Genomic DNA, 62,287 nt, shown 5'->3' on the forward strand with positions numbered 1-62,287 from the left:
ATTTTTACAGCAATTATAGCCAAATTTTCTGGTAGTGTTTTTCATATTTCTCAATGCTACCGAACAAAAGAATCAATGTTTTAAATTATTTTTCACTATAATTTTATTATCTACTATCATTTCTCACCAATTTCATTTTCTGTATTAAATGTAGGCATAGATTTTGTAGTTTGTGGCATAGATGACCAAAAATCACATGGCTTCCCACATGTATATTATTATTATTATTATTATTATTATTAATGGTCTAACAACTAATTATTCCTTTCCCTAACCAACTTAACTACACTCTCATCCACTACTTGATCCTTAGTTGTTTATTTTATTTTTATTTTAAACTTTATTTTGAATAGTCATTTAGAAATGATAATTTTTTAAAAAGTAAATAACATATTTGTATCTTAAAGTGAGAAAATTATATAATACAAAAATTGAAATTACGATTTTTATTTTTATTTTTTCCTTCATCAACCTACTATATAAATATAAACATAATTATAATTAATTATCAATATCACAATTATCATCATTAAAATGAAACACAAAAATAAATAAATAAACATAGGGTGATAGTGCATGCATCATAATAAAACATCATTATCAATACTTTATGTATGTTCATTAGTCATTTCAATCATTGTGTATTTGTTTGGATATCCATTAATTTATTTTATTTTATTTTATTTTTTAATTTTGGATATATAACCTATAAATTATTTTTATAAAAAAAATAAAATCATGAACATATATTGTATATAGTACTCCTTCCGTTCTAAACACCGTGCAACATTTGTGTTTGGCACGGGAATTTAGGTGAGGAGTATTAAGTAAGGTAATTTGAGATAATTTGAATATTAAGTGATGTGATTGGAGAGAGAAATGATTATTTGTTTTTTTTATTTGAGTGACGTGATGGTGATGGGATAAAGTGAATTGTATATTAATATATGTATAAAAATATTATTAGTTATTTCTAAATTTGGAAATATTGCAGTGAGTTTGGGACAAATAAAAAAGGAAATGTTGCAGGGTGTTTGGGACGGAGGGAGAGAGTATATAAGAATCTTTAAATTGTAATTAAATCACACAAAAATATATTGAGAAATTTTCAGTTTGTTTACTTGGGATTCAATTTTAGGTCTGAGATTAAATGTAATATTTTGTAAAAATAAAATAAAATAATATTTTTATAAGAAATCATCATGGCATAAGCACGAGATGATTTTGAGAATTTAAACAAACACACATAATTCTTATATAATAAATTAATAAATATTTTATTTTAATTATAGTTAAGAATAAATTTGTATACAAAAACTATTTTACTCATATGATGTATAAAATTATTGTAAACATACTAATATAAATAAATATAAATGTAAGATATTTGTAATATACGATAAAACCTATAGTTATTTTAAAAAAATAAATATTTTTTGTTCAGACAGCTAAAAAATAAAAAATTGTTACTTATCAAGTTACAAACAGAAATAAAAAATATTTAAATAATAATAATGGAAGTAATATATTTATTTTGTCGAAAATTCCAACATTGGTTTGGTCGTTAATGTCGTAATTTTGTCGATGAATATTATCTATATGGTCACAGATTGAGAGATGTGACTATACATTCTATTTAATTATTTATATTTATATTTAATTATTTAGGGTGAGTTTATTTTATATTTTAATATTTTTTAAAATAAAATATAAAACATTGTATAAAAAATATAAAAATAAAAAATATATCTAATATGTTAATTTTTCTTTTTAAAAAAAAATATGTTAAAAATCTTTTACTAAAAAAACAAAACCTTATATTTGTGGGGATACATAATAATAATAATAATAATAATAATACTCTCTCCGTTCCACATACTATATTCATGTTGTCGTTTTTGTCGTCCCACATGTCAATTATTTTCCTTTTTTGGAAAATAAATGATTACACACTTTAATTTTATTTTAAATTTTTTAATTTAATTTTTTTAATTTTAATTAAAATTAATTAGTTATCTTAATCTTAATTTATAATTATTTATATTATCGAATAATTATTTTCACTAATATATTTTTAATTATCTACCAATTACATCCCTCGTAAAATACAGTGTCTACAGTGTAACAGACAAAGTATGCGGGACGGAGGGAGTAATAGTTTGGCATGTGACCAATCGCCATCAGTTTATGATGACAGAGGGCCCCACCAACGAAAAGGGAGTTCTACTTCATCCATTTATTTTTTTATATTAATATGAATATTTCTGATTAGACATTTTTATAGCATAAATGCTAAAAGTTTTTATATTATTTATTAATAATAATTTTATAAAAATATATTATATTAAATAAATATTTTTTTTTATAAATATTACTCCCTCCGTCCCACATATCGTGTCTGCTATACTGTAGATACGGTATTTTAAGAGGAATGTAATTAGTAGATATTTAAGAATGTATTAATGAAAATAATTATTCGATAATATAAATAATTATAAATTACGATTAAGATAACTAATTAGTTTAATTAAAAATTTTAAAAAAATTAAAAAGTTTAAAATGAGATTAAAGTGTGTAATCATTTTTAAAAAAAAAGGAAAGTGAAATGGTATGTAGGACGGATGGAGTATATTAAATATTTGTATTTTTTATTATTAAAAAAAAATTAAATTTTTTAAAATTTCAAAACTCCCAAAACATTAAACAAAATTTGACAGATGAAATATCAAATAGAGGTGGCAAGTCTAAACCGGTTCAATTTTTTCGTGGCAAGTTGGGCCGGTCTATTTCAAATTTGTGTTGGATAGGCCTTGTCTAGTTTTAGATCGGGCTTGACAACCTTAGCCTGATCTCGTGAGTCTAATTTTTTTAAAAAATAATTTTATACCGTAGGTGTTTGGGAAACAACTTTTGAATAATTTTTAGCTTATTGAACAGTTTTTAACTATTTGACCAGTTAAGAAACTAATTTAGGTGTTTGGTAAATTAGCTTTTTGAAAGAGTTTTTGGACCCAAAAAACTAATTTCTGAAAAGCTCATCTACCGAACGCTTTGAAAGAACTTTTTCGTTTTAATTTTAGTTATTCCTTATTTACCTTTAAAACTTAATTATTTATTTTATATATATAAATATATTTTTATAGCAGTATTTATTAATTATTTTTAATATATTTAATTTATTAAATTATATTTTTATTTTTGTAAATTTAAAATAATTACTACTATTAATTATTACATATAAAATTATTTTATTTGTAAAATATATAAATTTTTAAAACTAAATCAAATAAAAAATAACAAATGTTATTAATTTATTTATATATACTAAAACAATAATTAACATAATAAAAATATATATACGAAAGATTTATTATTGTATATTTTATATAATTTTAATAAAAATATTATTTTTTAGTAAAAATAATTTTTTCATATCTAAATAATAAAAATAAAAATAAATATTTTATAATATTTTTATAATTTTCAATAATTAATAATAAAAATTATCATAAATTTCAAACCATAATGAATAAAATTAAATCTTTTAAAAAATAACATATCAATGTCGTTAATAGTCATTTTATGTATTAACATCTAATGTCAAACAGTTGTTTTACCAAACACTTTAATACAAACCGCTAATTGTATCAGCTAGTTAAACCAGCTAATTAAATCAGCTAACAGCTAACAACTAATTGAATCAGCTATCAGCTGAATGCCAAACGCACTCGAATATATTTTAAAATTGTTAAATTTTATTAAAAATCATAAATATTTAATAATGTAAATTGTAGTTTGAAATTTTTTAAAAAAAATTCAATTGTTTTGATCAATCGGATCGGGCTAGATATAGCCTGATTTGCACGGGTCCTAGGTCTGATTTTCAACTGTATTGGATTGGTCCAATTAAAAAATCTTTTTTATTTAAATTTTAAGAATCCATCAAAATAGGAGATGAGAGATTCTTTTCTATACAAAATTTTCACAGAATCGAGAACTTTCAAATATATGGATTGTTGAATATCTCGAGATTTTAAAAAATTTTAAAAAATTTATATTGAATACCTCAGGATTTTAAAAGTCTTGATTGAATTAACTCAAATTTTGAAAGTCCTACCAAATTTATATCGAATACACCCCCCAAGTTATGCTTATTCTATTTATTTAGTACTACAAACTATACTTATTTTGTAAGTTACTCTTAACAAATAAATTTTATATAAATCATACACTAATACCAAAATACCTTTAATTTTTATTTTTAATTACAAACATATCATTACACATACAATTACTTTATACATAAAGTATAAAGTCAAAAGGACAAACATATAAAAAACTTTTTACATACTTCAACTAACCAATAAAATACTAAGTATTATTTTTTAATCTACTACAAAACCTCAAAACCCTTTCAAAACAGAGGAGTATATTATTTTATATTAGTAAAATAATTCAAAATTTTCCGAACCTATCAAATAATAAAAAATATTGAGACAATTATAAAAAGTCATTCACACGCGTGTAGATACTTCTTCTTTGGATTGGATCTCAGAAATTTCGAGGCTATTTCCAAAACCACTAAAATGACCAACAAATTTTTCTCTTAGGGTATGATTTCGAAAAAAAAAAAAAATTGAACCCAAAATTAATTTGCCTTAGAACCCTTTAAATCCCGAAAAATATTTTTCTGAAACTTTTCAAATAAATTTTGATAGTTACATTAAACACAATATATTATTTATATATTACTAATATAATTTCTCATGCTTGATATAAAAAATTACATTTACTCAAAAAATACGAAGTGAATAATTGTAGTATATGCTTTGATAATTTTTAAGTTAAAATTTATTTAAAATAAAGTATTTCGTATTAAGAATTTTAATATTAAAACATGTTTGTTCACATTGTATTTCTCAATTGAACAATTTTTCATAATATTGTTAAAAAAATACAAATATACAAACACAATAATATAATATATATTATCTATTAACAAAAATCAATTATTCAATACAAAATATTATTTTTTATATTATCATCACAGTTTTCTATATCATACACTAAAAAACAATTCAACTAAAATTATGAGTGAACCAATTGATTTACACTATGAATACTCAAATTAATATCAATATATTAGTGTTTTTTCGAGCTTTTACTTTATAATTTGTTTCTTTGTTTTTTTTTTTTTTTTTTTTTTTCTATAATGTGAAAATTTGTAGCCGATACTCGAATGAACGATAAATCTTCGATCGAACCTAATAACCTGCAGACTAGATCCGACAAATCAAGTCATACTAAGTGAACCATATAAATAAGATTTAGATACGTCGGGGTTTGCTTGTTTCTTCTATATAGCGATGCTTGAACAAGTTTCGAATTGAAAATGAATTCCTTTACAATTATCGAAAAATAGATTTATTTATTTTCTATATAAATTTTAATATGAAGTGTATTTTTATTGTTTAATAATAAAGAAATACTTACATTTTGCTAAAATAAATAATACTCCCTCCATCAAATTTCTATTGTCTTAAAGTATATTTGCACAGTTTTTTAGGTGATTGTTATCAATCCACAAATGTGCTCTTAATTGTATAGTATAAATTAAAAGTAATAAATAAATGAAGGGTAAAAATATAAATTTTATATTAAAAAAAATATGACAATAATTGTTGGACATAGAAAGATAGAACATTAATTTGTGGATAGAGAGAGTATATTTTTTTTTTTATGAAATCCGAGATTTTTAAATTTTATAACATTGTTTATGGCTAATTAAAATTTATAAAACTATACATGAAAATTATAAAATTATATAAATGAAATGATGTTTATCATTTTTTTAGATATATTGTTGAAAAATATTTTATATATGTTTTTAAATATAAATTATTATTAAGAATATATAGAATATAAAAGCACAAACTCCTTTATTATGCAAATTTTATTGTTTAAATAAAATTACATAAATTCCTCCGTCGTTACATATTCCAAATCAAAATCAGCCTTCGGCGGCCTCGCGTGCTTCGGCGGCGGCGCGTGGTGGTGAGACTTCGGCGGCATCGCGTGCTTCGGCGGCGGCGCGTGGTGGTGAGACTTCGGCGGCATCGCGTGCTTCGGAGGCGGCGCGGGGTGGTGAGACTTCGGCGGCTTCGCATGCTTCGGCGGTGGCGCGTGGTGGTGAGACTTCGGTGCTTTGGCAGATTTGGGAGGGTGAGCGCGACGGCGGCGGCAGTTCCGGCGAACGAGCTCCTCGTACGAATCGAGAGCTCCGTCGTCGAGATCCGCCGGAGGCGGCGGAGCACGGTGGCAGAGCTTCTTCCTCAGCTCGTGAAATCCTTCATCGTCTTCAACGGTGACAAGGACAGTATCATCGTCATCGGAATCACCAACTTCATCGACGGCGAAATCATCGGAGGAAGAAACAGTTAGGACAGAAACTGCGAAGAGGAGAAATACACAGAACAACAGACTAGACATTTTCATTACATCCGCCATTGTTGACGAAGAAGGAGCACCTGCAGCGTCCAATTTATAGGACGAATTAAGGCTGCTCGGAAGCTTTTTAATTGCTTATTATTAGGGTTACTATATCCCTCTCAAAAAAAAAAAAATAATAATAATAATAAATGAAATTGAATGTTCTATTAAAAAAAATATATAAAAAGTAAAATAATACTCCTCTATCTCACATACTATGTCCACTGTTGTAGTTTCTGTCTTATACACTCTAATCTCATTTTAAACTTTTTAATTTTTTTAAAATATTTTTTAAATTAAACTAATTAGTTATCTTAATCTTAATTTATAATTATTTATATGATAAGATAATTATTTTCACTAATACATTCTAAATTATTTACTAATTACACATTTCCTAAAACACCGTGTCTACAGTGTAGCTATATGGGACGGAGGGAGTATTATTCTTGAAAATTTATTTAATAATTAAAAAGAATGAATAGAAAAAATATAATAAAAAATAGTGGTATTTATTGTAAATGAAATGCAATAATTAAATATTAATTTTTTAACATTTTTATATATAATACTCCATCCTCTTATATCTATATATTTATTCGTTTACTTTTTACACATGATTTTAGAAATATTAGTATTATATTAAGATACAGTAAAAATAAAAATAAAAAAACTAAATTAACCTTGTTAGTATTATATGATATAAAGTTAATGATATTTGTGTAATATATTATAAATTAAAATAATATTTATAATGTTATGTAAATAATATAATTACTAAAAAAAAATCAACAAAAAAAAATCAAAATAAATTTGACTGATAGAGAAAAATAGTTGATATACTAATAATGTTGTTACTATACAAATTTATAATATCTATCTGATGTCTTATTTTAAAGATCCTGTAATAATTTCAGTTACTGTATTTCATTTTGGGATAAAATTGTAAATGAATCATTCAAAATAAAAGAATGTATTTATATGAGTGGAGGGAATATTTGAATTTGTGAAATAGAAAAACAATAAAATTTCTCATTTTTCATTTTTAAATTTTGTAGTAAAAATTACTCTTTCCGTCCTAATTATTTTGTCCCATTTAGACTAAGCTCAAAATTTTAAATATTATGTAATTAGTAAATAATTAAAAAATATATTATTCAAAATAATTGTTATTTAATAAAAATCTTATAAATTAAGATTAAAATGACTAAATAATTTAATTAAAATAAAAAATTTATAAAATATATATTTTAAAATGTCATTAAAATTTATAATTATATATTTTTTTTAAAAAAAATTAAATGGTAATAATATAAATATATAGAGAGAACAAATTAAGTAGCACAAATGAAATATTATTTTTATTATTTTTCTCTCAAATCTTCTGTATTTTTCTTCTTTTTTATATTACTAATATGATTTTTTATTTATAAAAAATAAATAAAGTGAACACACTATATATTTAATGTGTTATATACACTACAAAAAAAAAAATTATTTTTATAACAAAACTTTTTTGTCTTTAAATTTACTTTTTCCGTTACTAATGAGATTAGAGACGGAATTAGGAATAAAATTACGTTAGCTACGTGAACTTTAGGGATGAAATTTTATTACAAATATATTATTTTATTTGTAGTGATAAATATACTTACCATGCTTAAATTAATAATACAGCGTGCTAAACTAAATTATATTATTATATATTGTATTATAATGCGCTCATATCAAGAGGGAATATATATTATTCACTCCATTCATTTAATTTGTCTATTTTTTCTATTTCACATAATATACCTAAGTGATTTTGTTTTTGTTTTTGTTTTTTTAAAAAATAAAAAATAAAAAACTCTCATATATTTATTTGTTTATTGTGCTAATTTTACAAACAATATATTTAATAATTATATTTATTTAAAAATAATACACCAAAACTACATGAAAACCCACTCCATGATTTTTATAAATGTGGAAAATATTTTTAAAATATAAAATCCAAATAAAGACCAACCAGATTTTTTTCCAAAAATGAAATAGAAAGTGAAATTATTACAATATCCCTAAATTAGGGCATCAAATAATATTATAGTAACAACATTATTAGTATACCAAATACTGTAGTAAGAAACTCCATTAACGACCAATTCAAAAGCTTCAGAGCAGCCTTAATTCGCCCTATAAATTGAGGCTGCAATAGTTTCTTCTTCACTGCAATTCAACAATGGCGGATGTAATAAAAATGTCTCGCCTGTTGTTTTGTGTATTTCTCCTTTTTGCAGTTTCTGCCCTAACTGTCTCTTCCTCCGACGATTTCGCCGTCGACGAATTTGGGGATTCCGATGACGACGATACTGTCCTTCCCACCATTGAAGACGATGAAGAATTTCACGAGCTGAGGAAGAAGCTCTGCCGCCGTGCGCCGCCGCCGCCGGCGGATCTCGACGACGGAGTTCTTGATTCGTACAAGGAGCTCGTTCGCCGGCACTGCCGCCGCCGCCGCGCTCACCCTCCCAAATCTGCCAAACCGCCGAAGTCTCACCACCACGCGCCACCGCCGAAGCACGCGAAGCCGCCGAAGTCTCACCACCACGCGCCTCCGCCGAAGCACGCGATGCCGCCGAAGCAGCACCACCACGCGCCGCCGCCGAAGCACGCGAAGCCGCCGAAGGCTGATTTTGATTTGGAAGATGAAACGGTGGAGGAATTTGTATAATTTTATTAATTATTATGTGGTTGCAGATTTAATACATATTTTAAAATAAGTACTCTCTGTAATCTGTATCCTACAAATTTACAATATTTTACATTTAAATTAGTATGAAAAACTTTTATATATATATATATATATAAACTATTTACACTGAAAATTAAATTGAGATTATGAAAATTGGGACGAAATTTTTAGAGAAAAAATGCATGATGGGAATGCACAATAAATTATTATTATTATTATTATTATTATTATTATTATTATTATTATTATTTATCTCTTTATTTTTAATTTTTTGTTGAATATCAATATATTAGTGGCAAAAAAAGATTAGTAAATTAATTCAATGGTATTGATGCTCATGGGTTTAGTTTAAACAGGTTTTTGGAATTTTGAAAAATAAAAAATTAATATCTGCTATGATATTTTGTGATAAAAAATGTATATTTGATATGATATTTTTTAAAAAATAAATAGTAACAAATGAGTGAAATAAGTAAAGTAAACAAAGACTATTTTTCAAAGATGATAACAATAATGATGATTATTTGAAAATATATTAATTCAGCTTTAATTATTCTAAGGAAAGACAAATGATAAAATATTTTTTTATTTGAGTTTAACGAATAATACTATAAGAAAAAATCATTTTTGTAACAAAATTCTTTTGTCTTTAAATTTACTTTTTTCGTTACTAATGACATTAGAGACGAAATTATGAATGGAATTACGTTAGCTACGTGAACTTTAGGGACGGAGTTTCGTTACAAATATATTATCTTTTTGTAGCGTAATTTGAATACAATGGAATATTAAAATTTAGAGAGCCTCAGTTGTTGATGGCGCCAATCATTTGGATATATTACAATGGCTACCGTTGATCAAGATTGTCTGCAAAAGACATCACCTATTTGGAACCTAATAGATAAATATAATGAAAGGAAACGCGGTTAGGTTAAAATCGGAACCGAAACAATGCTAAATTGTCAAACAATCGACATACAAACCTATCATCTTCACCATCGGATAATGCCCCGAGCTTTGCAATAGCATCGACAAGACCTTGTTCTTGGTCCTATTTTAAAATCAATCAATTTATTCGAACAAGTTCATAGACAAGATCGATCGAACGTTAGAACAACGATATTTTTCTAACCTTGAGTACTCTTTGCACCTTCTCGATTTCCAAAGAGTCGGGATGGTTGGCGCCAAAGACTGTTTCGACCTACCAAAGTTACAAAGTGAATTCATCGTAATTATAGAAAATATCTAACCTTAGTAGCTCCAAATATTACCTCCTTAATTAGGACATTTGTGTCGAGCAGTCGAATTTCGTCGTGATTCTCGCGATCCTTCTTGGATCGACTTTTCTTCGCACCCCAACCTTTTACGCCTCCTTGAGGATTACCCCAGCGAAATGGACCGTAGCTCTGTCATGGTATCGAACATTTCAGATTATGTTTCAATTATCACAAATTGATAAATATTCAGTTAAAAAACACATCATTGAAAAGAAGCACATATGAATATAAAATAAGTCGCTAAATCACCAAAAGCGAAACATACCTTTTCAGCATTATAATCCATTATCATCCCTTCGTTAAATTTATCATTTCCGGGCAACCTAGTACTGATTTTCCTTCCAACTAATGGATCAATGTTTTTAACATCTTCTATTACAAGACCACCCGATGTTCCATTTCCCAATCGACCTTTCCCACGCCGTGTTCTTGAAGATGACCCTTCAATTTTTTGTTTTTTTCGCGAAGCTGTAATAGAAATACCAAATCCACGCCCCGTTGATTGTCGCCACTCCCTAATAGAATCGACAAATTAGTTAATAAGACTAATTAAAAAAAAAAAAACACAACTTTATTACATTGCAAAACAGGGTAATAAATTCGTCGATCTTTTTACAAACTATAAACAATAAACAACCTTATTCTTCGGATTGTTACGTCTTCATTAACCTTTTTGCAAAGCTCCCTGTGATCCTCATTCGATAGTCTCAACTCTTTCCTCATATCGGTAATAAAACCCGACTTCTCCTAAAGAAACATTATTTCATTACCATTTAATCAATTCGATCCAACAAAATGTAGTATTAGACGTTTGAATAAAATTGTACCGAAGTTATAGAATCAGCTTGAGCTTTAAATGCTCGTAGAGTCGAATAATACGCTTCCTTTTCAAACTGACGAATTTTAGCTTCCATTTTAGGATTTTCATACATCATGGGATAAGACATCGACGCCGAGGCTGCAGCAGTCCTTTTGTTGCCGGAAACGGTGTCTTTTCTTGACATTCGATTTTGAGTTGGGCGAACAAAATCGTCGTAATCAGTTCCTTCTACAACAAGATAACAAAAGAATAATATATAAATGTTTAGTTTAGCCTTAATTATTTTGATATGTCTAATTAAATTCGTATTATTGTACACGAAGTTTTCACTACAAGAAATTATCAATTTTGCAACGAAGTTTTTTCGTTACTAAATTCATTTTTTCCGTTACTAATGATATTAGAGACGGAATTAGAGATGGAATTACGTTAGCTACGTGAACTTTAGTAACGAAATTCCGTTACAAATATACTATTTTCTTGTAGTGAATTTGTTCGAATAATCTCATCGATTCGGAATATACGATGTTGTAAAATAAAAATCCAAAGCAATTACTCACCACTGCTTTCGTAGGAGTTGTAACCCATTTTTAGCTTAGCTTTCGCAACCATAATAATCAAATTTGACTTTAATTCTGAACGATCAGGAAATTGAAGTAGCTGTTGGAAAATATAAAAATTTAAAATTAAAATATAATGTGATATTTTGTGAGATAAAAAAATATATTTCGTTCGTTCATCACCAATCTACCTATTTTGCCATTTTAGTCCGTCCATCACAAAAGTATGTATTTGCTTCTATTTTTAGTAAATGTATTTCCACTCAAATATAAAAATATCCCAAACTCTTTGTAAAATAATACTCCCTCCGTCCCATAACAAAGTATCCATTTTTTCATTTTAGCCCATCTCATAATAAAGTATCTATTTCCTTTTCTAGTAACTGTACTATTTACTTAACATTACAAATACCCTTACAACTTACAATATATTACACAAATGTCATTACTTTATATCACACATACTAATAAGATTATTTTAGTTATTTCTACTTTATTCCTACTATATCCAAATATAATACTAATATTTCTAAAACTACGTGTAAAAAACAAATAGATACTTACTTTTGGGACGGAAGAAGTATTATACAAATGACATCAAATAACATAAATATTAAGGGTATAATAGTCTTTATACATGTCTATTATAATACTAAAATCATGTAAGAGATGACATGATGGTGTGAGGAGTGAACTTGTAACCGTAAGGTCATAGTAGATTAGTAGTAGTTGCAGATTCCTATGTTATAAAAAAATATACTCCCTCCGTCCATCATCTATTTATCCGTTTACTTTTTGCACGTAGATTTTAGTATATTAGTATTATATTGATATGTGGTACAATTGATATACATAAATACTATTATACCCCTTAATATTTATGGTATTAAGTTGTGTTATTTGATGGCATTTGTGTAATATTATATCAAGGGTGGGGATAAATGGATACATTTGATGGCATTTACTAAAAAAAAAATAGATACATTTGCGATGAACAAACTAAAAAACAAAATGAATAAATTAACAGTGAACCGAGGAAGTATATATTTCACGGTAATATTTTATCGAATTCATACCGTAGCTATGTAGAAGCCCCAAATACTTCAATTCTGTCAACTTGTCGAGTTATTACCCGATTGAAATTTTCCAGGCCGTATCGAAATAGTTTATTGAAAAATCTTGATTGAAAATAATTAAATAAAGATGGATTTGAAATTGGAAAAGAAAGTTTGAAGTGAGTTAAGAGTGTATTTCTTTCTGTTATGATGATTGAAAAATTTTAGTCGCACAGAGAGTTTAAATAATACTCTCCACTTGATTTGACCGACGCGGGAGTTAAAAATATGTATCTAATTAAGATTTGGTTGGATTTTCAATAATTTGTTGATTTATATATATATATCAAATCAAAAAAAAAAATTTTATTATTATATTAAAAATTAATTTTTATATCATATCATGTAATTATTTAAATTTAAAAATTTTATTATTAAATCCAAACACAAAATAAAAACTTCCAAACAAGCATTTATTAATTGAAATTGATTTAATACACAAATTCCTCGACCGTTTCATATTCCAAATCAAAATCAGCCTTCGGTGGTTTCGCGTGCTTCGGCGGCGGCGCGTGGTGGTGAGACTTCGGCGGCATCGCGTGTTTCGGCGGCGGCGCGTGGTGGTGAGACTTCGGCGGCATCGAGTGTTTCGGCGGCGGCGCGTGGTGGTGAGACTTCGGTGGTTTGGCAGATTTGGGAGAGTGAGCGCGACGGCGGCGGCAGTGGCGGCGAACGAGCTCCTCGTACGAATCGATAGCTCCGTCGTCGAGTTCCGCCGGCGGCGGCGGCGCGCGGTGGCAGAGCTTCTTCCTCAGCTCGTGAAATCCTTCATCGTCTTCAACGGTGACAAGGACAGAATCATCGTCGTCGGAATCTCCAAATTCGTCGACGGCGAAATCATCGGAGGAAGAGACAGTTAGGACAGAAACTGCAAAAAGGAGAAATACACAAAACAACAGGCGAGACATTTTCATTACATCCGCCATTGTTGAATTGCAGTGAAGAAGAAAGTGCAGCCTCAATTTATAGGGCGAATATAATTAAGGCTGGTCTGAAGCTGTTAATTAATTGGCCATTATTAGAGTTACTTACTTACTACTAACCATGTATTTAATTTGATATGCTAATTATATTATTTTCATTCCCTAATTTAAAAACGGTTATGATTATTTTTTGGTAATAAGAATATTTTGGTCGTAATAATTAATGCCATTCATATTATATATATATTTGCAATAAAAATAAATTCTGAATATGTTTCTATATACTCCATCCGTCCCATATAATTTGTCTCTATTTTCTATTTTTGTCCGTCCCACATAACTTATCTTTTCTATTTTTGAAAATATAATTATGCACTTTAATCATATTCTAAATTTTAAATTTTATGATTTTTTTAATTTTAATTAAACTATTTACTTATTTTAATCTTAATCTATAATTATTTTTACTAATACACTTATTAATTATTTACTAATTACATTTTACCTAAATTTTCGTGTCTACAGTAATACACCCATACTACATGGGACGGAGGGAGTATATGTATATATATATTAAATACTCCCTCCATACCGTAAAAATGATACTCCCTCCATTCCCAATACAATAGTCTTGTTTACCCTCTTTTTTGTCTCGAAACAATAGTCTTATTTTCATAAATAACTATATCACCATAAAATTACCCTTACTTTTTCATTTTTATTACACAATTGCCACTATTTTTTATACTAATACACTCAGAAGGGCAAAAAGATCTTTTATCCATATTTTTTTATCAACTACCAATATAATATCAATATTTCTTAAATCTCGTGCTCAATCTAATTAAGACTATAGTTCTGGGACGGAGGGAGTACCATTTTACATTTTTGTCGGTCCCAAAAACAATAATAAAATTTTCTTATTTAGTAATTGTACTACATACCTAACATAATTAATACCCTTACCACTTCTAATATATTACATAAATGTCATTACTTTTACATCACACAATCTAATGGGGGCATTTTTGTCTTTTACAACACTTCTAATATAATACTAATATTCAAAAATCTACGTACAAAAAATAAATATTAGTCTTTTTTCGAGACGGAGGTAGTATAATTTTTAAATAAAAAATAATAGTTATGTTCACTCCACATTTTTAGATGAATTGATTTTAAGCCTGCCGTAAAGATAATTGTGTCAAAAATATAAAATATATTTTCTTCCTCCCAACTAATTTGTCTACCTTAGTAGGGGTATGGAATTTTTAGATATTGTATAATTAGTAAGTAATTAAGAAATATATTAGTAAAAATAATTATGATTTAGTAAAAATAATTATAGATTAAGACGATTAAATAATTTAATTAAAATATAAATTATAAATTATGAATTTTAAAATATGATTAGAGTGCATAATTAGATTTTTTTTTTTAAAAAAAAGTGATAAATTATATGAGACAAACGGAAATAAAAAGACAATTAGGTGAGACGGAGAGAGTAAGATTTAAAGATAAATATTTGACTAATAAGTGCTTGAATTTGTTTTTGAATTTTATAAAAAAATATTTTGTATTATTTATTATTTATTTTTGAAAAAATTACAATTGAAAATTAGTGTCTAAAAGAGAGTGAACATATTTATAAAATATAAAAAAATAAAGTATATATAATTGTTCTATTTTTTAGAATTTTATTTGATTTCAATTTTTTACTATGCAATCATCTTATGTTTGTTCTGATTTTTTTTTCAGTCTTTTTTATAATTTTAAACTTCATAACTTTTTTCAATATATTTTACAATACTATATTCAAATCACTATGTAAACCAAAATTTTAAATTAAAATAATAAAAAAATAACCAACAAAAACACACATCGCAACTTTTGTCTTTTAAACTTTAGTTATTCTATCTTACTCTCTCCATCTCATGTATTATGGGCTGTTACTGTAGATACGAGAATTTAGATAAAGTGTAATTAGTAAATAATTAAAAAATTGATTAGTAAAAATAATTATCGTATAATAAAAATAATTGTGGATTAAGATTAAGATAACTAAATAGTTTAATTAAGATTAAAAAATTATAAAATTTAAAATTTAAAATGAAATTAAAGTGTATAATTATATTTCCATGACGGACGAAAATAGAAAATAGAGACAAATTATGTGGGACGGAGGGAGTATAAAACATAATGTCCAAATTACTATTAAAAAAATTAACTAAAACACATAATGTAATTCCTTATAAAGATACAATATTTCATCTTGCAAACCATTATTTAGACAAATAATCAGAGCTAAAACCCAAAAAATGAAATATAAAAATCATATTTAATATTCTTTCCGCCACTGATAAAGTCTCTATATTACCGTAAATATGAAAATGTAGAAAGATTATAATTAATAAATAATTAAAAAATATATTTTATAAAAATAGTTATGGTATAATATAAATAATTATAAATTAAGATTAATATAATTTTATAATTATTTTTTAAAAAAAACAAATAATATAGAACATATTTAAATGAAAATATTGAACACTTTACTTGGACGGAGAAAATATATAAATTAAAATTTAAATACATAAATAAATAAATATCTCATCTATCCCACCTATTTGGATGTGGGCCTGATTGTTGGTGAATGTGTATATTATGTATATATTGGCCCAAAATAATAATTATGTCAAATAAAACTTCAATAAGCACACACAAACTATTAGGGAGCATAATAAACAAATATTGGTGTTAAAAATATTTAATTAGCTACAATATTTTTAACTACGAAATATTTCTGTAGTTAAAAAGCTCTACTTAACAACAAAATTAAAAATAAATTATGTACTACAAAATTATTTTCGTCGCTAAATTTTTTTTTTGCTAGAAAATTATATTTTTATAGCAAAAATATTTTAGTTGCAATATTATTTTTCATGGATAAAATCATTTGGCTAAAAAAATCAAACATATTTTGTTGCTAAAACTCTTGTATGAATTTTAATTTCACAGCAAAGAACTTTAGCTGCAAAATCATTTTTTTTTTGTAGCTATATCTCTTTTTTTAACTTTCGTTGGAAAAAATCTTATTTTTTATTACGAAAGTCATATTTGTCGTCAAAGACCTTTACTAAATTCATCAATATTTGTCGTTGACGTTCTCATCTCTGGTCGTCTTCTTCTTCAAGTAACTACCATAGCCTCCATCTTTATCTCTAAGCCACGGCTGAAGTAATCAACATATCAAAAGTAGTCTCGTAAGGGATGACCTGGTGGTGTAGGGGTTAGACTTGTGACCGTGAGGTGATGGGTTCAAACTCCCGACGCCTCAAGTCACCAACCACGTATGGTTCGCCTAGTGTGACTTTCCCGTCAGGTTTGGTTTGCAGGGTATTAGGTTCGGCCGGAGGTTTACCCAATGTGCATTTTCGAATAGCAACTGCGGGTTTTCGATAAAAAAAAAAAAGTCACTATGCGGGTGTGTTTACACTATATATAACATTGTGTCTATTATAAATAAATTAAAAATAATAATAAAAAATTAATATCTTACAAACTCATGGAGGTCACATTTATTTATTAATGTTACGTTATCTATGTTAAAAATTATTAGATGTTAATGTGATCTATGTGAAATGTCTTCTATACTCTTCTCACTAAATAATTTTCGTGTCGGTTGCTTTTAAAAAGTTAAAAAATAATAATGTGGTATTGTAAAATTGTTCAAGGGTATATTAGAGAAGTTATGAAATAATTCAAGATAAGTACATTTATTCTATTTATCATATTAAATAGGAAAAATTATAAATTTTGCTTTCTATATAGTGTAAATTACCTTTTTTAGACATTATTTAGGGAAAAGAACAATTTAGTATGAAAAGTTTTTTTCCCTCTATTTCTTTTGCTTATTAATTTTTTTTTTTTTATCCATTATTTATGTTTATCTTCCTTTTTCTTCTTACAAATATTCTAAATTTTGAATTGTCATATAAAAATACACAGTATGTTCATTCAGTATTTTTTTTGACAAATTAATTATTTTTATATATAACATGAGAAATTGTACTGAGAGTATAAAAAATAATATTTTTTAAAAATTATTAATTTTTTATAGATGGATAATAATAATAATAATAATAATAATAATAATAATAATAATAATAATAATAATAATAATGTATGTGTATATTTATATTTTTTTCTATATTTAAAATTTTATTAGTATAATCTCCAAACCACACGACAAGTAAAAATCACACAAATTCCTCGACCGTTTCATATTCAAAATCAAAATCAGCCTTCGGTGGTTTCCCGTACTTCGGCGGCGGCGCGTGGTGAGACTTCGGTGGCTTAGCACGCTTCGGCGGCGGCGCGTGGTGGTGAGACTTCGGTGGCTTCGCACGCTTCGGCGACGGAGCGCGGCGGTGAGGAGGACGGCGGCGGCGGCGGCAGTGGCGGCGAACGAGCTCCTCGTACGAATCGAGAGCTCCGTCGTCGATATCCGCCGGCGGCGGCGGCGCACGGCGGCAGAGCTTCTTCCTCAGCTCGTGAAATCCGCCGGCGTCTTCAACGGTGACAAGGACAGTATCATCGTCGTCGGAATCCCCAAATTCGTCGACGGCGAAATCGTCGGAGGAAGAGACAGTTAGGGCAGAAACTGCAAATAAGAGAAATACACAAAACAACAGACGAGACATTTTTATTACATCCGCCATTGTTGACGAAGAAGAAGAAACTGCAGCGTCGATTTATAGGAGAAGATGGTCTGAAGCTTTTAATTGGCCATTAATGGAGTTGCTGTAAATTTTGATTTGCTAATAATGAAAATAGTGCGTATAATATCTGATGCCCTAATTTGAAGATATTTTAATAATTTAATTTACTATATATATATATATATATATATTTTATGTTGGAATGGAATCTCGTGTTTATTAGCCATATCTATTTTGGGTACGCTTGAAAATTTGGATTTTTAATTAAGATTTGAATAGTAAAAATATTGAATTTGAACACTGGTACGATGGGATATAAACAGAAGTTGATGTGATATTTTGAATATAAAATTAATTTTTAGTATAATATAAAAAAATAAAAAATATGTATTTAATTTGATATATTTTTGAAAAAAAAAAATAATGAATTTAAAATTCAATTCCCCGAACAATCAGGGAAATTAGTGTTTATATACTTATCCATTTTATTTTTTTAGGTCGTTGGCCTCATCCAATGTATGCATTTCTTTCCCTTTTTTATTTTTTATTATAAATACATAAAATATAATTTTAATTTTTCTTTTTTTAAAAATCATTTGTTATATTAAAGTAAGGACGGACACCATTTCTATTTATAAGCTGACAGTTATTTGTAAATACACTTTTAATTATACAGATGTGAAATAAATTAGTAAAATATCTTAAATATTAATTTTAAAAAAATAAAATATATATAATTCATCGATCATTTGTTTCATAATTTATAAAAGTTTAAGTTAACGGTGGTCGTCATTTTACAAATTGTGAAAATGAAGGATTTATCATTTTTATAAAATAAATAATGTTTAAGATATATTTTTTAATTTACCTGTATAATACTTGCATAAATACCGTTAGCATTTAGATAAATGTGATATTTTGTGATTATTTTAATATAACTAAATGAAATTTCATGCAAATAAAATTGAGTATTTTATATATTTATAATAATAGTACATATGTAAGTATTATAAAGTTTATTATTTTATGATTTAATAATTGAATATATTTACAGTAATATTTGTTGGGGTGCAAACCCAAGTCCCACGTCGGAAGCTGCGAAAAAAACACCTTATAAGTTCCAAATGAACTCCACTAGTATGAAGTCTTTTGGAGAATATCCAAAAACAAATCCGTGCGGGCTCAGTCCAAAGCGGACAATATCATACTAGTGTTGAGTTGACTCAGTCCCAACTCTAGTATCAGAGCCCGGTTAGATGGTGAAGTGGACTGGGTGGCATTGGGCATTGGTTGTGGTGGTGGGCTCGCTCTCGTAACATGTGGATGTGCCTACTGTCGAAAGTCTCCTGGCGGTGTTGGGTCGGTCCCAGATCAGGCAGCGAGTCCCTTTGTGATAGGCGGTACAAGGTGGGCAGGGAAGGTCCATTGGTGCAAACCCAAGTCCCACATCAGAAGCTGTGAAAAAAAATTTCACACATTGTAAGTCCCAAGTAAACTCCACTAGTACGAGGCCTTTTGGAGAATATCCAAAAACAAATTCGTGCGGGCTCAGTCCAAAGCGGACAATATGTAAGCATTATACACGGAGTCTGGACAAATTAAATGAGATAGAGGAGTAAGATTTATCTTTTTTTAAGATTTAACAATGGAATATATTTACAATAATAATATTCAATTTTTTTTTTAAGAAATTAATAATAAGTGACAAGGATCATCAATAAAATTTTACAAATCAAATTTATAATTTTTTTTTTTTTTTATAATTATATAGATAATTTTCTCTTTAACAGAGAGTGTATTCTTAAATCACTCTTTACAATATTCAATAGTTTTTTTTTTTTTTTAATACAAATTATCAATAATACTCTACATGTTTTTTTTGGTTGAATATATATTATTTATATTATGCTATGTATTCACGGAGTATATTATATTTTTTAGTAATATTAATAAAAAAATATAATATTATATATTAGGTGAACACACCTATTATATCTAAAACATATACATTTCACATTAAATATATTTTTATTCAATTTTTTATTATTTTCAAAATTCTAAAATATTATAAAAAAAACATATTAAATCACAATCTAATATATTTAAGGAGATAATGTTATAAAGAGAAATGTATTTAATATAATATTTCAAATAAATAAATAAATATATATATATATATATATATGTACACCAGATATAAATTACTTTTAAAGAATATATCTTATGGTAATAATTATTGAGTTCTTCCCATATATTTTACTATTGTTTATGGTTAATTAACAAAATCGATTACACTGCACTATTTGAGGAAAGGTTTTACTATTTAAAATGTCAAATTTCAAGCATATGTATAAGTAATTAGGGTGTATTTGTTTAGTTTTTAGATTGAAATATTTTTTTTTATACGATGTATAAAGAATAGTATTTGATAATATAAAAATAATAATTACCTGTCACATGTAAATAATCCATTTGTCCAAGTAAAATACTCCTTATGTTCCATGTAATATGAGTGTATTACTGTAAACACGAAAATTTAGGTAAAGTATAATTAATAAGTAATTAAGAAGTGTATTAGTAAAAATAATTATTTAGTAAAAATAATTATAGATTAAAATTAAGATAAAAATAAATAAATAGTTTAATTAAAATTAAGAAAATTATAAAATTTAAAATTTAAAATGCGATTAAAGTGCATAGTTATATTTCCAAAAAATAGAAATGACAAGTTACGTGGGACGGACGAAAAATAAAAAATATGGACAAATTATGTGAGACGGGAGGAGTAGTAAAATATCTTAAATATATATATTTTTGGAAAATGCAGAGTCTAAATAGTAGAAATTAGATTTTGGATTGTTAAGAAAAACACCCATAATTTAAATGTTTCCTCTACCAGTAAACTTCTCATTTGACTTTTGCACATGAACGAAGGTAATTAGTATTTTACATATAATAAAGTAATATAATGCCTATTTTACTTTTAAAAAGTAATGTAAAAAATAAAAAAGTATGAGTATTTTGGTATTTATGTAAGAGTTATTTTTTTAAAAAATAAAAAAAAATATATTTTTTTATTTAGACAGACTAAAATAGTAAAATACAAAGTTTTACCTTGTACTGAAGGAATTAAAAATGGCATCACTAAAAAGTTATTTGAGTAAGCAAAATTAGTTTGTTTCGTTAACAAAATTTTTCCAACATATTTTCTCCAAAAAATTAATATACTCGACATATATATTATTTTTAAGGTGCAACATTTGCTTTTGGCACGAGTTTTTAGGTAGATAGTATTAAGTAGGATAATTTAGAAATGAGGCGATGTGATGGAGAGAAAAATATATATTTTATTTTTTTATTTGGATGATGTGAGGGGATAAAATGTGGAGTAGAGATTAAGTATAATTAATTATTTCCTATTTTGAAAATATTTCAGGGTGTTTGGGACATACCAAAAAGAAAATATTACAGGGTGTTTGGGACAAAGGGAGTATTTTATAGTATTATTCAATTTTTTACCACTCACAGTAAAATTTAAGGTGCCTTCTTTTAAAGTTCAAATTTGAGCTTGGAGTTTGACAATAAAAAATACTCCCTCCGTCTCACATAATTTTTTCATATTTTTTATTTTTGTTCGTCGCACATAATTTGTCCTATCATTTTTTGGAAAATTAATTATACATTTTAATCATATTTTAAAATTTAAAATTTAATTTTTTTAATCTTAATTAAACTATTTAGTTATCTTAATGTTAATCTATAATTATTTTTACTAAATAATAATTATTTTTGCTAATACATTTCTTAATTACTTACTAATTATACTTTACCTAAATTCTCGTGTCTACAGTAATACACCCATACTACATGTACTACATGGGACGGAGAGAGTATATGAATTAAAATAGTATTTATTATGATATAAATAGATATTTAATTTGATATTTAAATAAAAAAAAAAACTTGATTTTCCAATAATATATTAAAATAAAATTAAAATTTTGATTTGATGATTTTGTAGAGGAAAAATTTTTTTTATATATCTAAACAAGTTTTTAAAAATTTTATACTCTCTCAGTCCAATATCAACTTACCTATTTTGCCATTTCGTTCTAGTTTCAGCTTAAAAAAAATATATATATATACATATATTTATATATATCCTTACAAAACTTACATATTATTTCAATATCACAATTACTATTTAACTACTTTATCTTTTTTTTTTTTTTTTTTTTTTTTTATAATCATTCATCTTTCGTATTATATACTATTCTCTCCGTCTCATATATAACATCATATCTTTTATTTTTGTTTGTTATATATCTATATCACCTTTCTTTTTTATTATTATTTTTTTTTAAAAAAAAGGATTATATAGTTTAAGTACAATTTAAATTTTATAATTTATAATTCTTTTAATTTTTATTAGACTAATTAATTAATATATTTTAATTTTTTTATTAATTATATTTTTTTAAAAAAATTCGTATATATTGTCAGGTGGAGTCAGAATTTTTTTGGCGGGGCCCAAATTCTTTTAATATAAATAACATATAATATAATAAAAAATTACAAATAAATTTTTAATTTATTTCAACTGATTTGTTTTTCAAATATTTCTAAATATTTAAAATATTTGAACCAATTTTTTAAATATTTGAGTTAAATATAAATAATACTACTAATACTTTTAGGTGTGTTTGTTTGTCGGTTTGGATTTTGAGTTGGGATTTGAACAGTAAAAATTTTGAATTTGAATAGTTATATGATGTGATATTTTGAATGTAAAATTGATTTTTAGTATAATATAAAAAATGAATAATAGGTGTTTGATTTGATGTTTTTTTAGGAGAAAAAATGGGATGAATAGTATAAATCCAATCCAATCCCTCAAATAAATTACTAAATTATAGGGGTTGTCAATTATTTAAATTTTTAAAATTATATAAATATTATATAACAAAATACAAAATAAAATTAATTAAGGGGTTGAACACTCTTCGGCCCTTACTAACTCCACCACTAAATACGACAACCATAATATGATATTGGAGACTGAGTAATTAATATTTAAAAATTTACTTGAAAAAAATAAATAATATTCCATCTGTCTTAATAAAATAGTCTTGTTTATTATTTTTATCCGTTTTAAAACAATAATCTCATTTTCATAAATAACTATATCAACGTAAAATTATCTCTACTTTTTTATTATTATTACACAATTATTACTACTTTTTATACTAACTATTAATATAATATCAATATTTTTAAATTTCATACCCAATACAATAAGACTGTATTTTTGGGACGGAATGATCCTACAAAAACAATCATCACTCATCAGACATGAAACAAAGCCGCCCATTCTTCTCAAGAAAGTCATCCCATTTCCATTTCAATGTAATAAGTTCAAAGAAAATAAGCTAATCAACCAGGCTCCAGAATAGACCTATCCTACCTTTTCCCATCAACGACTTCTTTTTTAACTTATTATAAGTCAAGGCATTTATTTTTGTTAAATGATTTGAATGAATTATTTTTTATGCGAAAAACTTGATACTTTGATGCTAGACAAATAAAAATAGTAAAAATAATATTTTATCAATTTTATTGAAAAATTGTTATTTTTTATTTTTGTTTGTTTCAAAATAAAATTATTATTTCTTAATTTAATAATTGTACTACCTACTTAATATAATAAATATATTTTCAACTTATATTATATTACACAAATGTTATTACTTTTATATTACACAATACTAATAGGGGTATTTTTATCTTTTTCACTACAACTCATTATAAATACTAATATTCAAAAATCTACGTCTAAAAAGTAAACAACAATCTTGCACGAAAATGAATAGATTACCTTGAATTGAAACGTAAAGTATAATGAATGAATATAAAATAAAATTATAAATAAAAAATATAATATTAATATACAAAAATAATATTACTTTATAATATTTCTACATTATTAATAATTATAAAAAAATTATTGAAGAATGTCGAAATATGAATTCTCTATATCTCAATAAAGAAGATAAAATAGTATAAATAACATAAATTAGTGCATGAAAAATGAGTATTGCTAATACTAAAATAGTCAATAAGGCCGAAGTATAGTCTTTTTTTTACCTATAAATATGTTTTACTCTCTCCATCCTATTGAAAGGTGGCCGTTTAGCACTATTTTGGGTTGTAATAAGAAAGAAAAAAATACAGCTACTATTACTATTATGTAATATAAAAATAATTATATTTGTATAAAGTATTATAAGTTAGAAAAATATTTATTATGTTAGTAGGTAGTACAATTAATAAATTAAAAAATGGTAACATCTTTCTTTAAACGGATTAAAATAAAAAATGACAATATTCCAATAGAATTAATAGAATTAGACCATCTTCAACACATCACTCTATTTTTGTTGTTGCTACAATACAAATACAGTTGATTATTTTTACTCTAACCATAAACTTCAATTTTTATATTCTAGTTATATTATTCTTTTATATGATTTGATATATCTTTTCATATTTATAAATTACACCTCCTTTAATTAATTTTAAATTATAATTCATACACATATAATTTATATTTTATTTAAAAATTTCATATATGAATATTAACATTCATAATTAATAACTATTACAAATAAAATAATTTTAAAAAATAATTAATTGCTATCAAGACAAATATGATATAAAATTATATATCAATTTTCAAAAAATAAAATTATATACTCCATTCGTCTCATGTAAAGAGTAACATTTATTTTTTGTACGTAAATTCTTTAATATTAGTATTATATTGGGTTATAGTAAAAAAGACGAAAATATCTTTATTATAAAGATGGTGACATTTGCATAATATATTGTAAGTTGAAAAGGTATTTATTACGACAATTACTAAATTAAAAAATAGCACAGGACCCTTGAATTCTCAAGGGATAGAGGAAGTATCATTTTCTAAAAAACTAAAATTACACGATACATCCAAAAAAAAAAAATAATAATAAAAGTATAAAAAAACACCACAAAATACCGAAACTTCACAAAAAATTCACCATCCAATCAAATTAAAAAAATAAATAAATAAAAAAAAAATCACCATTCTTGGCATACTGTTCGTACTTTTTAAAATCCTATAAAATCTTAGATGAATCACCTCTGTATCTCTGTGTATATCTATGTAAATTCAGTGACAAGGAAATTTAAGCAGAGAAGAAACTATACCAGCGGATATGGAGAGCTACTCCGATCACGGCATCACTCTCCGGCCACTTCAAATTGCAGACGCCGATGATTTCTTCAAATGGTAGAATTCTCACCCAATTTCTTCCCCTAATTACTCAACACAAAACAGTACAGTACTGAATCAATTTCAAATGGCATAATTCTCCCCCAATTTCTTAACCTAATTCTAACACAAAATAGCACAGTACTAAATCAATTTCAATTTCCAACAGGTATTCCGACGAAAAGGTGAGCCAATTTTGCTCGTGGAATACCTTCACCTCGAAAGAAGCCGCCGTCCAGTACGTCGCGCACTTCGTAATCCCCCAGCCATGGCAGCGAGCAATTTGCCTGAATAATCGGCCGGTCGGATGCTTATCGGTGAGCCCCTTCCGTGGAGAAGACAGGTGCCGCGCGGAGCTAGGGTACGTGGTGGCGTCCGATTACTGGGGGAAAGGAATTGCGACTCGCGCGGTGCAGATGGCGGCTAATGCCGTGTTTGTGGAGTGGACGCATCTGGAGCGGCTGGAGGCGGTGGTGGCGGTGGAGAATCCGGCGTCGCAGCGGGTGCTGGAGAAAGTAGGGTTTCGCAGAGAGGGGATTCTGAGAAAGTATTATCTGCTTAAAGGGAAGCCCAAAGACGTCGTCATGTTCAGCCTTATTTCTACCGAGATGTAAACGAGCCGAACAGAGCGACTTTGTCATAGGGGATTACTTTGAGCTCGGCTCGCTAACGACTCGAGTTTGTGTTCGTTTGCTAAGATATATGAGTTGAAATTTTTATTTGAGTTTTGCTCGTTTAATATTTTCGGCTCGTTCCAGCTAGATAAGAAAAACTTTATTTTATTTATTTAATCTTTAAAAAAAATTAAATTTATTTAATAGTAATAATAATTTTTATTAATAAATTTGAATAAAAAATAAAATATAATAATATTTATAAAGATATATATACTTATTAAATATAAAATTATTAATTTAATTTTTTAATAAATACCATAAAATGTTCACGAACAAGTTCGAGCTCGTTTATGAACATAAAGAGCCAAAATTTATGTTCGTATTCGACTCGTTTAACTTAACGAACAAGCTCTTAGCGAGCTCAAACGAGTTAAATCGAGTCGAACTCGAGAACTATTAGTTTGTTTTACAACTCTATAACTCTACTTATCCCTAAATAAATTATTTCATGTCAAATTAGTTATTTAATTAAAAACTATTTGATGTAATATTTTTTTAAAAAATAAATATTGTCAATTTTTTTAAAATATATTATACTCCCTCAGTCGCACGTAATTTGTCCATATTTTCTACTTTCGTATGTCCCACATAATTTATCTTTTTTTTTTTGGAAATACAATTGTACACTTTAATTACATTTTAAATTTTAAAATTTTTTTTATCTTAATTAAACTATTTTGTTATCTTAATTTTAATCTATAATTATTTTTACTATACAATAATTATTTTTACTAATACACTTCTTGATTACTTACTAATCATACTTTACTTAAATTTTCATACCTACGTGAATAGGCTTATATTACATGAGACGGAGGGAGTATAAACAAAGTCCTAATATTTTATATATTTATAATAAAACATATTACTTTTTCTCTCCCACTTTTCATGTTCACCTTTTCATTTCCGTCATTCCCATTTATTTCGTCACTTTCATTTTCTGGAAGAAATATACACTTTAATCTTATTTTAAAAAATTTAATTTATAATTTTTAAATTTTAATTATACTAATCATTTACCTTAATATTAATCTATAATTATTTTTATTATATGATAATTATTTTCACTAATATATTTTTAATTATTTACTAATTATATTCCTCTTAAATTCCTGCTTTTAGAGTAAAGTGAACAAAATATCTAGGACGGAGGGAGTATTGTACAATTTACTTTGAGAATGGCTTAGGTTCCAACATTTTAAATCCTCAACCAATGATTTTTTGAGAATTTTTTTCATTTTTTATTAATTACTCCCTCCATCCGGAACATTTATTCTCTTTTTTTTTTTGTCTACTAAATTTATTTTATTACTATTTTTGGCAAATTCAACAAATTAAAATTTAATTATTACCTTCTTTCAACACTTGTTTACTACAAGTATCATTTTATTACATTCTCTATTCGTTTATTTTACTTTTTAGTTAAATTTTTAAAAATATCTCAAATATTTATCATTTTTTTAATAAAATATTCATTTTTTTTAAATTCCCGTGCCGGATCTAAATAGACTAATTTTAATGGACGGATTAAATATAATTTTATTTGGAAGGTATATATTTGTATTTATAATGATTGTATATTTGTATTTTAAGATTTTTTTAATAATTTCTGGTAGATATATATTTCTACATATATTCATAGGGTTGTTTTATTTTGTAAAATGGAAACAACCAATAATATTTTTTAAGATTTTTTTTTAAAAAAAATTGTATATTTTTATTTAATAAATATGTATATATAATTGAAAATAATGTGGATTACACAATCTCATTTGCTCAACCCATATTTTTTTTAGAACTTTTTTACATTTTTTCATAATTATGGTATTTAACTTTTTATATTTTTATTTGAAATTAAATATATTTGTGTGTGTATATATATATATGGGATTTCTGAGATTGATTGAATTATTTGTGTGTATATATATACACACACAAATAATTCAATCAATCTCAGAAATCTCAACCTCATTTTAATTTATTTGATAGCACAATGAGGCAAATTAGTTTTGCCCCAAATTTGATCATATTTAATTTATTATTATTAGTATTATTTGTGTTTGTGCCATTAGGCATAAGTGGAGGAAGATTAATGTTCTTGCATGATCATGTGGGAGCAACTTTGCAAGAGAAGGGTATTCTTGTCAATTCACTTATGAGGGGGCCAGTTTCTCCTTCCGACGCATCTGGCTGTACCAACATCCCCGGAATCAGCGGTCCTCCTTGTCCGCCGATCAAGAAAATGCACATCAACGGCATTTCTACGGCGGCGGCTCCGCCGTGAGTGGTGGCTGCGGAAGAGGGGCCAAATTGATGATGTTCTTAAACCCATCTTGAATCAATAAGTTTTATTTATATAGTTTTAATTCAAAAAATAATGGCTTTGTTTTTGTTTTTGTTCTTTTTTTACAATATTTATTATTATTTTTATATTTTTTATACAATTTTTTATAATTTATGTTAAAAAATTTATTTTTCAATAATTTTACAAAACAAACACACCCACAGTTGTTATAGTAAAGCGAGTACCGATTTTAAAGACTCGCCGGAAGGGCAACTTCCAAAAGGAAATTAATAGTTCGTTACAAATATATATATATATATAAATTGTCGTTTCTTACATGCTATAAAATGATATGCATATTCGTATATTATATATATATTTTTTTTAGTGAACCTTATGTTATAAATTTTATTCATATTAAAACATGTAACGGACAATAATACGGAGAGCTTGAAAATTACATCGTTGGACAAAACAAACTTCCAATTCACAAGTTTGTACAGAGGAATAGGAAACAATGAACTATTTATCAGCAGAAACTCACAAGGGTATAATTGGGCTTCTTTATGTAATTATCTGTAACAACATGATCGGGTGTGTTTGTTTGGGGGTTTAGATTTTGAGTTGGGATTTGAATAGTAAAAATTTTGAATTTGAATAGTTTTACGATGTGATATAAACGGGTATTGATGTGATGTTTTGAATGTAAAATTGATTTTTAGTATAATATAAAAAATGAAAAATAGGTGTTTGATTTAATATTTTTGAGAGAAAAAAATAGGATGAATAGTATAAATTCAATCCAATCCCCCGAACAAACACACCAATATATATAAGTGTTCATATATATCTAAATTTTATTTTTCTAATATATTTATTTTTAGGTGGTTTGATTTTATGTTAATCTGTTTTCTTTCTTTTTTTAAAAAAAAATAAAAAATAAAAGATAATTTAATTTTCACTTTAATTTTATTTTAGTGTAAATTACATGAAATGTTTTGTTTTACTTTGCCTAATTCATATCAAAGCATCTATTTTAATATTTTGTATGTATCTACTTTTTTTTTCTTTTTTTTTAAATAATTGTACTACTTCATATTAAAAATAATTTTATAATACTATAAAAAAAAACCCTTATAATTTACAATATGCTATGCAAACATTATTATTTTTTATATTAAACATTATATAGAGGAGTGTTGATTTACTCTTTCCGTCCCACAAGAAAGATACAATTTTTCATTTTTATCCGTTTTAATTTTTTTTTTAATTTAGTAATTATATTATGTATCTAATATAATTAATACTCTTAAAACTTCTAATATATTACACAAATATCATTATTTTTTCATCGCACAATGTAATAAGAATATTTTTGTATTTTTCACTATAAACCAATATAATACTAGATGCAGAAAATAAATGTTACACTTTTTGGAAAACGGAGATAGTATTATATATCAATATAATATTAATATTAAAAAATAATAATGTAAAAACAAATGGATGCTTGAATTCGAGACTAAAGGAGTCTTAATTTTGTGGGGGAGTCTTAAGTTGTTTGTGAATTTTAACACATATTTTATTATTCATATTTTTTTAAAAGAAAAAAAAAATCATATTAAACAATTTTTTTTTAATATTATATTATCTTCGTTTCAATACAATAGTCTTGTTTACATAAATAACCATATCACTATAAAATTAATCATATTTTCTCATTTTTTCTATGACACTAATTTTTACACTTATACACTCACAAAAACAAAAAGTCTTTTATCTATACTTTTTACCTACTACCAATATAATATCAATATTTTTTAAATTTCGTGTCCAATCCAATTAAAACTATATTTATGGGACGAAGGGAGTACTACAAATTTATATTACATCAACTCCTGATCAAACAACTATTCAAATTCAACTAACACACACCTTTATAAAATCAAAGTGTGCGAGGTGTGTTTGTTTGGGGGTTTGGATTTTCAGTTCGGATTTGAATAATAAAAATTTTGAATTTTAATAGTTGTAAGATGTGATATAAATAGGTGTTAGATGTGATGTTTTGAATATAAAATTGATTTTTAATATAATATAAAAATTAAAAAATAGGTGTTTGATTTGATATTTTTGGAGTAAAAATTTGGAATGAATAGTAAAATTTTGTCTCAATCCTACAAACGAACACACATAGAAAAATGGATTGAAAAAGTTTAGATAAAAAAACAAAATCGTCTGTGTTTTTTTCACTCAACTATTTTCCCATCTTTTTTTTAATTTTTGAGATTATTATTTATAATAAAGAAAGTTAAAATGCAAAAGTCAAAGTAGATTTTCTCTACGACGCCTCCGCTCAAAACAGTGACTGCTCCGCCTCTCCGCCGCCGCGCCGGCGCGGATTTCCGATGGACCCGTTAACTCTCCTCCGCGACTACACGATTGGTAATCTTCTCGACAAAATCGTTCGAGTGAAGGATGAATTTCGCTTCGGCGCCGACTATTCCTTCCCCGCCGCGGTGGAGACAGCGTATCGTTCGAAGAACGTGCAGCAGACGCGCCGCTACTCGCTGGAAACCTTGGTTCACTTCATCACGAATCAGCACCTCAAGCACACGGAGTACATTCAAGACGCCCGTGCTCGCCGCATCCCCGCGGTGACTCTCCCCGATCGAAAGCCTCTGCTCGATTACCTAACCGGGAAGGTCCAATCCTCCGATTCGATTGTTCCGGTGGATTTCCATAGTTCTCAGGTGACAAATTTAGATTTGAATGTAAAGCAAGACGCGAGTGACGGTACAGGTTTGGAGAGTGTGGATAACCTAACTGAGCTCATTAGGGTTAGGGAGAGGCCGATTAAGGATAGGGAGGCAATGCTGGTGTCGAAGAAGAGGGATTTTTACAGTGCTTTGACAGCAGCTACAAAGAGGGATGAGGAGAGGCAGAGAACAGAAGCCTTGCAGAGGAAAGACAACATAGTGGCTAAGAATCGAATCGAAAGCAGAGGATTTGGTGGTGAGGAGGCCACCAAAATGCGGAAAATTGGGGAAGGTGTGCCTATTATATTGGTTCCGAGTGCATTGTCTACTCTGATAACAATGTACAATGTGAAGGAGTTTTTGGAGGATGGTGTGTTTATTCCAACAGAGGAGAAGATGAAGCAGATGAAAGGGGGGAAGCCTGAGTGTGTGACTGTGCAGAAGAAGTTTAGTCGGGACCGTGTGGTGACGGCTTATGAGGTGAGAGACAAGCCATCTTCACTGAAAAGGGATGATTGGGATCGTGTCGTTGCAGTGTTTGTTCTTGGGAAGGATTGGCAGTTCAAGGATTGGCCCTTTAAAGATCATCTTGAAATCTTTAATAAAGGTGAGTTTGTAACCAGGGCTTTAAACTGTATCTTGGTTTAAGCTTGTTTTCTTGTTTAATTGGCTTAGTTTTCTGTTCTTTTTATGCTATAGTTGATGCCCCTTTTCCTGTGAATGATGGAATGTTTGTAGAAATTATACACTACATGTGAATTATGGAATCCTGTATAATTTACATGTTTTTGGATATATGGCAGTTGTTGGATTTTATGTCCGTTTCGAGGATGCCAGCTTGGAATCTGCAAAAACTGTGATGCAGTGGAATGTCAAGATAATTTCAGTCAGTTTTACAACTTCAAAGCATATGTTCTTCATTCATAACTCGTATGGTTTTGCCCTTGGTCATAATTCTACTTGTGCAGATCAGCAAACATAAGCGACACCAGGACCGAGCAGCTGCTCTTGAGGTGTGGGATAAGCTAGAGCAATTTATGCGGTCCAGATCTAGTTAGGGTGAGTCCAATTTTTCTGGACACGATTATCTGGTCTCGACACATTGTTATAAGTTCATCTTGTTTGAAAATATGTTGGTTAATATGGTTGACATTTTTTGTTTAGCAAGCAAACTATGAATGGTTTTTCCAATTTGACTTGGTATATGTATTTACCCATGGATAAAGTATTTATATGTTCCAATATTTCTGGAACTTGTGCTTGCCCTAAATGGCAAGCTGCATTGATAGCCCATTGATGTGCAGATCAAAAACATTGATTTAAGATTCATTGTACCACCACTTTGTTAATCCGACATTCTAAGCAAGAATAATAATTGCTGTCTTTTTCATCAAATTTCTGTGAAATGAAATTACATGATATTATCGATCTTAATTATTACAAGTTGTGTAATTTGATTCTGAACAAATGGAACTGGGGGATTAGCATATCTGGCTAGTGCACAACTGCACATAAGATGTATGCCTGTAATGTGTATTGGATTCTTCTCCTGGATGTATGTATATCTTGCTGTCCTGTCCGTCAGGCTGTTACTTCTGTTTTTTGTCATTATCAATGAATATGAGGCAGCGAGTAGTATTTCATCGAAGATACTTCCGTTGTATTAAAGAAGCAAGTTCATTTACATTCTGATACTGAAATTTACTTTTATCCAGGTGGATTGAACAGTAGTATGGTGCCCGTAGGTGCGGAACATGGAACTAGAAGTCAGTGAAGATGGTTAATAACTTGATCGACATGGATGGTTTTTCTCAAGCATTTGTGAAAAGCCGTTTGCAGCAAAAGGTGTTCAGTTTGTAGATTGACCATCTTACCGTAGTTATTTCTCATTGGAGTTAACAATATTACACTAATCTCTGGAGATGGGCATGCTTGCCGTGCTCTTTAAGCCTTTTAGGAAATGATATTAAATGATTTGTTAGGGGTTTGACTTTTTAGTGTATTTGCCATGGTTAACTCTGGTGCGATGTTGACTCCCTATAAAGATTGGCTATTAATTTCATATCCCCATTTTACATAGCATGCTATGATGAAGGTTTGTTCCCATGTTTTGAGTTATCACGTTGATCTACAAAGTTTAGCATAATGTGTACCTTAATGGTTACCAATTCCAGATGCAACGACAGACCCTCAATGTGGTGCCCATTACTACATATTTTTGTTATTTGTGTATTCGACTTTTTGAATTGTGTTAAAAGGTGTATGATCTGTATTGGCTTCTCTAATTAGAATTTTATGATATGTATATATTTTTATCTTGCTTCGAGCAAAACTGCTTAATGGAGCATGCTGCTTTGGAAGACTGTAACAACAATGTGCCCCTAACATTCATGGATCTGTACATGAGTCTGATTTGGAAGAATTTAAGTGCTTTCTTCAGGAAAATATCAGGTTAGTTGTATTGCAGATTCCAAATGCAAAGGTGAATGATTAGCTGCAGCTATTTATGTTTATCTTGCAGTGCTTGCATGGTGCAAAACTGAGCTTTAGTTCTGATTTCCTGATGAATGACTTTAAATTCGATCAGCTGATGTGATTCCTCTTTGAATGCATCCACTTGTCTAACATTACACTTCTTTGTGCTAGAAATACTCAACAGTCGTATCAATTGTTTATATAGAAGGTAGAAGAACGTGTCTCGTATGTATTGGATGCCATCTGCAACTTTGTCAAACGGATGTGCGTTAATATTTTGCATTAGCCTTTAATTTATATGATTTTGTTTTATGGGTCAACCACCTGTATTCTGTACAGTCCTAAGAATGTGATATCGAGGACTGCATTTTGCTCCTTAATTGAAAAGCAGGCTTTGTAGATTATGCTGCTTATAGTAGACTGGTACCAATATATATATTTGAATGCTCTCTGTGATGGAAGACCATAGCTTTCTGAAAGAATTTACCATCTACTTAATATTTGGAATCGCAAAAGTTTGCTTCTTATGACAGTATAGCTGCGCCTTTTTACTATGATAATTAGCGGTGTCCCTTTTAACTTACCTTGATAATTTCTATTAGTTAATGCTCTTTATATCATTTATACCTAGTTCAGTTTAATGTGCAGTGATGCTGATGAGTTCTTGAAATCTTGATGATCAATGCTTGTGAGTAATCCATGGCCGATGTAATGTCATTACATCGGTTGAAATGTCCAGTGACAACGACGTTGTTGGTTGAAGAGATTGCTGTAAAATGAGTAATTGGGATGAGTAAACTCTGTTTTTTTTTGAATGATTACGATACTTATACCAAAGTGATTTTGGATACTGCAGGTTCTTGGCAAGTTTAAAGCCCGAGTTTCGTCAACACAGATTCTTGCAATCTACGATGCAATGTTAGAAAAGAGAAATCTCTCACTCAAGGTAATGGTTTATTATTCAAGAATTGATTATCTGCTTCAGATTTGTTCGTTACATGAAATTAGTGTTTGTTCAACTACAATAGCCTTGTGGGACACAAATTTGCAATATATTAAGCTAAGCCTCTTTCTATAGAACTAAAATAGCTGTTGTGATATAAATATGTTTTTTTGATACGATGCTTTTGGAATATTGATTTACTTTAGTAATATATTAAATGAAAAATAGTTTTTTGATTTGACGTTTCTGAAGAGAAAAGGTTCGATGAATAGTTCAAAACCAAAACCGACTTTAAATAACCTATTTTAAAGCTTGATTAGAAGCCAATAGGACAATGATGAAGTCCTTAAGTCAAATAGATTAGTTAAAAGTAGTTAAGCCACATAACCCACCCTACATCCACCCAACCTCCCGAAATTGTCCATATCCATAACCCCTCAACTATAAATTCCCCTCATTCGATTTCTACTCATCATCATCCTCAAAACCCTCCGAAAACTCGCCACAAAATCACCTAAACACGACCCCATAGCCATGGCCTTCAAGTTCTTGATCTTAGCTCTATCTATCTTTATGATCACAGCTTTCTCCCCTGTTTCAGGGCAGACGACTCCACCTTGCACACCTTCCATGATCACAGCCTTCATGCCGTGCGTAAACTTCACCACCACTAACACCAGCAGCGGCGGCAATTCCAGCGCCGCCCCAAGTGCTGCCTGCTGTGATTCTCTAAAGACACTTATGAACAGTGGAAAGGATTGCCTCTGCCTCATTGCCACCGGCAGCATTCCTTTTCAGATCCCGATTAATCAAACTCAGGCCATTTCCCTGCCTCGCGCCTGCAACATGCCCGGCGTGCCCCTCCAGTGTAAAGGTAAGATAATCCGACTCTTTTTACTTGAAATTCTTTTGCTCGTAATTCTCTACTTACGTCTTTTCTTGCAAAACTGTAGTTGCCGGCGCTCCTGTTCCTGCTCCAGCTTTAGCTCCCGGTACGTTAAAACCTTATTGTTGGTATATATCTTTGATTCGATGCATATGAGCTATTTAATTCATGATATATTTATTTCAACAGCGCCCGAGGCAAATGTACCTTCGCTTTCTCCGAGCGCAGCTCTATCTCCTAGTGCTACAGGTATCGTTCGATCCTTCCGTCATCATCTCTATGAATTTTTCCGAGAGATTTTCGATATTCAACAAAATTAGAGTCAGAAACAAGACTTTTATCATTGATAGATTCGGAAGAAAGCTCTCAAACGAATTAAAGTTGGAAATAAGATTCCCAACTGAGTTAGAATCGAAAATAGAGTTTTCGACACCGTTAAAGTCGAAAACAGGCTCTTTAACATAGTTAGAATCGGAAACATGATTCTAACTCCATTGAGAGACCCACTTTTGACTTTAAGCTTGTGTTTGTTTGAAGGATTTGTATGAATTTATACTATTCACACAAATTTTTCTCCCAAAAACATCAAATTGAACACATATTTTTTATTTTTTATATTATATTAAAAATCAAATTTACATTCAAAATATCACATCATACAATTATTCAAATTCAAATTTTTTACTATTCAAATCCCAATCCAAAATTCAAACCTCAAACAAACACACCCTTTTGTGTTATATTTTGGAGAATTTTAAAGATATATATTATTAATAATGAAATCATGACTTATAAACGAACATGATACAAACACGACAGATTCAGATAATGACTATTTAATACTCTCTCTGTCCAAATATAATAGTTTTGTTTACTATTTTTGTCGGTCCCAAAATAATAGTCTTATTTCCATAAGTAATCATATCACTGTAAAACTATCCATTTTTTTTTTATTACACAATTGCCCTTACTTTTTACACTAATACACTCATAAGGACAAAAAGGTCTATTGTTCATATTTTTTACCGACTACCAATATAATATCAATATCCTTAAATCTCGTGTCCAACCCAATTAAGACTATATTTATGTGACGTAGGAAGTATGATATATTCAAATAATAACGATTTAATTTAAAGAATAGTAACAAAATATGTGTGTTTGTTTGGGGGTTTGGATTTTGAGTTGGGATTTGAATAATAAAAATTTTGAATTTGAATAGTTGTACGATATGATATAAATAGGGTTTGATGTGATGTTTTGAATGTAAAATTAATTTTTAGTATAATATAAAAAATGAAAAATAGGTGTTTGATTTGATGTTTTTGGGGGAAAAAAATTGGATGAATAGTGGAAATCCACCAAAATCCTTCAAACAAACACACCCAAAATCTCTCGAGTAGATTTAATAGAACCAGGCATTTAACAAGAAGGACTAACTTTTTGCAGGGCTATCTCCACCCGAAGCAGTGTCCCCGGCGTCGCCCTCAACCCCAGGAGCCGAGGCACCTCCAAGTCTCACTCCACCGGCTACAACCACCAGCAGCGGCAGCGGCAACACTGGAAGCAGGGCAGGAGCGACGCCATCGGCAGCTCATCCTTCGGCTGGCCTTTCGACGTTGCATCTTGCTGCTGCGCTCGTTGCTGCTGCTCTCAAATTCTATTATTAGCTGCTGCTGCTGCTGCTGCTGCTGAACTCTCTTCTTCTTCTTCTTTCTTTATTTTTTATTTTATTTTATTAAAAAAATATAATGTGTGATGTATGTTTGTCTTTGTCAGTGAAAAATTCTTTGGGGTGTTTATAGTGTAGGTGAGTGATGATTGATTGCATTTGCATGGAAATGTGATGATGATGATGATGATGATTTTCTTGTTTGCTGTATTATTTATTATTTGGTTAAACATTATCAGAATATTTGTTTCATAGTCTTTTGTAATTATATTTTTGTTTTGTTTACGATGCAATCATCTGATTATTATATATATATATATATATATATCTTATACTACTCTTTTTATTATTTAAATTTATTCTCAAGCTATTAGACACAAAATTATAGTCCATTCAAATATACAATTACACACGTATAAAATACTTTGTCAACTTTAAAAGTCTCATTTAACTTTTATATTATTATATTTAATACTAAAAATATTTTTATAAGACACTAATAAAATTAATAGAAGTATTTTTGTTATTTTTCTTTGATTTATACTTATGTTTACATATAATAATTAATATTCAAATATCAACATAAAAAAATAAATGAGACATTTAAAAGCCTAATGAAAGTAGTATGATATATACTACATAGAGCACCATATATAGAGATGGATAAATTTACCGAACATACCAAAATACGGACTTATCATACCGTATCGTGTCGAAAATACCAAATTTCGGTATGATATCAGTATGAATTTTTGAAAAATTCGGTATTTCGGTATGATACCGTACCGATATTATTTTTATTAAATAATTTAATTATTAATATTTTTTTAAAATCATAACAAAAAATATGTAAACTATTGAAAATTTATTGGTTTTCTCATACTATTTTTTTTTTTTTGGAGAATAGTGATATTTATTAATTTTTTTAATTATTTTGAAATTTAAAATCATATTTTTAGTATAATCGGTATACACCAGTATCTACCGAAATCAAAATTTTCGGTATAAGCGGTATATACCGGTATCGTACCGAAATTGAAATTTTCGATATAAACGGTATATACCAGTACCGTACCGAAAATTTTGGTATACCGAAATTCAGTATATTGAAACTTTCGGTATGGTACCGGTATATAGTTTAGTCATACCGAAAAGTTCGGTACGGTATCGATATCGACCGGTATTTTCGGTACGGTATGCTATGACATCCCTAACCATATATACTTGTATAGAGTATATAGCACTTGACATAGTTCTCTAAAACATCAATTTAAAAAAGAAAAAAAAAACCCATAGCACAAGCTTTTATTTGACCTAGAAAATTGCAAAAAATATCATTAATGTATATTCGATTGTCACTTTTGTTATTTATTTATTACGCTAATAAAAATATATTCTATGTGTTTGCAAAAATCGTCATTTTTGTCATTTGGCCGAGCATGATATTCATACAACCGCTCTCGCACAGCCTTATGACAGAAATGACGATTTTTGCAAACAAATATGATATATTTTGTAAAATACATATAAATTTGAATGGTGTAGTTTTGTAAAAACAATACACATTTCTAAAAAAAGTTAATACATTATACACATTTATTATTTTTTGTATTAGATACACAATTATCTATGTTTCATATAAAAAAAAAAAATTCCTTCAAACAATTTACATAACAAGCACACCCATTATGTTTAAATTAGTATTATTAAAACTGAAAATCAAAATGAATAAAAAAAAAAAAAAACTCTAAAATAATAAACTTTATTGTTTCTTGCTAATCTTTAAGTTAGTTGAGGTTGTTGAGCTTCCAAATCCTTCAAATAATTAATTAATAAATAAATAGGGTAAAACAGTTGGTTTTAATATGCATATTTATCCATTTTTAGCTTTATTAAGTTTTACCCCTACTATTAATATACTTTACCTGTTCACCTAATATATGCTACATATTTTTACTTTTTGGGTGTGTTTGTCTCGGATTTGGATTTTGGATTGAGATTTGAATAGTAAAAATTTTAAATTTGAATAGTTGTATGATCTGATATAAATAGATGTTGACGTGATGTTTTGAATGTAAAATTGATTTTTAGGATAATATATATATATAAAAAAAAAAGTTTGTTTGATTTGATGTTTTTGGAGGAAATTTTTTGGATAAATAGTTGAATTTAAATCAAATCCTCCAAACAACTTCTGTTAAGTAAAAATAGAAAAATATTATTATGGCTTATATTTATTTTTAAAATTTTATTAAGTGAATTTGTTGAAATTCACCATTGATACTAAATTGTCAAAGTTAAGCAACACATGTGCTAAGATGATTGAGTGATTAATATTATTTTATTTTTATAATTTTTATTTTGAAATTAAAATTATTTAAATCTATATATCATTAGACAAATGATATGTGGGATGAGTTTTTATATATATATATATATATAATTTCTGTATTTTGAATTTGAATTTTAAAATATTTTGATGATATATTTTATAAAATCTAATGTTTTTTTCAAAAAAAAAAAGAAAAAAAATTCATGATAATTGAATAGTGAAAAAATAGTGACAAAGAAAATTATAAATAAAATAAGAGTAAATTATATAACATTCCTTTGTATTTTAGTAAAAATTTACAAAATATTTTATGTTTTATTTATTGCGTGAAACTCCCTAGTGTTAATGTAAAATTTGCATGAAACACCCCCTTGTGATATTCGGAGTCTAAATAAAGACCTAAATTACGCAAATTTTATATAAATAAAAAATATAAAATATGTTAAATAATTTTTTTGCATAAAACAAACAAATAATAAATAAATAATTCTTCATTTTATAGTTTTTTAAGACAAATTGTCATCTGATTTTTACAAAAATTGTAAAAATAAATTATTGATCAATTATTTATTTATTTATTTATTTTATTCAAAAGAAATTATTTAAGATATTTTACATTTTTTATTTTTATAAAACTTGCATAATTTAGGTCTTTATTTAGAACCAAATATCAATTTTGAACAATGAAGCGTTTCGTGCAAATTTTACATTAACACAAGGGGGTTTCACATAATAAATAAATAAAACACATGGTGTTTTGTGTATTTTTACTAAAATATAAGGAAGTGTTATATAATTTATCCATAAAATAAAGCCAACATACATATTCTATTAATTATTCCTAATTAAAAATGTTTCAAAATTTTTGTTACACAACTTTTTTTTGGGTACGATTGGTTGAAGGTTTTGATTTTGACTTCTAAAAATTTGAATTTGAATTTGAATAATTGAATTATTTATAAATATATCGTTGATATAGTATTTTGAATGCAAAATTAATTTTTAATATAATTTAAAAAAATAAAAAATAGATATTTGATATTTTGAAATGAAAAAAAATATATAGTAAACGGTAGAATGCAAAATCTTCCAAGTAGACACACTTTTTTTTTTTTTTTTCTTTTTCTCTTTTAATCTTTTTAAATACAATTTATAAAATCATCATAATTAACATATAAATGCAAATTTTCTTAAAAAAATTAAATTAGAAAGTGTTTGAGTTGTGTTTCAAATACAAATCAATATTATTCAATTTGTAATGTTACCTATAAAATACATTATTTCTCGTAAAATATCACATTAAAATACTATTTTAACTAAATTCACAAAAAAAAAAAATAAAAATTGTTTGGGTTTTATTTAAAATTAGAATTTTTATTTAAATAATATTTTGATGTGATAATTTGTAAAAATATAATATATTTTTATCCATAACTCGTAAGAACTGAATAGTATCTATGTGTGTTTAAAAACAAATCAAACCAACTTCAAATTAAAACCAAACTAAAAAATTTATTGATAGAGTATATTTTTTTTCTTTAAATAAATATCAAATCCGTACCATATAAAAATCACCAATAGAGTATATTCTTTTCTTTGAAAATAACTTTGTTGCTTGAGTTTTGAATTATTTTTTAAATAAAAAGTAAACTTTTAATATAATATCTAAAAAATATATAATAAAATTTCAATACAAATATCGATATAGAAATAGCACTAAATGTGTTTAAAATAGAAAAATATTCAAATGCGCCCTTTCTTTAGAAGGAAATTGATGGAAGGGTATTATGGTAAATTCCTCAAAATTCATATTTCCAGAATTCCCCGCCATTATTTACTTTCACTTCCGAGCGGAGTAACAGTAACCGCCATGAAATATGCTCTTCAGATCTTCCTTCTCTTCTTCTTCCTCCTCCGCCGGATCTCCATCGCCGCCGTGGCGCAGACACCTGCGCACTCAACCGCCGCCTGCTCCGACGAGCTCGTCGCCTTCTCACTCTGTCTACCCTACGTTGCAGACTCCCCCAATAACCTAACCGACTCGCCTCCGCCGCAGTGCTGCGACGACATCTCCGCCGCCTTGGGGAACGGTTCTGCAATCTGTCTCTGCTACTTCATCCGACGACCTAATGTGCTCGGATTTCCACTCAATCAGACCAAGCTCCTTTCTCTCCCCACCGTTTGCCCGCGGAGTGATGGAACCGGCGATAATTTCACTCTCGAAGCAGTATGTTCAGGTTCGCCTTAAACTCTGTACTTCGATGCGATAATTCATGTTTTTGTGTGTGGAGATTGAGGATTATTAACCTTCGAAGCAAATTCTACTCGAGTTTGCCTTTGTATACATCTATATTACTGTATATTTCTCAATACATAGATATATGGTTATCACGTTGTGCTTTCATTCATTTTCGCATGTTCGATTTTTCAGAGTAATTTCCGTGAACTGATTCAGTAAATTTTGGATGTTAATTGTACTGTAATGAAGTTGCCAAATTTTAGTTTAGAAATCTAGCTGAAATATTGATTCGTTGATAAATCAAGCTTTCTGCCAAAAATACTGCAAAAAAACAAAAAGATATGAACTCATCCTCGTCACGTTGTGTTTTCATTCATTTTCGCATGTTCAATTTCTCAGAGTAATTTCCGTGAACTGATTAAATAAATTTTGAATGTTAATTGCTACTATAATGAAATTGCCAAATTTTAGTTTGGAAATCTAGCTGAAATATTGATTCGTTGATAAATCAAGCTTTCTGCCAAAAATACTGCAAAAAACAAAAAGATATGAACTCATCTTGATAGTCATCTGTTGAGCTCATCATATTAGTGGAACTGATATTCCTAGGGCACAGTGTTCGTTAATTCGAAAATTTCAAGTTGATTCTTTCACATCAACATTGCAATCATGCCAAAAATGGTGAGTAAGATCAAATGAAAAAACTCCTATATACATAAATGTGTATTTCTTAATCTGGCTAAAACTTGGCTGAATGGAACAAATCCTCAATTAACCATATCTTTCAAATTCTCTCGTTCTAGCTAACCAGAAAATTCAGTTTATTAATCAAAGTTCATAAAAGTGTTGTTTATTACCAATTATTTCTTCGGCTCAATTGTTCGATAAATCTAATTGCACTTACCTAAACATCTTTTATTTTCCGATGGATGGATTGTCAGGACCGGCTGCCTTGCCACCGCTACAAAGCATAACCGGTAATCTCCTCTTTCGCTACTTGATTCTCCATCTTCCAAAATACTGGAATAAAATCCTGTGTATTAACTAAGTGCAAACTCATTTAACAGGCCCCAGCAGCACAATGCCTCACTACTCTGGTAACAATATTTCTTTTACAGTCATCTCCCCCCATAATGATGCAGCTATGATTTAACTGTTTTTATCTATCGCTTTAAGCCTTCAAGATTGTCATCTAATTTAGCTAAGGTTAATCTGCAGTAAGTAGTTACAAATCTAAAATTACGTCGTCAACAGGTGCCTACAGGCCCCCATCTTCTCCGGCGAGTTCACCTCAGGGACCAAGCAGCAGCCCAACACAAGAACCACAGAAAGAACTACCAACATTCACAACTGCAGATTCACAGGCTACAGAACAGACATACAGACTCGGTGTGAGTTCCCGAATTATCCTCTTTACAATTTCATTTCTATACCAGCTAAGTCTCCTATAGTCCTGCATAATTAGGATCCTAAGATTCTGCATCTCTACTTGTCTAGATTTTTAGTCGAATCAATATGCAGCATAGGGAGAATAACATAGCATGAATAAAACCATTGGCAATTCATATAGTTTTCATAAATTTCACAGTAGAAGATAACATCCCAAAATCCAGAATATCGAAAAAACAATACCAAACATATATAGTCTTGTAACTAAAACATTAAATACCGGACTTTAAGTCCAAAACGTTGTATAGCCAACAATCTCACCTGGTTTTGCTGCAAAAGCCCTTAGAACACCATCAGGACTCTCTACTTTCTTCTGGGGACACGATCATCCTTAGGACAATATGCTTTAGAGTTGCCATTCCTAGGACCCGGAATTGAAGGATTTCTTCGCTCGACCCATCTATACCCCCAATCATCTTTGGAGCCACTACCCCCCACCCCAATTATCTTCATCTGGCCTCACATTAGCTTTTGACCGGTGCCCTTCCTCAACCCGTTTATCAGTGTATTTCTTACCAGTGTCTTTTGAACCATTCCATCCACCGCCCCAATTATCTTCATATGACTTCCCGGAATCTTTCCAACCACTTCTTCCTCTCCTGCTCCGGGTATCTCCATAACCATTTCTTCCTCTCCTGCCCCTGTTTTCACCATAGTTTCGTCTGCCCCTCCTGCCCCAGTTATCACCATAACTGCTTCTTCCTCTCCTACCCCTGTTACCATCTCTCCCACCCCAATTATTTGGAGGTGGATTCCAAGAATCTTGGTAACTATATTCTGAGCCCCAATTATTGACATATGGCTTTTGATCATACTGGGAGCCACTCCACTCCCTGCTGCTCCAATTATCGGCAGCATATGGCTTCTGATTATCATGACTCCAGTTATCATCCCAATTACCACCACCTGCATATGACTTCCCATCATCTTGAGAATCTTTCCAATGCTCACCCCAGTTAGCTGCATATGACTTCGAATCATATTTTGATCCTTTGCCACCCCAGTTATCCGGAGGCGCCCACTGATCTCCTTCTTGATTTCCACCCCAGTTATCTGCATATGACTTCGAATCATATTTTGAGCCTTTGCCACCCCAGTTATCCGGAGGCGCCCACTGATCTCCTTCTTGATTTCCACCCCAGTTATCAGCAGCATATGGCTTCTGATTATCGTGACTCCAGTTATCATCCCAATTACCACCACCTGCATATGACTTCCCATCATCTTTAGAATCTGTCCAATGCTCACCCCAGTTATCTGCATGTGACTTCGAATCATATTTTGAGCCTTCGCCACCCCAGTTATCCGGAGCCACAGACTGATCTCCTTCTTGATTTCCACCCCAGTTATCTGCATATGACTTTGAATCATATTTTGAGCCTTCGCCACCCCAGTTATCCGGAGGCGCCCACTGATCTCCTTCTTGATTTCCACCCCAGTTATCTGCAGGAGGCTGCCACTGATCTTCTTTCTGATCGCCACCCCAGTTATCTGCCGGAATCTCCCACTGATCTCCTTCTTGATTGCCACCCCAGTTATCTGCCGGAATCTCCCACTGATCTTTTTGATTGCCACCCCAGTTATCTGCCGGATGTGTGCACTGATATTCTTGATCTCCAACCCAATTACCTTCATCTGGTTTATATTCATACGGTTCCCACTGACCTCCTTGATCCAATGCTGTATCTGTAGGCTGCTGGCTTTCATTCCTTGCTGCATCTCGTCTCTCTCGTCCAGAAACAATAGGGATTCTCGGGACCACTTCTCGTTCGGGAAGAAAACAGCCCTTATAGGAGTTATTGTCCACACAGTACCATAAGAGTTCATTCCAGTTAGGGTCCTGACACAAATAATATAAACATTGGAAAGAAGAATAAACTCAATGGCATTAGCTTTGGGTTTTACAATATATATATATATATATATATCAGTGATGAGTTTAGGAATATGTCAATTACTGAAAGAAACTCAACCATACCTTGCAGAGGATGTGTGGATTACCAATAACTATGAGCATAGATTTAGCCCGGGTAACAGAAACATTGAATCTCCTCGGGTTGTTCAGGAACCCCAGATAATGAAGCTTGTCGAATTCATTATGTCTTACCGTCGAACGTACAGTAGATATAATTATAACCTCCCTCTCCTGTCCTTGGAACTGTTCCACACTTCCAACCTTAATGTCAGCAATATCAAGATTGTCTAGTGCACCTCTTATTTTGCTTACCTGCTGCCTATAAGGAGTAATGACCCCAATATCTTCCTCCCTCACCCCTTTCTCGGTCAGAGATGCGATTACATCGATCACTTTGCTCACCTCAATTCTGTTAAACCAAGAAGGATTACTTCCTTCCCTTTCATCACAGCCCTGAATTCCGATAAAAAGCAAGGGAAAGTTCTTGTTCGTAACTAGTTCTTCCCAGGGTTGAGCATAGTCAGCTGCATTCTCTTCTTTGCATGGGATCAACTCCCCCTCATAGAACAACTCGGAAGGCAGTCGCAGAATTGCCTCGTGTGTACGGTAATTCCTAACCAATTTGGTTATAAATGTTTTGTCCCCATTACCGTACGGTGCACAGTCAAAGAGTCTCTCCATGTAAGAGGTTCCCAGTCCATGGGTTTCAGCATCCCTGGAGAAAACTACAGGGCCGAGCTGCATGGGATCCCCGGCAAGAACAATGACAGATTCCCTCGAATAAAACTGAGCTATGGGAACCATTGTTTCCGGCTCCGAAGCTTGCCCTGCTTCGTCTAAAAAGAAATACGAGAAATGGCCCCTCTTAACTCCTTCGGCGTATAGAAGTGAAGCACTTGTGTAGGTCGACACGATAATTCTAAACTGGATAAGATCCCAGTTCGGTGGACACTTGAAAAGGCCGTCTTCCAGCGAGCAAAACTCCAGGACATTAGGATCGACGTCCTCAACAGCACGCGTGAAAGCATTCAGCCTAAAGATGTCATTCGGTTGAATCTCTACAGACGATCGATATATGAGGCGTTCCAGAATGTGATCAGCTGCGCTGTTTGATGGCGCGCAGACTAGAATCCGAGCATCGCTTCTTGTTGTGTATATCTGCAGAATTGCTTCGATAAGAGTCATTGTCTTGCCAGTGCCTGGCGGACCATGAATTAGATACGGGTACCCTCCTCTGCAGGAAAGTATCGTCTCGACACAAGCCTTCTGGTCCTCGTTCAGAACCTTAGACTTCGGAACCAATTCCCCCGATCTCTGTATCCTCATTGTCGAAGATGAGGATGGAAATAGGAAGCTTCTGTTCAACTGCTCGGCAGCTTCAATCGCCTGGTACAGGCGACGCATGCCGGTCCGATTGTAAGAGAACTGTACGTTGTACAGATTACCTTCTCTGTGTTTTACGTGAAGATCTTGGTTAAACTTCAAGAAAATCTCCTCAGCCTCTACCCGGTGAATGTATCCCTGCATTCATCATAAAACGGTATAATCTACACATTTTTTCGATACAAAGATGCAAATGCAATAGATAAGAGTTTTAAGATTTTAACCATACCTGGTATGGCGGTTTAGTAGTATCGATCTCAGTCGCAAGCTTCACAAATATAAAGTCCCCGCTAACAAGCGAAGGTCGCTTCTCAGCCAATCCTGGAACTTCGAGTGACAAAAACTGGTTTCTCCTTCCCCTTAGGGCCACACACTCCATGTCATATGCATGCATGTCGTCCTGAACAAAAACATCGTAATCGAATTAAATGGGATCGACACCGGAGAGTAAAGAGAATACATCTTGTAAGGAAACCACACTAACCTCCAACTTAATCTCTTCCATAGCTATCAAAGTACTGAAGAACATGCCATAGTTTGTCTCACACAATCCGTCGCGGACTGCTTCTGGAATCACCCGGCTCATCAACACATCCCGGATGTCATCTGCTATAGGATAGTCCCCTATCCTCCGCCTGAATGGCCGGAGAAAAGCACTGGCGGGGCGTCGCCCCACAACAAATGCTGCGTTTCGATTGCTTACATTCACCAGATCTTGTTTCTTTCCCCTTATCCTTTGGAAGGGTCTTTCCGACGCCAAAGACCTGGAAATGTTGTCTTCCGCCAGCACAAAAACCAGCCTTTCGATCACCTCGTTTCCAACGCTAAAATGCACAGCAGCTGAGTGTAGGCCAATTTCCTTTGGCTTGCACGACACCCAAATCGTCAAGGTGTCCTCAGCCGGCAGCACTCTGTCCTCCAAGGTAAACGATTCCATGAAATCTTGGATGTAATCCTCATCAGAATCGGCTGTCGGAGGCTTCAGAATAGACAATGTGAATGTATTCTCCGGCTTAGAATCATAAATACTGACTGACCACAGCTCCACATAATCGGTGTGGATGTTCTTTATAGTTACGGGATTGAAAATGGTTTTCCCAACAAAACCGGATTGAGGTTTTCCATCGACCAAAGGAAATGGAACGGATATAATGACAATGTCACTCTCGGTTTCGGGGTTGTATTGGCAAACAGATCTGCAGTGATCAATGTCGATGAATCCTATATCTCCTTTGTCTCCAATGTACCCGTACTCTTCATCCGATTTGTTACCAGAGATCCCCATCGCAGAACTTAATCCCCTTGCTCTACAAAGAAACAATAAAACCGGCAATGTGTCAAACATTTTGCCAATGCGACAAAGACAACAACATTAAGGACTGATCTAAACTTCCCATTCGCTAATGCGACAAAGATAACATTACTAAAGAATCTAACTTTAACAGTTGGTGATAACGCGACAAAGATAACATCAATGAAGAATCTTAACTTCCTGAGATCGTTAACGCCACAAGGACACATTACCTAATGATCTAACTTTTACCATTCGATAATGCGACAAACATAACTTTAATAAAGAATCTAACTTCCCAAGATCGTTTACGCCAAAAAGATACATCAACAAATGATCTAACTTCTCCCATCCGACAATACGACAAAGATAGCATTACCAAACAATCAAACTTTATGAAGCACCAACTACATAAATAAATGAAATCTCTTTCAATCTCAATCTTTCAAACACAAGATAAGCAAAAATACAGAGTGTTTGATCCATTTCCAACATTAACTACACACAAACACAAAAAAAGACTAAAAGCTATACAAACTCGAACGAATCTAACTTCGAAAACCAACACAAACACATACTTTTCTCCACTCCAACATCATCTAGAGATCAAGTTCATCCATACAATCGAAAAAGCTTTTTCGAGAAAATCCAATCTATGCTTCACAATCCTCAAACCCTAACCCTAAAATCCAACCACCAAAATCACTAATAACTACAATGCACCTCCAAAAAAACTCTCAAAAACATCTCCTCCGCCTCGCAATCTCCCCAAACAAAATCAAATGCACAGTTACAATCTACAATCTCCATAACCACACCAAAAAACAATCATCAATCACAATCGAACCAAAAAAAACCACACCACCAATCGATTAACAACCTCACCAAAAAAACCAAACCATACATAACATAAACACGAAGCACACACAAAAACGAACCATAAACAAACAAACAAAAAAAGAAACTGCAGAGAAACAAAATCAAAAGCCACAGAGATATCAGAAACCGAAACGCAGGAAATGCGTACCAAAAAATCGAAATTCCGCGGCGAGAAAGAGAGAAAGCTGATGAAATGAGTAGCGTGAGTCTGAGTGAGGAGGAACGGCCATATTTATAACGGAACACCGAAAGGCCAGCAAGGAGTGAGAAAACAAACAAATTTTTTTGTCGAAATCTGTGGTAATTAAAATCGGGATGAGTCAGACAATTATTACTGAATCAAAATTCACAACCAACTGAGACTTGGGTGTGTATATTTTTATTACTGAGTTTGAAAAAAACTGTTTGAGTTTGTGATTAAAACAATATTTGATGACATATTTTGTCAGATAAAAAAATATATTTATTCTTAAAAATGAATAATTTAAATAATAAAACTTGAAAAAATTTGGTTAAAAAAACCGATAAGATTTGCCTTTTTTACCCCCACCGGATATTTGGCATTTTTATTTTTACTTTTTGCCTTTTCATTTCTCTTTTGACAGATAAGATTGTTATTAATATATGTATTTTTAATTTTGATGAAATTGAGTTTCTATTTGATTTTTTATTTAAAATATTTTGATATAATATTTTATGAGAATAATTATTGTATTGAAAAATGACAATAGTAGGAAGATTTATTTGAAATCATAAAGAAGAACATTTAAATTATGCCGTAATTGTCATTTTTAAGAATTTGATTTTAAATTTTTTTACTATATAATTATTATTATTATTATTTTTGTCTAAGTTGAAACTATTTTTTTTACTATTTTTATTTGTTTATACTTTACTTAAATTTCAATATCTATGTTAACATGCACAATTTATTTGAGACATAGATAGTAGTATTTTTTAATATACTACAAAAATTCGGGAGGAGGAAGTATTATGTTTTTATAATGAATGATTTTTTTTATAAAATATTATAAATAATTACTATTAAAAAATTATAACATTTAAAAATATTGTTTAAATAGTATTTTGATATTATATTATTTATGATGATAAATAATATATTTTTATTGAATACCAAATAAATAGTAAAGTATGATGCTGATACAAATCAGATAAAAATGTATTTGTTTTGTATGGATAAGTATTCACATTATCAGTGTTGTGTTAAATAGATTGTTGACAGTACCACAGTTCACATTTTTTTATCTTAATTGAGTATTATTTGTATCTCGTGTATTTAAAATAAAATAAAATACAAACCAAACAAATAAATAAATGTTTAGTTTATATACATAGATAATTATTATTAGATGAGTGTTGATGGTATGATAACAGTCCACACTACAGTATAGTTGATAAAGGCTTACACTATCAATACAATGTGACCATAGTTCAAATATCAACACAACACTCTATGGATTTAATTTAGTAATTTTCATATATTATTATTATTATTATTATTTATATATATATATATTAAAAATATTTTGAATTTGTTTGGGGGTTTGCATTTTGAGTTGAGATTTGAATAGTAAAAATATTGAATTTAAATAGTTGTATGATGATATAAATAGGTGTTGATGTGATGTTTTGAATGTAAAATTGATTTTTAATATAATATAAAAAATGGAAAATAAGTGTTTGATTTGATGTTTTTGAGAGAAAAAAAATGGGATGAACAGTGAAAATTAAATCCAATCTCCCAAACAAACACACTTGTTTGATTGATTTTGTTTTGATTTTTGTTGTTTCAGTTTTAATTAAAATATTATCTTTAATATATAATATTTTATTATAAAAAGTAATATATTTACTGAAGAGTGTATTGAATGATATTTTTTATGAAATAAAAGAATACATATATACTTATTTTCTTTTATTTTTCATCAAAATTTGGAGTAATAGAATCAATTTTTTTAATTATTTTTTCTCATTTTCTCTAAACTCATTTATCTCACCCAATATTTGGCTTCGTTCTTTCTTTATTCTTGGAAATAAAAAATAAAAATCTTGATCTTGATTATGCTTCTCTTGTATCTTAATTATTTTATTTTATAAAATATTATAAAAAAAATACTGTTTAAATCAAAATTTAAATGAACATCAATTTTTATTTTTATTTTACTATCTAATTATCATTATTTTTTAATAAAATATTATAGACAATCACTAACCAAATAAAAAAATTATAATAGTAAAATAATATTGTTGAAAAAAAATAATAGATTTTTATTAAGAACCAAATTGAATAGTAAAAGTGTGTATTTGAAATTAAACTAAAAAATATTCGACTAAAATATCATATTAAAATGTTATTTATATAAAAAAATTAAATAAACAATTCAAATATATATTTATATATATATATATATATATAAACCAAACAAATAAATGTTTGTTTGTTGGTATATAATTATGAGAGTTGGTGAGTTGCTGAATTAATGATTTCAGCACCTGAAGGGGTAAATACTAATTATTTTAGTTTCTATAATTAATTAGTATAATTATACATAATTAATATTTAACTATCAGCAAAAATGCTCAATTTAAAAATTTAACATTTCACTGCAAATTGATGACACAACGAAAAAAATTACAAAAAAATATCTTATATGTAAATTTAATTGTCACTTTTGTCTTATATTTATCTCGTTAGTAGAATATATTCTATCATCTGATCGCACGTGATCGCGGGTGACCATGCGTGGTGTGAACTTCATGCGCGGAAAAATTACATAAATAGAGACTTTTGTAAACATTCAAAGATATATTTTACCATCAAAATAAATACAAGTGATTATACATTTAAAATATTTTTTGCAATTTTTCCCACAACACTCTACTGATTCAATTTAGGGTGTGTTCGTTTGTAGAATTTCATCCAATTTTTTCCCCTCAAAAACATCAAATCAATCACCTGTTTTTTATTTTTTATATTATACTAAAAATTAATTTTACATTCAAAACATCACATCAATACCTATTTATATCACATAATACAACTATTCAAATTCAAAATTTTTACTATTCAAATCCCAACTCAAAATCCAAACCCCCAAACAAATTTTTTTGTATACTGAATAGTATAAATTGTGTTTTGTCTACTTAAAGATAAATCAATAAAAAAAAATATACAATCCAAATAGATAAATATTTGTTTTGTGTATATATATATATAATTATTACTCCCCCCATCCTACTTTTCATGTTCACATTTTCATTTTCGTCCGTCCCACTTATTTTGTCATTTTTTTTTAGAAAATAATTATACACTTTAATCTTAATTTTAAAAATTTAATTTATAATTTTTTTTTTTAAATTTTAATTATACTAATCAATTATTTTAATCTTAATCTATAATTATTTTTATTATAAGATAATTATTTTCACTAATATATTTTTAATTATTTACTAATTATATCCCTCTTAAATTCTCGTATTTACAGTAACGCGGACAAAATATCCGAGAGAAGATTCGTCACTACAAAAAGGATAATGATAACCCCACCAGGAGAGAGTATTATATTAGGGTATTGATAGCGTGACAACAGTTCACATTATTAGTATACATGAAGACGGTTCATATTATTAGTACATCATTATAAGAATTTACATTATCAACACAATAATTTACTGATTTAAATTTGTAAATTTTTAACATTAGACTGACCCTACATGTTAACAACGAGTCTTATCAGCACGCACTCTAAGTTCTTTCAATATGATTCCCAAAAGGAAATTTTATACGAGTAGTTTATTCAATTTACTTAACCTAACCTCTATTCAATTTCAAATGACCTAACACCAGCTTATCCATATACACATAAATTAGTCTAACAATGGTCCAAAACTCTGGAGTATCACATTCTCCTCGACTCACGTCACTATTCAACTATAGGGATATTATATTATTATTATTATTATTATTATTATTATACTTTAATTTAATTTAATAAATTTTAGTATATATGTATATTAATAGTTTAATTAGATGTATATATATATTGCTTATTGTCCATTTTATTTAAATTATATAATTATTTACAATAAAATAATAATTTTGTATTCAATTAAATAGTAACTTTTAGATTAAATATTAATAATTTACAATCAATAAGTACTATGCTGATTTATAGTAGTATTAAAAATATTATCATTTTATGTTTTGAATTTTTAGTTTTAAAGGTGAAATGTTAAGGATAAGTGCACTTTGAACAATGAAATAAATAAATTATAGTATAATTTTATTTTATTTTTATTTTTATAAGATAATTTTATCACAATGATTTCCAAAGTAAGAACAATTAATAATATAAATTTGTTATTTTTCAAAATTAATATAGAGCCCAAGGTAGAAAAACAATACAAAAGGCCTGAGTTGCAGCCCGATCCAATAACACATTCAACATCAAAGTATGATCAGGCCTAAGGCAGATGGACTATATAGGAACTGGGCCGAAGCCATGTGGGCTTCGGATTATTTTTTAATGGGCCTATTATATTCACATCCCAAAATTTCAAAATTAATAAATTTAGAAATTTTATAATTTTTTATTTTGGTTTTGAATAGTAAAATGTTTAATTGAAATAGTTGTTTGATGTGATATTTTGAATGCGAAATTAGATTTTAGTGTAATAAAATAAAGAAAAAATGAGTGTTTGATTTGATATTTTCGGAGGAAAAAGAAAGATTGAAATAATAAAATCAAGTCACAAGTAAACACAATCTTGGATTTTTCATTAATGTTTGTTTGTTTAGTGTTTTGTTTTGAAGAAATTTTTTTATGTAAGATATGAAAAATTGTATCGATAATATAAAAAATAATATCTATATTAAATATCAATTTTTGTGAGAGGATAAAATATACATCGAAAATGTTTCCAAATTGAAAGTATTTCTTTGATTTTACTTTTTTAAAAGTAAATTAAAAAATAAAATTATATTCACGCACCATAATTGTCTAATTTCTTGTAGATACAAGAAATGATATTATTAATAAATAATTAAAAAATATATATTAGTAAATTGACAAATTAAGTGAGGCCAACCGAAATTAATTAAAGTGTATAATTATTTTTTAAAAAAATTACATATTATACGGAACGGATGAAAATAAAAAATGTGGATAAATTGTGTGAGACAAAAAGAGTAGTATTTATCGATTAATGTAAGTGTAATATAGCTTTTACAATTTTTTTCCTGTGAATATGTAATACTCCATCGGTCCCAAAAGAGTTGTCTTGTTTTTCCATTTTCGTTCATCCCAAAATAATTGTCTTATTTTCTTATTTAGTAACTATGGTCCCCACTTTATAACAAAATTATTCCTACTTTTCCAAACTACCCAAATTATTACTCTAATCTATTTTTTAAAATCCTTAAAAAAGTAATGGCATTATAGTCTCTTACATCCTACTTTATACCCACTTTCAATTAAATATTATTATTCTTTAATTCCGGTACAAATTCTCAACATTTCTTCTAGACGGAGGAATTAATATATTTTTAATTTATGTAAAATTACATATATTTTGGTAGTAATATCTTATTACTTTTACTATTTTTATGTAAACTCTATTTAAATGATCAAACAAATAATAGATGCTATATACATGATTAAAAATATATTTATCCCTATAAAAATAATAAAAATATTTTCATTAAAAAAAAAAAAAAAAAGACGCGACAATAATTTCAATTATAGAGATTTTGTTAATTCAATAAAATATTTATTTGATTAGGTGAATTAGTAAGGACAGATTTTATTAATCACTCAAAAGATATAACACCAAAAAACATAATCATATTTTTATATGCATTAAAAATAATATAATTATTAATATATATTTTCTATATTATATAAAACTCAAAACAGTATTTATTTTAACTCGTACAATGTGTAATTTTTATTAAGAAATTTGACTAATTGATTCCCAATTAAATTAATTGCAAACAAAAATATTGAAAGATGATTTATAAGATGAACCAAAAGAAAAAATCGGAAAATTAATTTAATTTTGATATTAGGATTAATAATAATAATAATAATAATAATAATAATAATAATAATAATAATAATAATAAAAGATTGCCATCAAAATTATTTAAAAGAAATGATAATGAGATTAAAGGGAGTTTGCTCTTCTTGTGATTATATTTAAAAAAATTTACAATTTAATTTTCATAATTGTCTGTAAAAATGCACTATACATTATAGTGTAAAATATTTTCTTCAAATTATTATTCAATCTAAAATTAAAGTTCAAAAAATTCATCAATTAAACACACCCTAAATTGCTACTATAATATTGGGTAAATTACATAATACTCCCGTCCGTCTCGCGAAAGATGGAGTCTTTTGTTAGGGACACGGTATTTTAGGTAGTATAAATTATTAAGTTATTAATAATAAGTTAAGATAATATTTTATTATTTTTTATATGTATAGTGTTATTGGTATTTTAAATATTTTTACAAATATATCTCAATAAAATATATGCAATATGGATATCATTTTGTAGACAATAAAATTTTATAAAATACAAATAAATAAAAAAATATATATTTAGTTATTTATCATTATCATAAATTAGTTTTATAAAAATGAGGAGTTTTAAAGATAGATAAAAATATTTGTTAATTGAGGAGAGATATAGAAATAAGGGGGTTTTGAGTAAAATGTTAAAATTTTAATTAAATTGATTTATATTTGTTAAATATGTTTAAGATTGATAAACTTACCAAAAATAAAAAGAAGAAAATATGGGTCATCTGTGGTGGAAATGACGGAGTATCTTATTGTATTTTAATAAATACAAAAATATTTTATATTTTAGTTATTATGTAAAATTCTCTTGTATTAAAGTATGCAAAAAATATATCTTCGTCCAAAAATTGATATTTTATTGTAAACACATATAATTTGCATTTTATACCAATAAAAGAAGTCAAATTATTTATACTTTAACAAATTAATTATAATTTGTCACTATTTTTTACTTATCATATCATATTTTTATTTATTTTTTTGAATAAATTTTCAATAATTATTTTTTATATACCTATCATTATTTATCAGTCTACGCGTCTAAACAAAGTAGCATGATTAGTGGAGATTGAGGATGTATATAAGAATACTACGTGTATAAGTATAATGATATATGTATATTACTATTTTAACCAAATAATTTTATAAATTATATTTAAAATAAATAAAAACATATAAATGAAGAAAATTTATAGAAGAACAAAAATTAAAATACCCCAAATTAGATATAATAACAAAAATATTTGAAAAAACAAATGAAATATAAGTGTGTCAGTCCATGTAAGGTTAGCAAATGTAGTTTTCCGATAAAAACTACACACCAAAGAATAAAAAACACAGCAGATCCTGACGCTTCAGGTCACCTGTCACACTATGTGTCACTTGTCCGTCGTACCTAATTTGCAGGCTATTTATTAAGTTCGGCCGGGGGTTTATCCAATGCGCACTTTCGAATAGCGGCTGCGGCTTCCCACATTGTAAAAAAAAAAAACACAGCAAATCCCAATCTGTATGTGTCCAAATTTACAGTTCATATCTCCATTGATGAACAACCTCACACCTTCAACACATCCTCTACATATATATATATATATATCTCTATATCTGTGTGTACGTATTTTCGATCAATCGACTGCGGGTGGGTCGATCGGGTCAAAAGAAGCAGAGCTCAGTATAGCCCTGCGAGTACGGGAAGAGCTCCTCAGCCTCGACTCTGGAGCTCGACCGAGAGCTCATACTTTTCCTCAATAGATCCGGGACGCACTCGACCTCGGCCCAAAAAACGCTCGAAACAGGCCGGTGGTCTGAAAATCTCGACTCGCCCCTAACGTACGACAGCTGCTGGATTCCGCTTCCATACCATAGTATGCGATCGCACCTTAAAAATTCAGACAACGTATTGTTATTTCGATCTTCGTCAATGTAAATAAATGTAAGAATCGAACAATGCATATCCTTGCGAAGTCAGAGAGGTCATTTATCTTACCATGCGGGCGTTCGCCGTTTCTCTTTCGGATGCATGTCGTCTCCGGCATACCTGTCTGAATCGTGCGAGTATTTGTACGTCGGCGGGAAGTATATCTTCCCTTCTCTCCACCCGTCGAAAACTCTCCCCCGTCGCTGCTCCATCCGCAACTAAAAAAACAATCGATTCGTCAGAATACGGACAATCGTTACGAGGATATATATCGATCACACTAATATTAACATCGTACTTGGTCCTTTTCTAACAAAGCCCGCCAGTTCTGCATTTCTATAAGCGCTTTCGCCGATCGGTACGGCAACACTATTCGATAGTTTAGATCTCCTAGCCAAATAATTCGACTGCAGACATATTCGACGCGCGTTAAGACTACCCGATCATTTCATTACAACATGTGTAAATGTCGAAAGAGAATTAATCTTACTCGTGTTGTAGGATTGTCTCCGGCGATTTCTCGTCATTAACGCCCTTAACGCGAGGAAACCTCGTCTTCCTCAAAATCTCCATAAAATCAGCGTTCCGGCGAAGCTCGTCGCCTTCCTTCTGCCCCGACGTCAAGTGGCTGCAGACAAAGCACAGGCTGGTTCGATGTAATAACATGCTTATCGATATCGATCCCTGCAGTAAAAAGGACAGTTCCCGACTTAAGAAACCTTCGTTAAGACAAAAATGTCGTTATTTCAAGAATGTCGATGACCTACCTTATTACCAAGGTAGCCCATCAGTCCCCTGCCGACGCAAGAAACCTTAACGTTCCGCACGTTTTCGTCGAGCTCGCTCCGAACCCATACCGTCAAAAAAATCCCGACCATTTGCTTACTAGCAACTAACGAGTATTTCGATCGTCCGCGTGCGTCTTCCCCGTCGTCGTGCAATACCGTGCTCGGCGAGTCAACTTGCAAATAATCCTCATCGGAACCCCACCGCGAATAGTCGCTCGCCCTCCGGCTCGACGAATAATCGCTTGTACGGGGACATGACGACGAATCGCTCGGCCTCTGGCTCGACGAGAAATCATCGCTAGCCCGATGACCGAAAACGACTCGATCGCAAACGCTGAATCTCCTCTCGCTCGACGCAGCCGCGACGTCGCTATCCAATCGCCAGCATTGCGGAGACTGGAACGAGCTACGCGGGAAAAACGTCGACGCATTGTGCCGCATGGATCCCTCGAAATCGACATTCCACTCGGCGACGGGAATCGGGACCGGCGACGGGGTGTATCGACCGCTGCCAACACCGCCACCGCCAGCGGCGGCGTAATTTAACGTTTTCTTTATCAGACCGAGCCATTTTCTCGCCGGACCGTTGTCCTCGGCGCCCAAAATGTTGCCGGCGTTCAAAGGAACGACTTCTTGAAACCTACAAATCGACGTAAGAACGATCAAAATCGGGCAGTTTGTAATCGAAAGAATCGAACACTACATCGAAAAATGTCGTCATACCCGAGCACGTATATGTCTGCCGGCGGCGCGGAATGCAGCCAGTCGTCTAAGTTCAATTGGCTCGACGGCGACTTCCCTCCGACATTCCACGTCGATACGAAGACACTAATCGATGGATTTGAACACATAATTATCGAGACCGATGATTAAAAATCGAATCTTGCGGAAAATTACATCCAATGTGAGTCAATCTAAGTACACAAACCTATAATTCTGTATGTTTATGATCTGGGGGTGATCGAGATAGCCGCGGCCTCGGCGCGACCGCGATCGTCGCTGCGAAAATGATCGTTCTATGTTCCTCGCCGATTTCTCTGCAGAAACAAAACGATCGTCTCATCATTTTAAAATTCATCACAGTAACGGGTACCATATATATATATATATATACACACGCGCGATCATCTCTTCATTATAAAATTAACACCATAATTGCCGTCGTATATATACACAAAATCATCTCATTCGTTATAAAATTAGCACTGTACCTGCCGTCATATATATATATATATACATGATCATCTCCTTCGTTATAAAATTAGCTTTGTAATCGCCGTCATATAAATATATACACATGATCATCTTAATAGTAATAAAATTAGCACTGTAGCCGCAGTTATATATATATATATACACAAGATCATCTCATTCGTTATAAAATAAGCACTGTAATCGCCGTCGTATATATATATATATATACACATGATCATCTCATTGGTTATAAAATTAGTACGGTAACGGCCGCCGCCGTATATATACAATCATCTCTTCATTACAAAATTATAAACACGGTAACCGCCGTCATATATATATATATATATATATAAATATAGACATATAGATACTAACCAAATTTACTGTTTTTGATTGCAGAGTGATGGTGGCCTTCACAAAAGGTGTTCTTGAAATCAACAGCTGAAGAGGTAATAACAATGGCATTTAAATCACAAAACAGAAATTGGGAAAACAACAATAATTTCAACAAATCGAATCATTTCGAAGATCCCAATTGATGAAATTGATGTCGATTATATATATTAATCTTGGGCTTAAATTCTTACCTCCATTGGCAGCTTCACCTTCCTTAAAATCGTCGACTTTCGACATGAAACTGAACCACTTTCTGACAAGCTTCTTCGTCCATGAAAGCTTCAGGCAGACAAACACCAAGAAAACCAAAACCCATCTCAAGAACAGTCATTGATGAACAAAATCATAAAAAAATATATAAAAATAAAAAATAAAAAATAACAAAAACCCCTCATTGCCTAAAAATAGGGATTAAGATCATACCTTATTGCTTCGCTGGGAATTCCCACCATTCATTGTTCGAAACAGAACAGAAATCCAGAAGAACAACAGATTTACAAAAATAAAAAAAAATTAAAAAACACAGCACTTCAAAGAAACATCAAAAATTGAAATTGGGGGTTTCGAATTTCTTCATTCATTCATGGCAAAGATTTTAATTTCTTCGATCTTTACAGCAGAATGTAGATTTGGTGTCGAGACAAAGACAGGCTTAAGAACAAGACATGTAATATATTTAGAGAGAGAAATGGGGGATAGAGAGAGAGAGAAATGGGATTTGAGAGGATTTCCAAAATTTCTTTTTTGTAATTTTTTAAACCCTAAAAAAACAGTGCCTCGTTCTCAGGAGCAGCAAAACCACAAACAGCAGCAAAGCATTGAATTTGAAACAGAATAAAGTGTAAGAAAATTAGCAGCTCAGGCAGACCACAAAACACGCACACACACACACCCGCGTTGGTGTGGGTGTGGCGGGCGAGTGCTTTTTGAAGGGTGTGTTTGTTTGTTTGGTTTTGTAGTTTGAATTGGAATTTGAATACTCCCTCTGTCCCGCAAGAAGGACAGTGTTTGTTTTTTCAAGTAAATTTTTAAATATTAGTATTATATTAGATTGTAGTAAAAAAAACAAAAATACCTCTCTATTAGTATGGTGTAATATAAAAGTAATGGCATATTGATTTGTATAATATATTGTAAGTTGAAAGGTATTTATTACGTGAAGTAGGTAGTACAATTACTAAATTAGAAAATGGTAACCTTGTTTTGGGACGGACAAAAATGGAAAATGGTAACCTTTTAATGAGACGGATGGAGTACTATTTTTTATTTTTATCGGTTCCAATAAAAAATATAATTTTCTAATTTAGTAATTTATTATTTATCCATATATAATTAATACCTTTACAATTTCTAATATATTACATAAATGTAATTACATTTTTTTTTACTGTAAACCAATTTAATACTAATATTCAAAAATCTAATTGAAAAAAAAAATGTTACTCTTTTTACGGGACAAAGATATTAATAAAAAAAATTTGAATGTGAATAATTGTATGATGTGATATAAATAGGTATTGATATGATATTTTGAATGTAAAATTGATTTTGAGTATAGTATTAAAATAAAAAATAAATATTTGATTTAATATTTTAAAAATAAATAAATAAATAGTACTCCATCCGTCTTGGCACAGATGATCATTTTTATTTTTGGTAACTTTATCAATTTTAAAATACTTAACAAATATAAATCAATTTAATTAAACTTGTAACATCTTACACGTAGACCCACTCAAAACCCTTTTATTTCTATCTCTCTTCTCAATTAATGTAATTTTTTTTATCTATATTTAAAATTTCTTATTTTTTATAAAACTAATTTATGGTAATGACAAATAAAAAAGAAAAAAATAATTTATTTGTATTATATAAAATTTTATTATCTACAAAATAATATTTATATTACATATATTTTTTTGAGATATAATCTTAAAAATTTTTAAAATACCAATAATATTATTAATATAAAAAATAATGAACTAATATCACAACTTTTTATTAATAATTTACTAATGTACGCTGCCAAAAAAATCGTGTCTCTAATTAAAAGGTTCATTCTCGCTTGACGGAGGGAGTAAAATTTAAGGAAAATCATCCAAACAAACACACCTATTACTAATTTCATTTTTTTAATAAAACAAAAAAAAACCTTATTTTGGGCGGGGCCCAGAATGATTGATTGGTGGAAGGCGATGTCGTTTTGACATGAATCAACGCATAAAACGACATCGTCATTTGCCCCGAAGAAGTGTCTTTGTTGGTCAGCAAAAGTGCAGTGAATGTAAGATTTGGTTTTTTTTTTTTTTAAATAAATTTAAAGAAAAAAAAGATTTGTTAGTAGAGATTTGCTTCCCCTTTGCCATTTGGTCTTTCAACCAAAGTAAAAGCAAAGCGGACGACAAACACAAAATTTAAAGGTAAATAAAGAGAGTATTTAATCCCCAATCCTAATAGTATCATTCCAACTCTTCTCTGTCTGTTTGGAAATTGGGTTTAGAATTGAATATTTTGAATTAAAATAATTATTTGATACGATATAAATTAATAATATAAAATGAATTTTTAATATTTCTTTCGCATCATATAATTTATTCACTTAGTATAAGTAAAAGTAAAAAGACTAAATTGTCCTTATTAAGTATTGTATGATATAAAACTAATGACTTTTGTAGTAATATATTATAAATCGGAAGGGTATTTGTAATGTTAGGTAGATAATACAGTTACTTAAAAAAGTAAATGAATATTT

The 62,287-nt window shown here is 29.4% G+C and overlaps 8 protein-coding genes across 9 annotated transcripts; 4 read left to right on the top strand and 4 right to left on the bottom strand.

The window, feature by feature from the left end:
• Positions 1 to 10,080: 10,080 nt before the first annotated feature.
• Positions 10,081 to 11,908, bottom strand: LOC127248073 (protein EMSY-LIKE 3-like). The gene is made up of 8 exons (XM_051270239.1): positions 11,881 to 11,908; positions 11,328 to 11,548; positions 11,138 to 11,247; positions 10,766 to 11,015; positions 10,474 to 10,629; positions 10,356 to 10,424; positions 10,207 to 10,274; positions 10,081 to 10,090 (listed from the first exon to the last, which is right to left on the bottom strand). The coding sequence occupies exons 1-8, from the start codon at positions 11,906 to 11,908 to the stop codon at positions 10,081 to 10,083; spliced, it is 912 nt and encodes a 303-aa protein (XP_051126196.1).
• Positions 11,909 to 13,426: 1,518 nt separating this feature from the next.
• Positions 13,427 to 13,921, bottom strand: LOC127248079 (extensin-3-like). The gene has a single exon (XM_051270249.1). The coding sequence runs from the start codon at positions 13,919 to 13,921 to the stop codon at positions 13,427 to 13,429; it is 495 nt and encodes a 164-aa protein (XP_051126206.1).
• Positions 13,922 to 25,844: 11,923 nt separating this feature from the next.
• LOC127247745 (uncharacterized) lies at positions 25,845 to 26,672 on the top strand. Its single transcript, XM_051269734.1, has 2 exons — positions 25,845 to 25,966; positions 26,118 to 26,672. Exons 1-2 carry the CDS (start codon positions 25,893 to 25,895, stop codon positions 26,560 to 26,562), a joined length of 519 nt encoding a protein of 172 aa, XP_051125691.1. The 5' UTR covers positions 25,845 to 25,892; the 3' UTR covers positions 26,563 to 26,672.
• Positions 26,673 to 31,222: 4,550 nt separating this feature from the next.
• On the top strand, positions 31,223 to 33,727 carry LOC127250810 (protein CDC73 homolog). The gene is made up of 4 exons (XM_051274238.1): positions 31,223 to 32,272; positions 32,469 to 32,551; positions 32,634 to 32,724; positions 33,381 to 33,727. Exons 1-3 carry the CDS (start codon positions 31,315 to 31,317, stop codon positions 32,721 to 32,723), a joined length of 1,131 nt encoding a protein of 376 aa, XP_051130195.1. The 5' UTR covers positions 31,223 to 31,314; the 3' UTR covers position 32,724; positions 33,381 to 33,727.
• A 135-nt stretch (positions 33,728 to 33,862) lies between these two features.
• On the top strand, positions 33,863 to 37,877 carry LOC127250820 (non-specific lipid transfer protein GPI-anchored 20-like). Of its 2 annotated transcripts, XM_051274257.1 has the most exons (5): positions 33,863 to 35,086; positions 35,685 to 35,957; positions 36,037 to 36,075; positions 36,159 to 36,218; positions 37,419 to 37,877. In XM_051274257.1, the coding sequence occupies exons 2-5, from the start codon at positions 35,714 to 35,716 to the stop codon at positions 37,637 to 37,639; spliced, it is 564 nt and encodes a 187-aa protein (XP_051130214.1). In that variant the 5' UTR covers positions 33,863 to 35,086; positions 35,685 to 35,713; the 3' UTR covers positions 37,640 to 37,877. The 2 variants fall into 2 exon arrangements, with proteins under 2 accessions (XP_051130214.1, XP_051130206.1); XM_051274249.1 differs by lacking the exon at positions 33,863 to 35,086 and having other exon boundaries at positions 35,421 to 35,957.
• Positions 37,878 to 41,720: 3,843 nt separating this feature from the next.
• LOC127248086 (non-specific lipid transfer protein GPI-anchored 25) lies at positions 41,721 to 43,700 on the top strand. Its single transcript, XM_051270263.1, has 4 exons — positions 41,721 to 42,210; positions 43,154 to 43,189; positions 43,280 to 43,309; positions 43,467 to 43,700. The coding sequence occupies exons 1-4, from the start codon at positions 41,721 to 41,723 to the stop codon at positions 43,661 to 43,663; spliced, it is 753 nt and encodes a 250-aa protein (XP_051126220.1). The 3' UTR covers positions 43,664 to 43,700.
• A 60-nt stretch (positions 43,701 to 43,760) lies between these two features.
• LOC127247487 (probable RNA helicase SDE3) lies at positions 43,761 to 49,352 on the bottom strand. The gene is made up of 5 exons (XM_051269342.1): positions 49,278 to 49,352; positions 47,444 to 48,266; positions 47,189 to 47,359; positions 45,640 to 47,097; positions 43,761 to 45,501 (listed from the first exon to the last, which is right to left on the bottom strand). The coding sequence occupies exons 2-5, from the start codon at positions 48,242 to 48,244 to the stop codon at positions 44,089 to 44,091; spliced, it is 3,843 nt and encodes a 1,280-aa protein (XP_051125299.1). The 5' UTR covers positions 48,245 to 48,266; positions 49,278 to 49,352; the 3' UTR covers positions 43,761 to 44,088.
• A 7,195-nt stretch (positions 49,353 to 56,547) lies between these two features.
• LOC127249881 (type IV inositol polyphosphate 5-phosphatase 6-like) lies at positions 56,548 to 60,266 on the bottom strand. The gene is made up of 10 exons (XM_051272939.1): positions 59,959 to 60,266; positions 59,727 to 59,814; positions 59,515 to 59,580; positions 58,871 to 58,979; positions 58,666 to 58,770; positions 57,922 to 58,582; positions 57,645 to 57,838; positions 57,453 to 57,561; positions 57,224 to 57,372; positions 56,548 to 57,115 (listed from the first exon to the last, which is right to left on the bottom strand). Exons 1-10 carry the CDS (start codon positions 59,989 to 59,991, stop codon positions 56,890 to 56,892), a joined length of 1,740 nt encoding a protein of 579 aa, XP_051128896.1. The 5' UTR covers positions 59,992 to 60,266; the 3' UTR covers positions 56,548 to 56,889.
• Between the last annotated feature and the right edge of the window lie 2,021 nt (positions 60,267 to 62,287).

The sequence above is a fragment of the Andrographis paniculata genome, unplaced genomic scaffold (assembly GCF_009805555.1).
Source record: "Andrographis paniculata isolate CXL003 unplaced genomic scaffold, ASM980555v1 Contig11END, whole genome shotgun sequence".
Classification (NCBI taxonomy): domain Eukaryota; kingdom Viridiplantae; phylum Streptophyta; class Magnoliopsida; order Lamiales; family Acanthaceae; genus Andrographis; species Andrographis paniculata.

Bases quoted from the DNA above. Each gene is read 5' to 3' on its own strand.
- LOC127248086 (XM_051270263.1), top strand. From the start codon at position 41,721: ATGCGCCCTTTCTTTAGAAGGAAATTGATGGAAGGGTATTATGGTAAA. The intron at 42,211-43,153 runs GTTCGCCTTAAA...ATGGATTGTCAG, and splicing joins TCTCGAAGCAGTATGTTCAG to GACCGGCTGCCTTGCCACCG. The intron at 43,310-43,466 runs GTAACAATATTT...CGTCGTCAACAG, and splicing joins CACAATGCCTCACTACTCTG to GTGCCTACAGGCCCCCATCT.
- LOC127248079 (XM_051270249.1), bottom strand. From the start codon at position 13,921: ATGGCGGATGTAATGAAAATGTCTCGCCTGTTGTTTTGTGTATTTCTC.
- LOC127247487 (XM_051269342.1), bottom strand. From the start codon at position 48,244: ATGGGGATCTCTGGTAACAAATCGGATGAAGAGTACGGGTACATTGGA. The intron at 47,098-47,188 runs GTATGGTTAAAA...TGATGAATGCAG, and splicing joins CTACTAAACCGCCATACCAG to GGATACATTCACCGGGTAGA. The intron at 45,502-45,639 runs GTATGGTTGAGT...TATTTGTGTCAG, and splicing joins ATCCACACATCCTCTGCAAG to GACCCTAACTGGAATGAACT.
- LOC127247745 (XM_051269734.1), top strand. From the start codon at position 25,893: ATGGAGAGCTACTCCGATCACGGCATCACTCTCCGGCCACTTCAAATT. The intron at 25,967-26,117 runs GTAGAATTCTCA...AATTTCCAACAG, and splicing joins GCCGATGATTTCTTCAAATG to GTATTCCGACGAAAAGGTGA.
- LOC127248073 (XM_051270239.1), bottom strand. From the start codon at position 11,908: ATGGGTTACAACTCCTACGAAAGCAGTG. The intron at 10,630-10,765 runs GTATGTTTCGCT...ATACCATGACAG, and splicing joins TGGATTATAATGCTGAAAAG to AGCTACGGTCCATTTCGCTG. The intron at 10,425-10,473 runs GTTAGATATTTT...TAACTTTGGTAG, and splicing joins TAATATTTGGAGCTACTAAG to GTCGAAACAGTCTTTGGCGC.
- LOC127249881 (XM_051272939.1), bottom strand. From the start codon at position 59,991: ATGAATGGTGGGAATTCCCAGCGAAGCAATAAG. The intron at 57,562-57,644 runs GTAAGATTAATT...ATATGTCTGCAG, and splicing joins GAGACAATCCTACAACACGA to TCGAATTATTTGGCTAGGAG. The intron at 57,373-57,452 runs GTACGATGTTAA...TTGTTTTTTTAG, and splicing joins CTTTGTTAGAAAAGGACCAA to TTGCGGATGGAGCAGCGACG.
- LOC127250810 (XM_051274238.1), top strand. From the start codon at position 31,315: ATGGACCCGTTAACTCTCCTCCGCGACTACACGATTGGTAATCTTCTC. The intron at 32,273-32,468 runs GTGAGTTTGTAA...GATATATGGCAG, and splicing joins TCTTGAAATCTTTAATAAAG to TTGTTGGATTTTATGTCCGT. The intron at 32,552-32,633 runs GTCAGTTTTACA...CTACTTGTGCAG, and splicing joins GGAATGTCAAGATAATTTCA to ATCAGCAAACATAAGCGACA.
- LOC127250820 (XM_051274249.1), top strand. From the start codon at position 35,618: ATGGCCTTCAAGTTCTTGATCTTAGCTCTATCTATCTTTATGATCACA. The intron at 36,076-36,158 runs GTACGTTAAAAC...TTATTTCAACAG, and splicing joins TGCTCCAGCTTTAGCTCCCG to CGCCCGAGGCAAATGTACCT. The intron at 36,219-37,418 runs GTATCGTTCGAT...AACTTTTTGCAG, and splicing joins TCTATCTCCTAGTGCTACAG to GGCTATCTCCACCCGAAGCA.